The sequence below is a fragment of the Pseudonaja textilis genome, chromosome 1 (genome assembly GCF_049901715.1).
Source record: "Pseudonaja textilis isolate UNSWEBS1 chromosome 1, rPseTex1.2, whole genome shotgun sequence".
Taxonomy (NCBI): Eukaryota; Metazoa; Chordata; class Lepidosauria; order Squamata; family Elapidae; genus Pseudonaja; species Pseudonaja textilis.
Genome location: NC_141990.1, coordinates 325,894,124 through 325,964,714, shown reverse-complemented (window position 1 = coordinate 325,964,714; position 70,591 = coordinate 325,894,124). Strand labels below are relative to the sequence as shown.

Here is a 70,591-nt window from a genome sequence, read left to right as displayed (position 1 = left end):
GAGTGATCATAAGCAAGGCCTATTGTTTCAAGAAAGGCACCATTAGAATATTTTAATATGGTAGTTACTTTGTTTTTTAATTTTAATCCGAATTTTATCAGTTATTTGGTATTTGTTAAACACCCTCAGGGCTTGCTGATCGTAGAAGATAGGGCATATGAAATAACATGAAGTAAAATGGACAGTGGGCAATATTAGAACTAATTGGCAGGAGAATCATAGTGGTAAAAACGAGCAGACTTTAAGATGTGTGGACTTCCATTCCCAGAAATCCCTAGCCTGTGGTCTTGGGAATTCTGGGAGTTGTAGTTCACATCTTAAAAGTGTATGAAGTTGAGAAATACTCATCTACGTTTATAAAGCACCCCAAATTTGGTCTTTTCCAGATATTTTTTCCTGTATCAAGCCTGGGTGAAGTGCTTGAATACGGTGTTTTATTTATTTATTTAAAACATTTATATAGCTCAAGGGTCTTCAAACTTGACAGCTTTAAGTCTTGTGGACTTCAACTCCCAGAATTCCTCCACCAGTCATGTTAGCTCAGGAATTCTGGGAATTGAAGTCCACAAGTCTTAAACTTGCCAAGTTTGAAGACCCTTGATATAGCTGCTTATCTTTTAACCAACACTGGGTGGCTCCCAGTCAAAGTTTCTTTCCTCTGGGCATGTGGCATTTACAGGTAAACTACCACCAAATATCCAGGTTCTTTTTAACTCACAGTTTAAGAGCTGTGAGTAAATCTATCCTTCAGTGGTTAAGAGTCTGCATGGTGAGACTTCCAAGGAGTTGGTATTAATAAGTGTATATCATTAATATTATGAAGTGGAAAAATAGAGGATGGGGAATTTTGTACAGAAATAAGTCCAGAGACATTTATTAATTGCTTAATAAGACAATTAAATTGAGTTGCAGGTTTAAAAGGAAATCATTTAATTGGATTTTAATCAGGGCTTTCTCCATGAAAGCACATCCGCACAAAAGAGACAACTGTTGTAAATAATTTACATAATTCCTCTGATTGGATCATATGCTTCGGGGGGAAAAAGATTTTCCAAAATAATAAATCATTCATTTATTTTTATCGCCCACAGACTCTTTGGCATGTCCAAAACTTGAAGCTTTAACTTCAGCAAAGTCTGCCAGGAGTTCAGCCTAGGACTGAAGCCATGAAATCCAGATCATCCAGTCGGAGGGCGAGACGCCAAATCTACCGAAACTGGATTTCTACACAAGACTCACAATGGCAATCTGTGTGGTACAATGACCATGTGCTTATGAATGCAAAGACCTGCTGGTTCAGAAATAATTTAAATCAACAGTACAGAAACAAACAAAATAAGAGTTGGAAGCAGGGGTGGGATTCAAAAATCCCAGCAACCAGGGGTGGGATTCTACCAGTTCACACCGATTCGCTAGAACCGGTTGTTAACATTCTAAGCAGTTCGGAGAACCAGTTGTTAGAAGAAATTACTGGCCTAATCCTGTAAGGAAGGCGGGAAGGAAACATTCTGGTGTTGCTTACAGAAACTGCCTCTCCGTTAACCCTTGTTACATTCTTGGCAGGACTAGACTTCCTGTCTCAGAAACTTCTCTGGAGTTTTTTTCCCCTCCTTTGCTGGTACTTTGCTTGTGTGGAGTGACCATTCAAAGTTACAATGGCACTGAAAAAAGTGACTTATGACCTTTTTTCAAAGTTACGACTGTTGCAGCATCCCCAGTCATGAGAGGCCAGGAGAGGAGATGCGTGGCTCCATGTGAGTGATATTGAGTTGGCCACACCCACCCAGTCACATGACCACAAGCCATGCCCACCCAGTCACATGACCACCAAGCCACGCCTACCACCTAAGCCACGCCCACAGAACCAGTTGTTAAAAAAATTTGAATCCCACCCCTGCCAGCAACCGGTTCGTTGCCCGGTTGCCGGGTGGGTGTGGCCTACTGGAACTTCTGGGAGGGCCATTTTTCACCCTCACAAGAGTCCAGAGGCTTCCCCCGGGCCTTTGGGAGGGGGAAAATGGCCTCCTCCAGGCTCTGGAGGCTGTAAAGAGGCCCATTTCTGGACTTCCAGTACTTCCGGGAGGGCTGTTTTTCACCCTCCCAAGGGTTTGGAGGCTTTTCCTTGGCCTCTGGGAGGGCAAAAATGGCCTCCCCCAGGCTCTGGAGTCCAGAAACAGGTCTGTTTCCAGACTTCGGGAAGGCCCGTTTTTACCCTTCCCAGAGCCTCTGCGCGGACCCTCCACTCATCTGCATTGAAAATGGGCTGCGTGGAGACTCCTGAGGGTGGGGGGGCAGGGCCAGCCGTTCGGTTGAATTACCGGTTTGGCCAACCAGGTGAAAACTTAACATCCGGTCCACCCTAACTGGTCCAAACCGGTTGAATCCCACCCTTGGTTGGACGGGACCTTGGAGGTCTTCTAGTCCAACCCCCTACTCAAACAGGAGATTCTATATTATTTTAGAGAAATGGTTGCCCAGTCTCTTCTTAAAAACCTCCAGTGTTGCAGTATGGACAGTTTCTGGAGGCAAGCCATCTCATTGTCAGGAAATCTCTCCTTAGTTCTAGATTGGTTCTCTCCCTTATTAGTTTCCATCCATTACTTCTTGTCCTGCCTTCAGGTGCTGTGGAGAACAGGCTCTTTGTGACAACCCCTGAGATATTGGAACACTGCTGTCATGTCATCCCTAGTCCTCCTTTTCATTAAACTACTAGACATACCCAATTCCAGCAACCTTTCTTTAAATGTTTTAGCTTTCGCTCCCCTAATCATCCTTGTGGCTCTTCTCTGCACTCTTTCTACAGTCTCAACACGTTTTTTATATCTTGACAACCAAAACGGGATGCATATTCCAAGTGTGGTCTGACCAAGGCATTATAAAGTGTTACTATCACATCATGTGATCTTGAGTTCTCAAACTTTACAGCCATAGAATCTATCAGTTGTTGTTGTTTTTTTTAATTACCAGACCCCCTGATCAAGAGGCAAAGCTCCAGAGCTAAAAAAAAAAATTGGAGCGAACTGGATTTTTTTCTCGGCATTTCACAGAATCCCATCCATTTCCCAAGAGGTCCACTCTGGTCTATTTGAAAAACATCTCGCTGACCTTGCTAATGAAGGAGAAGGAAAAAGATACCAGGGAAGTCAATTATCCCTGTTTTCTCACAAGCTGGCAACTCAGCCAAAGTACAAGCCGTCCTCACTTAATGACCAGTCACTTAGCGACCGCCCAAAGTTATGATGGACCTCCCAAAGGTATTTATGACCTGATTTCAAAGTTACAACAGCCCTCACACACACAGGGTCACGTGACAACCTTTATGGCTGTTTGCGGTGTCCCCAGATCATGTGGCCGTGATGTTTTTCTGCTAGCTGCTGGCGTTTTACTTCCCTAACCCATTGGATGAAACAGATTCACTTAATGACCATTATGTTTGATTAACAACCGCTGCAAAAACAGTCACAAGCATGGTGACCCGCTTAACAAATGCAATGTCCTATGACCATAATTGCTGGCTCAATTATGATAGTAAATTGAGGGCTACGTGCGATGGTCTCTAACCTTGGCAACTTTAAGACTTGTGGACTTCAACTCTCACAATTCCTCAGCCAGCCAAATGAATGAATTTCTGGTCAAAGATACAATATTTTCATTGTGCAGAGAACGCAGACTTCAATGGAATAAATTTTTAACGCGCCGTGATTTTACCTTAGGTTAAAAAGAATTCTGCCAGAAAACCTACCTCTTGAGAATGAATGTGTGCAACCTGTTGTTGGCTGTTCCACAGGGACACAAGAGATAGGAAGGAAGGCTGATTAGATGTAAACAACTGAGAAAGGGAAGAGGAATTTGCAGGTAATTGATCTTGTAAAGAGCAACTCAGCCCAGGTGGCAAAAAATCTGGGAAGAATCATTTGAAAACATTCAAAAAGACTCTGCTTTAATAAACTCAGTGAGAGTTGAAAGTGCCTCTTCCCATTACCAAGATCTATTCAATTCGATTTCATTCGATTCTACTCTACTCTACTCTATTCTGTTCTAAAATAGAATAGAGCTGGAAGGGACCTTGGAGGTCTTCTAGTCCAGCCCTCTGCTCAAGCAGGAGAACCTATAGCATTTCAGATAAGTAGTTGTCTAGTGTCCCCTTAAAAACCTCCAGTGTTGGAGCACCCATAGCTTCTGAAAGCAAGCTGTTCCACTGGTTAATTGTCCTCACCGTTAAGTAAGTTTCTCCTTAATTCCATATTGCTTCTCTTTTTTATTAGTTTCCAACCATTGTTTCTTTCTCCCACCCTCTGGTGATTTGTAGAATAATTTGACCCCCTCTTCTTTGTGGCAGCCCATCAAATACTGGAATGCTGCTATCATGATACCCCTAACTCTTCTTTTCTTTAGACTAGCCAAGTCCGAATCCTGCAGTTGTTCTTCATATGTTTTCGTCTCCAGGTCTTTGATCATCTTAGTTGCTCTTCTCTGATCTTTTTCCAAGGTCTCAACATCTCTTTTTGTAGCATGGTGACCAAAATTGGTTGCATATTCCAGGTATGGTCTTACTAGGGTTTTATAAAGCTGTACTAAATATTTCACCTGATGTGGATTCTATGCCTCTGTTTATACAACCCAGAATTGTATTAGCTTTTTGGGCTGCTGCTGCACACTACTGGCTCATATTGAGCCAGGTCTCACCTAACCTGTACTTAGACCTTTGATTTCTCCTTCCTAAATGTAAAATTTTGCTTTTCTCCACACTGAAATACAATTCTATTCTATTCTATTACTATTTGTCTGTTGAATTTAGAACAGCAGTCCCTAATGGTTTCATGTGCGTGCCCACAAATGGCACAAATGGAGCTTTGCACACTTGCATGCTGGCCCGCCGCTTGCATGGCCCCGTTCCCAATAAGCCGTGATCACCCAATAGAGTGACCCTTCGTACAATGCAAAGTACAAGATAAAGATGTAGGTAGAAGTCCATTCCCTGAGCTTGTGGGTTGGTTTCCAAACATTTTGTTAGCAGGCTAAGTAGTGTCTTTAGTGAAATTGTTACCCAGCCTGGTAATCAAATGTTCAGAAACCAATCCACAAGCTTGAAGAATGAACCTCTACCTCATACCAGAGCTACAGTTATTTGTCATTATTGCAAGGTAAAGATGACACATACAGAATAACAGAGTTGGAAGGGACCTTGTAGGTCATCTAGTCCAACCCCTCCACCCAAGCAGGAGACCCTACACTACACCATTTCTGACAAATGGCAGCCCAGTCTCTTTTTGAAAGCTTCCTGTGATGAAGCTCCCACAACGTCCGAAGGCAACATCTGTTCCATTGGTTGATTGTTCTCACTGTCAGAAAGTTTCTCCATATTTCCAGGTTGAATCTCTCTGTTAAGTTTGAGCAATGAGAGGCTGAACCAGAGCATGGTGCAACTCCTTGTTTAGTTTCCATCCATTGTTCCTTGTCTGTCCTTCAGGTGCCTTGGAAAATAGCTTGTCTGAGGTGCCCCCTTCATCTCTATGGCAGCCCCTCAAATATTGGAAGACTGTTATCATGTCTCCCCTGGTCCTTCTTTTCCCTAGACTAGCCAAGCCCAGTTCCTAGAACCGTTCATTGTATGTTTTAGCCTCCAGTCCCCTCATCATCCTGGTTGCTCTTCTCTGCACTTAGATTCTCAACATCTTTTTATAGTGTGGTGACCAAAAACTGGATGTAGTACTCTAGATGTGGTCTTACTAAAGCTTCATAGAGTGGTATTATTAGTACCTCACTTGATCTTGACCGTATCCCTCTGTTAATGCACCTTTTGATTTTAGATATTATACTCCACCCGAAACTAACACCTCTTGGCCCCCAAAGATTCCCACTTTTAAGAAGCATGCGCCCATCTTCCCTTTCCCATGGCTCCATCCCAGTTTCCTTATCTTCCCACCCACCCCCACCCCACCCCTCCAGGCAAGCTGGTGATTACGGACAAGGAAAGGAAAGACTGAAGGCCCTTTCAATAGGCATGAGTTGATGAGCCCATTTATTCCTCTGGCAGCAAGAACACTGGGTTGCATTATGTCTTCTGAATGCAGCCATTGCACCGGCCGCTGTGCCAAGATGCTGCCTTACGAGGAACAATGCTCAATGCTTCCTCAGAGTTAATTAGCTATGTCAATTGATTTCCCATATCCGGGCAGGGAGGCTGAGGGAGGCTGGGCGTAAGACAGAGGTGGGCTTGTCGTGGTGGAGGCCATTCAGTTGGAGTAGCCGTGCCAGGATCTGGGCTCTGCCTACCCACCCACCCCCAGCCCCTCTGCATTCTCAGTGTCTGATCCTTGAGTTGTTCAACGATCAGACTAGTCAGAAAAAAAGGTGACCCTTTCCAGATGTGGAGCCGCATCTGCAAACCGTAGGAAGTTATCACCCACCCCTCTCCTAGAAAAATGAAATATCCTAGGAAATATTTAAAAGGCAGAATATTTCTCCTAAAAGTAGAAACACAGAGAGACATAAGCTCACCCCCCCACCCCACAACTTTGTTAATGGGCGGGCCACTAAGGCCCGGGCCAGAGTATTCTACATAACAAAGGCCTCTACCTATCTCAAAGGCCTGGGAAGATTGCCTCAACCAGCATTCAGGTGAAGCCATGTGGTCCAGACAAAGCCTACAAAGTTAGCTAAACCCCCGCCCCTGGGAGTCTGACAGCCAATGGGATGCATTTCTTGCACAGGAACAGGAAACGCTAAAGTGGGGCCCAACAGAGCGTATAAAACTAAGGGTCTCTCAGCATCATAAGGAGCCTCGGTGGCACAGTGGTTAGAGTGCAGTACTGCAAGCTACTCCTACTGCAATTTGGCAGATCGAATCCCACCAGGCTCAAGGTTGAGTCGGCCTTCCAACCTTCCGAGGTGAGTAAAATGAGGACCCAGAAGGCTGTAAAGTACTATAAAAGCAGTATATAAGTCTAAGTGCTATTGCTATCTTGCCCCTTCTTTTCCTCCACCTAACATCTTGAAGCATGTGATCATCCTTTTCACTTTGGAGCTCCAAGCCATGTGGTCCTGTCCTGGTTGTAAGTCGAGGACCGCTTTAAGGTAATCACTTTTGGTCAAGAACTGCCTTCTTTATTTGGAAGTGATGAAATCAACTTTCCTTCCTTAGAATGAAATTGTAAATTTCTGAGCAAGGGTGGCAGGAAAAGTCACTGCCTGTAGGTTCAAAAAAGCTACAGCTTCGGGCTATTTTTGCTTTTTTTTTCTCCGTGGGCTTTCAGCTCCCTTGGATCTGTTGTCCCCGCAGATGAAATCTGTTGTTCTCTTCAGCATCTTCCCCCCACTCCACCCCCCCAAAAAATCAGCCTTGGCTGCCTGCTAGCTAGAGGCAGTTTTGGCTGGGATCACAGCAAGCCGGAGAAGAAGGAAATCTCAAAGGGATTCACGAGTTAGGTTGAGGTTAGATGCCGAACAATTGCACCGTCGCTGTTTTTTTACAAGGTCTCTGTGTTATATTGTCCTTGTGAACTGATGCGTTGGTGCAGAAGGCCAACAGCTGTTTTCAGGGCTGGCAGAAGAGAGTGATCAGAAGGTCTGCCATCCGAGGGCTCTGGGGGCAAGGGGGGAGGAAGTTGGCATTCAAATTGAACACGGAGGACAGGGACTTAGGAAGGGGAAAATTGGCAAATCCATCGTAGGAAGTTAGCACCCACCCCTCTCCTAGAAAAATGTAATATCCTAGGACAGCGGTCGCCAACCGGTGGGCCACGGCCCACTGGTAGGCCTTGAGAAAATTTTGGGGGTCCGCAGAGAAATCTCAACCCCAGAGCACACGCACCCCCAAAGCAATTAATCCAGGCTGCGCAGAAACACAAGGCTGCGCCATCCACATGGCCCGCAGGAACGCTCCTCACCCACTCACTCCTTACCTGGCAAACTTGCCTGCTAAAATTGCTATTTTTCCTTTTTCCGACCATCATCTGTTCTGCTGTGCCGGGAGATTTAGATTAGCTAGGAAGCAGGAAATGGTTGGATTTCTTGCTTTCTAGCTAATCTTTAGATCTTCGGTTCTGCCGAACCTCCCTTAGGACTGAAGGTCTGGTTGCAAGCAAAGTCAGTGCAGACTCACAGCAAGCAAACTTGAGAGACTGAGCTAGCCGATGGCTGATAGATAGATCACTGAATGATTCTGTGAGCAACTCAATCTGCCTGCTTTGCCTGATTTTGGGTAAAAATTGCTCTTTTTTGTAAAAAAAATCAATATTTACATACATGGTGTGTTGTGAGTTAATTTTGTGAGTTTGCTTGCAAACAAATTTTATGAGTTTGCTTGCGAGCAAATTTTATGTGACAGACTGAGCTAGCCAAAGGCAGATAGGTAGATCTCTGAATGAATCTGTGATTCTGTGAGCAACTCAATCTGCCTGCCTGTTTTGCCCGATTTGGGGTAAAGGTTGCTCTTTTTTATAAAATATTCAATATTTATATAAATATTTATAATATTTACATACAAGTCATGCCCAGCCAGTCACATGACCACCAAGCCACACCCACAAATTAGGCCACGCCCACAGAACCAGTTAGTGGTCCCTGGGATTAAAAATTATGAGTTTGGTGGTCCTTGAGGTCCAAAAGGTTGGAGGCCCCTGGTCCAGACAAAGCCCACAAAGTTAGCTAAGACCCCCACCCCTGGGAGTCTGACAGCCAATTGGGATACATTTGTTGCACAGGAACAGGAAACACTAAGGTGGGCCCAACAGAGGGTATATAACTAAGGGTTTGTCAGCATCTTACCCCTTCTTCTTTTCCTTCACCCAACATCTTGAAGTATGTGATCGTCCTTTTCACTTTGGAGCTCCAAGCCACTTGGTCCAGTCCACCATTAAACAATTTTTCCAAACAGTCTCCATGTTTCTAGTGTCTTTTCCCCCCACTTGGAACTGAACCCAGAAGGATATTTCAACTCCATAATAAGGAAAATAAATGGAAAACGAACCCGGGCAGGTGGCTAAAGGAGAAGATTAGATTACTTAAGAGGGACAAAAGGTTCCCTCATTTTTAATTTTATTTATTTGTTGGTTAGCCATGGCTACTCCTTGCTGGACTCAGCCATGTCAGTGGACCTCATTGCAAAGAGTTATTTATACAAGTTGTGTTATGATGGCTATTCATGTTCCAAATTGCTCATGAAATAAACCTCTAAATCTTAAAGTAAGAATTGTTTTTTTATTGCTGTTTCCTTTTTCTCTTTATTGAAATATTTTTGTAACAGATGCTTCCAATGAATCAGCTGACTCGACTGTCAAAGAAAGTCGAGGTGGCATACAACTTAGGTAAACAATAAAACAAATAGAAAACAGAAAGGAATAATACTAAAACTCTCTGTAGTCCTTCCTTCCTTCCTTCCTTCCTTCCTTCCTTTCCTCCTTCCTTCCTTCCTGTTTTTCTTTTCCCTCTCTCCCTTCCTCTCCTTTAATTGATTTACACAGCTGCCCAACTTATAAAAGGCAATCCTGGATGGTTTAAAACAAAGTCTAAACAAAATAACTCATAGAATAACAAACAATAGAAATAATGTCTCAAAGGTGCTTTTTTCAAGAGGTAACTGGGCTTTCTTGTTGTTCTTTGAAGATGTTTCGCTTCTCATCCAAGAAGCTTCAGCTCTGATCTTCTTGGATGAGAAGCAAAATGTCTTCAAAGAAAAACAAAGGAAGTCTAGTTGCCTCTTGAAAAAGCTCTGTTGGAAGAAATATCCTTCTGGGTTCAGTTCCAAGTGGCAGAAAAGACATTGGAAACATGGAGGCTGTTTGGAAAGATGGTTTAATGGTGGACAGGACCACATGGCTTGGAGCTCCAAAGAAGGAAGGACAGAGGTGCTGAAAGCGCCTAGGTTTTATGCACTCTGTTGGGATTTGAATTTGAGCTTGTATTCTGATTGGTTGTCAGACTCCCATAAGGCCATGCAGGGGCAACTCTAGGCTGTCCTGAGTCCCAGGCTTGGTTGAGCTTTGCTGGGTGATGATGTAATGAAAGGGCTTTGGGCAATTCCTATTATAGCTCTATCTGGAGATCTTTGTTATGTAAAATAGGCTGGCCTAGGCCAGAGTAATGGCCCGTTAGCAAAGACCGGGGGGGGGGAGCTGAGTTTCTGCTTCTGAGTTTCTACTCTTTTTAGGGGAAATATTCTGCCTTTTTAATATTTCCTAGGATATTTCAATTTTCTAGGCGAGAGGTAGATTTTAAATTCCAACAGCACCTTTGGAACAACCATGACCTGGATGACTGAGAATCTTCATAGACAAGAGAAATAAACCTATTGAAGACCAACTATTACCAGATTCACATGTATTCCAAATGAAGACATCAGTGCCGGAGGAGGCTTCTAATGGAATCCAGCAATTGCATCTCCTCTGTTGTGGATGCCTGCCTTACAGAAACGCCTATATCTAAGGCAGGTACCATAACCAAGGATTGCTGGATTCCGTTGGATGATCTTATTTAACAGGAAGGACCCAGCGCATTAGATGTCCCAAAGGTGCTTTTTCAAGAGGCAACTGGACTTTCTGGTTTTTCTTTGAAGACATTTCACTTCTCATCCAAGAATCTTCTTCAGCTCTGATTGAATGATGGGGAATGAAAGGATTTATACTCCTTGCAGACAGCTGGTCATTTGCATTCTTTTAAAGAGTCATCATGGTGACTTGCAGGTTTGTCTGTGTCCTCAGGGTCACCTGAGTGGTACAAACGGGTGTGGAGCTGAAAGGATTGCGTTGTAGACTTGAGACAGGTGATATAGTATCCCTCTCCCTCGCTTGAGACAGGGCTGTTCAGTTTTGATCTAGGATGGCCTCTTTGACCCCTCTTTCAAACCAGCGGTAAGAGTGGCCTGTGTCTTTTAAATGCAGATGGACTGCTGAATCTTGTCCTTATGGGTTTGTTCTCCTATGTTGTGCCAGGCATTTATTGAAGTGGTTGTTTTGTTTCCCCAATATACAGACCTGCACATGGCTCACTCCATTGTACTGCACATACCATGTTGCTCAGTTTGTGTCTGGGTGTTTTATCCTTGGGGTGGATTCAACTGTCCATCTGCGTTTAGAATAGAATCCTTTTATTGGCCCAATGTGATTGAACACACTTAAAAGACAAAGGCCACTCTTTCGAAGAAAGGAAAACTGACTCACGTAGAAACCTTGATTGGAACCTAATGTTAGTCATCTCTTCTCATTTTTTTTCTTCATAGGGGTTGATAATTGGATTGGATTGAAGAAAAGACCTTCTGCTTATTTCCAAAAATAAAAGGAAATGTTTTCTTCCATCGTTTTTTAGAGCTCAGAATCTACAGGGGGGGCTTGTCTTAAACTGGAAGGATTGATATACATAGTCTGGTCTTCTTAGATATTTTTAGTACTAGTAGTAATATCGTTTGTATTTTTTTTTCCAATCTGCCCAGCAAACCCTAACTTGTCTGTATAAATCATGAAGTTATTAAACTTTCAAAGCAGGAAAAGAATACAAAGTAAACCAGAATATCAAAGAGAAAGCAAGAAGCTTCAAGATTCAGTTGAAAAGATGCCAAAAAACCAATACAATAATGGGAAATTTTAATTTATCTGAGCTGTCTGTGAAAGTTGCCAGATGATTGAATATGAACAATGAGGGGGAAAAAAACCCATCCGTTTTCAATTTTATTTTTGATTTATGCTCAGCAGATTCTTACCCTGTTGTGTTATACTGTCATTTTTCTTCCTGTTTGCCACTGTCCCTACTTGCTGATGGAAAAAGCTGTTTTCAAGGAGGGTCAAGCCAACACAGACAATGAAGAACGACAGACAACGCAAGCAAAAATAACACCCCCATCTTTAATTACCACTATTAAAGACAGGGAAGAAAAGGCAGCGTTCTTTGAAGAAATAGCTATTAGCCCTTTACGGTAGAGAGAAAAAGGCCATTTGCAATGGATCCTGCTGGATTTGGACAATCTCTCCTTTCTTGTTTTGTTTAACCAAAATGGGTGTGTTAAAGAATGAGGAGAACCCAGGAAGCGGCTATAAGTGAACGGATCATTGGTCCATTCAGCCAAATATATCCAGGATGGATGAACAACGGGTATTTCAGGGTCCAAGTTTGCAACCCTGCAGGGGATACCAAGGCCTGGAGTCCTTCTCTACACAAAGCAGGTGTTTCCCCTGAAAGTTCACCATAGCTGCCCTTCCTCGGCTCCAGGTTTCATTCCAAAAAGTTGCAAAAAAATTGTAATGGAAGCTACCATGCTTTCAGTCTCTGATGCATGTGGTTTTTTTGGTGGTTGTTGTTGTTGTTGGAGGCTTTCAATTGCAGGTTTATCGCAACAGGAGTGCTTTCTTTGTTTTGTTTTTGTGGAAGAATTGCAATAGTCTTTGACATATGACTAGAATGAAACCAGCCAACTTATAGTCATAAGTTGGAATGGTTTTGTTGCTGAGCGTGGTTTAGAACACAGAATAAAAGAGTTGGAAGGGACCTTGCAGGTCATCTAGTCCAACCCCTTGCTCAAGCTGGAGACCCTCTACCATTTCTGACAAGTCTCTTCTTGAAAGCCTCCAGGGACGAAGCTCCCACAACTTCCGAAGGCAACTTCTGTTCCATGGGTTGATTGTTCTCACTGTCAGAAAAAATTCTCCTTATTTCCAGGTTGAATCTCTCCTTGTTCAGTTTCCATCCATTGCTCCTTGTCTGGCCTTTGGATGCTTTGCAAAATAGCTTGATCTCTTCCTCTCTGTGGCAGCCCCTCAAATATTGGAAGACTCCTCTCATGTCTCCCCTGGTCCTTCTCTTCTCTAGACTAGCCAGGCCCGGTTCCTGTAACCGTTCTTCATATGTTTTAGTCTCCAGTCCCCTAATCATCCTGGTTGCTCTTCTCTGTATTTTTTCTAGAGTCTTTTTTCTAGAGTCTTTTTTATAGTGTGGTGAACAAAACTGGATGCAGTATTCTAAGTGTGGTCTTAATAAGGCTTTATAGAGTAGTATTAGTACCTCACTTGATCTCGATTGTATCCCTCTGTTAATGCAACCTAGAATTGCATTAGCTCTTTTGGCTGCTGCCGAATATGGCTGGCTCATATTTAAGTGATTGTCTACTAGTGGTGGTATTAAATGAGTTGCTTCCAATATTACAACCTTTTTTTTTTTTGCTATGGTTGTTAAGTGATCACTGCAGTTATTCAGTGAATCAAGCCATTGTTAAGCAAATCCAGCTTCCCCACTTGACTATGCCTGGTGGAAGCTGGCTGGGAAGGTTTCAAATAGTGATTAAATGACCATTTTGGAGGCTGCAACCCTTGTAAATACAGGTAGTCCTCAACTCATGACCACAACTGAGCCCAAAACGTATCTTGTTAAGGTGAGAAATTTGTTAAATGAGTTTGCCCCATTTTCTCACCACCGTTGTTAAGTGAATCACTGCAGTTCTTAAATGAGCAACACGGTTGTTACGTGAATCTGGTTTCCCCGTTGGCTTTGTTTGTCAGACGGTCGCATAGGGGAATCACGCGACTCCAGGACAGCTGCAACCGTCATAAAGGTGAGTCAGTTGTCAAGCATTTGAATGTAAATCACATGACCACGGGGATGCTGCAGTGGTCGAAGGGTGAAAAATGGTCATAAGTCACTTTTTTCTGTGCTATTGTAACTTTGAGCAGTCACCAGAGAAACTGTTGTAAGTCGAGGACTATCTGTATCTGTCATAACCAAATTTTGATTGCATGACCATGGGGGATGCTGAGATAGTTGTAAGTATGAGGAGGACCAGTCGTAAATAACATTTTTCAGTACCACTGTAACTTCAAATGGTCGTTAAAGGGACATTTCTAAATCGAGGACTCCCTGGGAGCTTGTATTCCTAATTGTAATACAGCGGAACCTCAGGTCGCGAACCAGTGGTGGGATTCAAAAAATTTTACTACCAGTTCTGTGAGTGTGGCTTGGTGGGCGTGGCAGGGGAAGGATACTGAAAAATCCCCATACCCTCCCCACCCCACTAACCTGCTTTCCAGTTCCGTTCTCCTGTGCAGGGCAACCAAAGAAGACCCAGCCGATCAGCTGGGACTCAATGGGAGGCAGAGAAGAGAGGGGGTTGGCGGGGCCAGTCAGAAGTGGGATTTGCTGGTTCTCCGAACTATTCAAAATTTCCACTACCGGTTCTCCAGAACTGGTCAGAACCTGTTGAATATCACCTCTTTCGCAAACACTCCTGTTCACAACCAAATCGGGTGGCGAACAAAAAATCCACCCAATTTTTGAATGGGGTCATGTTTCAAAAATTGGGTGGCGAACAAAGTCATTGCAGAAAGATTCCCTTTCCACGCCTATTTTCCCCTTCGGCGCCAACTTTTTTGACTGCACGCATGCGCAATCGGTCGCGCTTCCGGGCACGACCAAATCGGGTCACAACCAGAAGTCCAGGAACGGATTACGGTTGCAACCCGAGGCTCCACTGTACGGTTCTGGAATTGAGGGAGTTAGAATTCATCCAACATCACCCTTATTAGCCTCGTCCCCAGCCCACAAGGGAGGGGAATGTGTAAATAGAGCATCTATTTTTGTGAACTCTCTTTAATCTTTTTAGAATTTTGCAAATTGATTATGTTGCATATCAACACAGAGTGCAAAAGAAGAATGCAAATGAAGGTTGCACAAAACATTTCACGCAAATCGAGAAAGACTCTATGCCAAGGGCTAGCTTTTTGCAGCAGGGAGGAAAAGAAATTGTATTTTCCCGTATTTTCAGCAGGCAAAGAAAGAATGCAGGGGCCTTGATGATGACAGAGGGACATGGTTGCAACCACAGAGGGTCAGAGTGTTAGGTGTTCGGTCCCTTGTTCCATGTCACTACAAAAAATAAAATAAAATCGGTACATTGGCTCTTTTTGATGCTTAACATCTTTTTTTTTTTACTGCTTGTTTTTAAGAAAGGACCTGCTGAAGCATTTGACGCTATGATGTGAGGGCTACTTAAAGTTGGCCCAGTAAGATTTCTGGCCGTTGCAAAGGAAGGTGTGGGAGTCACTGGTGTCCTGTCAGTCACCATTTGGCGACACACCTGTCACATGCAGACACTCTAAAAGTGCAGCCTCTCCATGGAAGTCAGGTGGTTTGGTCAGCTTTGAGCTACATCAGTTTAGTTGAGCCAAGAATTGAACAGGCAGGATCGTTCTGGATTTGTGTGCAGGTGTCAACTCATAAAATATTTCTATGGTCTTTTTAGAGTTGCCAACAGAAAGGAAGGGGGAGCAGTGCAGCAGTTTGGAGACCAAAAGTGCATTCCATAAATAGTTTTCAAAGATAGTAACTAGGTGACTGAAGATGCTGCCGCGCAAAATTCTAACTGGAGAGCATGACTGGTGATTCTTGGCTATGGATGTGTCCAATTGGAGAATATGAATTAAAATACACCCAGGGGGTGAGGGAAAACCAGGGTCAAGGGTGACAATGAATTCTGTGTCTCAGAGTTGGCTACACCCAGGCAGTGCCGGACATGTTAACTCCCAATAAATCCTTTTGAAGTTTTGGAAGTCTGGCTTGAGACTCATGATTTAATTGGGGTAACTCTGGAATCCTGACAGCAGGTATGTGTGTGTGTAGAGGGGATTATGTCTTTGAGTCAGTGTTGGCTCCTGGCAACTATTTGGGCAAATCTTTACATTTTTCTTTGGCAAGGCTTTTCAAAAGTGGTTTGCCATTGCCTCCTTCCCAGGTCTGGGGGCAGAGAGAAAGGGAATGTCCCCAAATCAACCAGCTGGCTTTGTGCCTAAAGAGGGATAAGAACTCACAGTCTCCTGGTGACTGGCCCAAAGTCACCCAGTTGGTTTTCATATCTAAGGTTGGACTAGAACTCACAGTTTCCTGGAGATTGACCCAAAGTCATCCAATCAGCTTCCATGCTTAAGGCGGGACTGTAGAACTGTTCTATTCCATTTTATTCTATTCCAGCCTCTGAAATAGCTTAGTCTTCAAAAGTTTCTAAAAGAACTGCAAAGAGGGAGCCAGCCTGATCTCTATAAAGATATATCAATTTGCTCAATAAATATAAATTTAAAATATTAATACATCTCAATAGAAATATGCAAATTTGCTGAAGAGGTATCCATTTAAGGAATTAATACATATTAATAGAAACATGTAAATTTGCTTAATAAATATACATTTAAGGTATTAATACGTATTAATAGTAACATGCAGATTTGCTCAATAAATATAAACTTAAGATATTCATACATGTTAATAGACATGTTTACATTTGCTCGATAAAGAAAGATAAATAAATCTCTGCAGGAAAACTGTTCACATCACAAAAAGCAGGAAGCTCCCCAAAATGTGGGGTTTGTACTCCCTCCCCTCTAAGTCAATGTAGGATTTAGGAAAGTCACAAAGCTAATTTCCTGAGCTAGAGATGAGCCATGCCTAAGTAGAGATACAAGGGGACTATTTGGTCCGGAAGGGCATATTTTTAAAAAAATAATTAGACAAGATATGTCCTGCGTTCATGTTGTGAATTCTCTAATGAGAAATACTTGAGCACGAAATGGAATAATGTGGCTCTTTTCAGATATGACGGAGTTCAATTTGCAAGTGGGGTTGGATGGCATGACAATTAAGGAGACCCAGGGCTAGCTTGAAAATGGTATCCGAGGGCTCTTCAGCAATTCCTCATCAAACCAGGGAGGAGAGTGATATGGGGGTGCCCCGAGGTTCAATTCTGTAGCCTCTTTTTTCTTGCCCTATCTGGTTTTTTTTTAATTGCTCGAATTGAAGAGGCAGAGGAAACGCTTCTCAAAGCTGCAGGCTTGAAATACACATTCCAAACAGCCCCTCCTGCCTTTCGGTAAAAATGGGCTGCAGAACTCACAGCGTGCAATTTGCAAATGCGATTTCTCCATGAAGGAAGCCGAAATTAAATATGCAGGTGTATGATGGGAGGATCTCTGACCTGACAATCGTTCTAGTAAAAAGCAATTTTGGAACAGGAGTTTGTACACAAACCAGATATGAGTCAGAAATTTAGTTTAGTCTACTTTATTGTTATTGGAAGAAATATCCTTCTGGGTTCAGTTCCAAGTGGGGAGGAAGAGACTGGAAACAGGGAGGCTTTTTGGAAAGATGGTTTAATGGTGGGCAGGATCATGTGGCTTGGAGCTCCAAAGTGAAAAGGATGATCACATGCTTCAAGATGAAGGAAAAGAAGGAAGGGCTGAGATGCTGAGTGTGCCTGGGTTTTATACCCTCTGTTGGGATTTGAATTTGAGCTTGTATTCTGATTGGTTGTCAGACTCCCATGGGGCCATGCAGGGGCTGTCCTGAGTCCCAGGCTTGGTTGAGCCTTGCTGGGTGATGATGTAATGAAAGGGCTTTGGAGATCTTTGTTATGTAAAATAGGCTAGGCTAGGCCAGAGTAATGGCCCGTTATCAAAGGTGGGCAGGCTGAGTTTCTGCTTCTGAAGTGAGTTTTTGCTTCTGAGTTTCTACTCTTTTTAGGGGAAATATTCTGCCTTTTTAATATTTCCTAGGATATTTCATTTTTCTAGGAGAGCGGTGGGTGATAACTTCCTACATTGCCATTGCACCTCATACAACGAAATTAAATACCATCTTCAGTGTACATTATGACTGAAAATAAACAGAAACACACATCCTTCACATTCTATACATTGAATTGAAAACCCCTGATGTTGCATTAATATTGCACTATACAGTAGAATTCAATAGAGTTACTGCCCTGGGATAGAAACTGTTTTCAGCCTATTTGTCCTTGTTTTTATTATCCTGTACTGTCTGCCAGATGGTAATAGTTCAAAAAAAAAAGAGGGTGCCTAGGATGAGATGGATCTTTGAGAATGTTTTGAACTTTCTTAAGGTAGCAGGAGGCAACCAATGATCTTCTGGGCAATGACATTAACCCTCTGGACTGCTTTCCTATCAGCCACTGTGCAATTGGCAAACCATACAGAGGTACAGTAAGTTAAGATACTCTCTATGGTGCAGCGGTAGAAGGTCACCAGCAGTTTTTCATTCCTGTTGGATGGGGCTGCTAAAAGAGACCAAAGATAGCTTGAGGGATGGATAAAAGTTATTCAGGTAAGATATAATTATATTTATCATTTATTATATAGACGGGTCCCCGGCTTACAACAGTTCACTTAGTGTCCATTCAAAATTAAAATGACCCTGAAAAAGTGACTTATGACCATTTTTGACACTTGCAATTGTTGCATTATCCCTGTTGAGGTAATTCCCCATTAGGAGAATGAGCACATACAGGGAGACGTATTGAGAGCAGTGTTTGAATAATACACACACAGCACACAGATACACGTACAGTAAATGTAGGTTTTTACTTCCAGAAAGGTTTAAGCAAAGTTCAAAAACAAGCAGTCCAAAGTCGTTCACAGGTAAAATCAGTCAATTTTCATCCAGTATCAAAAACATTCAGTATCGGACTTACATCGAATCCAGAAATATCAGTCAATTAGAAGGAACGGCAATATTCTCCAACAGAAGGAAACAGAGACTCACTGAGACTTCTTCTGAGACTAAGACTAAAACGACCCAGGTTTCTGGCTCCATCTTATGGCTGTTTGAGAAACCACACCCAATTACAATTTTAGGATTCTCTTAAAGATACAGTTTTAAAATGTTTATCCTGGTTTATATATTTTCAACCCAAATACCTGTTAGGTGACTTACATTCCTAACAATCCCCATGCTCACGTGATCAAAAATCAGATGCTTTTGGGAACTGACTCATATTTATGACATGTCTTGGGGTCATGCAATCCCCTTTTGCGACCTTCTGACAAGCGAAGTCAACAAGGAAGCCAGATTCACTGCACAGGTGTGTTACTAACTTAACAGCACCAGTGATTCACTTAAAAACTGTGGCAAGAAAGGTTGTAATGTGAGGTAAAAGTCATTTAACAAATGTCTCCCTTAGCAACAAAAACTTGGGGTTTAATCATGGTCATAAGTTGAGGACTACCTGTACTATTACTGTTACTTTGTGTAATTTTTCTCCTTTTGCAAAAAAAAAAAAAGAATCTCACTGCCTAACAAGGTTGAGCTTTTCCTTTAAACCTCCTGGAAATTTATTCTGCAATTTTGCATGGTTGTTAACTGCTACCTAAGAAGAGGCTTGACTGCCCTCTGTCAGGATCTCTTTGCTTGGGAAGCGGGTTGGACTAGATGGCCTACAAGATCCCTTCCAACTCTGTTAAGTCCGTTTTAAATATCCTGTCCTGATTTTCTCTCCGCTGCGCTGCTACCTCCACCTAGTGGATTACAATTTTTTTATTTATTGGCAGGTCTTTTTCGGTCGTGTCTCTTTAAGATTTTCCAGGGCTGCAGGAAACCGGAAGTGTGAGTGGCACGAGGCGAATTTCTGCTGCTCTTTGCTTCTGTTCCTGCTTCTGTGGCTTTTTTCTTCTGCCTGGATGGGAGAGAATAAGAAATATACATAGAAAAAGGGGTGTATCGTTGTCTGCTCCGCTCTGCCAAATTTGCAGGTCAGTAGGAAAAGCCGGTTGCCAACGTTTTCCCTGGCCCCTGCTCTTTTGCCTTTTGTGCATGCAATTGCTTAGTCCAGAGGTCTCCAAACTTGGCAAGTTTAAGACTTGCGGACTTCAACTCCCAGAATTCCTGCGCTAACATGACTGGAGGAGGAATTCTGGGAGTTGAAGTCCGCAAGTCTTAAAGCTGTCAAGTTTGAAGACCCCCTGCACTTAACAAATGTGAGAAAAGTCGTAAAATGGGGTAAAACTCATTTAACAAATTTCTCACTGAACAACATAAATTTTGAGTTCAGTTGTGGTTGTAAGTTCAGGACTAACTGTACTAGGACGATTTTTTTATCTTCAAAGATAGCTTAGAAACCAATTAAGTAAGTTAAAGCAGGTCTCCTGGAAAACAGAGCTTGGCAGAGGGGAAAAAGATTTCCTGGGAGTAAAATTTGGTAAAGATTGTGACTCTTCATACTTAATAACACTAATACTAATAATCCTTTATTGTCAATGCACAACGTGTACAATGAGATTGTACTAATGTTAAAACCTAATGTTTATAGATGTTTAGCCATTAAAGTGTTAATCTTTTAATTAAAATGTTAATTCAGTTTAAAGCCTAATTAAAAATCAATGTTTTTAACCATAGCTTAATTGTAAGGCTAAATATAATAGGTGGATGGCTTCAGAAATCAAGAGATTTAAAATAAGTCTTTCTCTACCTAGACCAATGCTCTTTAAACTTGGCAAGTTTAAGATTTGTGGACTTCAACTCCCAGAATTCCTGAGCTAACATGACTGGAGGAGGAATTCTGGGAGTTGAAATCCATAAGTCTTAAAGCTGTCAAGTTTGAAGACCCCTGACCTGGGCATTCTAGGCATTTGTGTGGACTTCAATTCCCAGAATCCTTAGCAGAGAGTTAGATGGGGAATTCTGGGAACTGAAGTTCAGACATATAGAGAACAGAAACTATAGAAAATGAAGAGCCTGCATTATTGGTGAGGCCCAGAGATTCTTCTAATCCACAGTATGATTAGTTTGATGCTGGCGTTAGTGTGTTGTATAAGAGCAGCTGCTGCAGCTTTGTACACCATGGTTTAGAGCTTACCAGGATGTATAAACCCAGTTACTTTTGATTTAATTCAGTAAACTATCTATAACCACATGTGAGTTCACATGTCATCACTTGAGACTTTCCAGAAGAGATTGGACTGCCATTTGTCAGAAATGGTGTAGGGTCTCCTGCTTGGGCAGGGGGTTGGACTAGATGACCCTTCCAACTCTGATTATCTGTTATCTGAGACCCTGTGGAATTTGACTCTTTTTAACTACTTTAATTAAAATACTCTTTGAATTACTGTAACAATATTCTAGGACACATTGTGTTGCAAATAATCTTTAAGTAGGGTGACTTTAAAAAAAATAGAACTGAGAGAAAATGGGGAAACCAGCAGTTAAAATAAAAACCTGATATAATTCTACAGATAAAATCAAGTCGTTTTTATTGTTACTGTTGATAGTTCTGTTTGCGCTATATTTTGAATAGTTCATCCTTCAGTGAGCCCAGCATGGATCCTTCTTTCTATTGCTTTCTAATGGCTTCAATTAATTTTATTCATGTATTTATTTACTTATTGTGTCTTGCCTTTATTATTTTTATAAAAACTCAAGGCAGCCTATTAAGCTAATATTCCTTCATCTTTCTGTTTTCCCCACAACAACAACCCTGTGAGGTGGATTGGGCTGAGAGTGCCTAGTCCAAAGTCACCCAGTCAGCTTTTATGCCAAAGGCAGAACTAGAACTCACAATCTCCCAGTTTCTGTCTTGGTGCCTTAATTACTAGATCACATAGTAGGTCTAGAATTACAGTTAATACATCTATAAAATGGCAATTATCCCATTAAAATCTGCTTAATGGTAAGGCCATACTTGGAATACTACATCCAGTTTCGGTTGCCACAATGTAAAAAAATATGTTGAAACTTTAGAAAAAGTGCAGAGAAGAGCAACAGAGATGATTAGGGGACTGAAGGCTAAAATATATAAGGAACGGTTGCTGGAACTGGGTATATCTAGTCTGATGAAAAGAAGGACTGGGATGACATGATAGCAGTCTTCCAATATCTCAGGGATTGTCACAAGAAGAGGGAGTCAAGCTATTTTCCAGAGCACCTGAAGGCAGGACAAGAAGCAACGGATGGAAACTAGTCAAGGAGAGGAGCAACCTAGAACTAAGGAGAAATTTCTGACAGAACAGTCAATCAGTAGAACAACTTGCCTCCAAAAGTTGTGGATGCTCCAACACTGAAAGTTTTTAAGAAAAGATTGGACAGCCATTTTTCTGAAATTGTATAGGGTTTTCCAGCCTGAGCAGAGGGTTGGACTAGAAGACCTCCAAGGTCTCTTCCAACTCGATTCTAATCCTTTATTGCTTGAATAAACAACCAGTTATAGGTTTGAACTCATTGAGGGTTTGTTGTTAAATCTTGAAAGAAGTCACCATGTTTAAACTATGGTTCTAATAATTACACGATAACTCATCCTTAGTCCAGTTTCTACCTTAAAACCATTGTTCACTTAATTGTGGTTCCCTGTTTGAGTGTAACTTTATTTTTATCTTTATTTTGATCCATTTCGGTTCATTTCACTACAGCAACCCTGGGCAGCTAACAAAGTTAAAAGTCAATAAAAGATAAACCATAGTCAGTTCAAATGTGGAGTCAATGGATTATAAATTCATAGTATGACCAATCAAAACCAACAGGCAGGATTTGGACTTAATTTGGAAGGCCAGAAAAGAGAGGAGCTATATAAGTAGTCTAGAGTAGGGGTGTCAAACTCACGGCCCGCTGGGCAGATGTGTCATGCTGGCCACGCCCACCTCTGGTTTAGCGAAAGGGAAAAAAGACGCAATATGTCACGTGGTGCCGGCTTGATGCTGCGAGTTTTACACCCCTGGTCTAGAGCAATGTTACTCAACCATGGCAACTTGAAGATGGGTTGACTTCAGCTCCCAGAATTCCACAGCCAGCTGGGGAATTCTGGGAATTGAAGTCCACTCATCTTCAAAGCTGCCAAAGGTGAGGAGCATAGATCTACAGTGCTGAAGATCTGAATGTGTGTTAGTTCTAAGAATCCTCTGAAAAGACTGATCCCTAATTCATTCTGTTCTGATTCTTCTTTAATCAAAGTAATCGACTATAGTCATTGGAAGAACACACGAATGTGCACGCATACTGTTCTATTTGGCATCGTCTGACCTCTGTTTTATCTGACCGGAAACAAAAGACATGGCCGTGGCTTCCCTAATTTGCCCTGAAACCATAAGCAGGTGAGTGTATCTTTGGATTTTCATTTTTGAAAGGACCAAGAACAACAGATGAAATCTTATCAGAGAGAGATCGAACCTAGTAGTCCTTGACTTACAACCACAATTGGACCCCAAAATCCTGTTGCTAAGCAAAACAGTTGTTAAGTGAGTTTTGCCCCATTTTACAACCTTTCCTGCCGCAGTTATTAAGTTGAGTAACACAGTTGTTCAGTCAACCTGGCTTTCCCATTGACTTTGCCAATCAGAAGGTCGCAAAAGCTGATCACATGACCCTGGGACACTGCAGCCGCCATAAATGAGAACCAGTTGCCAAGCATCTGATCATGTGACTATGCTGTAGCAGTCATCCAAGTGTGTAAAAATGGTCATAATGGTCATTTTTTCGGTGCTGTTGGAACTGCAAATGGTCACTAAACAAACTGTTGTAAGTCGAGGACTATCTGTATGGAGAAATTCCCTCTCAGTACTATTAATCAGCAGAATGGCTTGCCTCTAGAAGTTTTGGGTGCTGCATTGCTGGAGGTTTTCAAGAAGAGATTGGACAACCATTTGTCTGAAATGATATAGGGTAGTGGCGGCTAACCTTTTTGGGCTCCTGTGCCAAAAATTGTGCACACGCTTGCACGCTTGCGCTCACATGCCAGCACCCAGAAGGCAATGCACGCCCCCCTACATCCCCTATGCATGCGCGCGCAATCCCCACTGTCCCCTTATCTGCACTGTGCCTCACAGCTGATTTTCGGCCAGTTTGAGGCCTTTTTCGGCCTCCCAAAGGCTTGGGGAAGGCTTCTGCAGGCTTCTACAAGCTTTGTAGGCCAAAATCTAGCCCTGTTTTGTCACTTCCTGTTTCTCTGAAAATACCGCAAATGACGAAACGGAGCTAGTTTTCGGCCTACAAAACTCGCAGAAGCCTGCAGAAGCCTTTCTCAAGCCTCTGGGAGGCTGAAAAAGGCCTCAAACCAGCAGAAAATCGGCTGTGAGGCACGCACGTGTGCAGCGAGTTAAGTTTTCCTGCAGCTTGCATGGCAGCACAAATGGCTGTGCGTGCCACCTGTGGCATGCCATCACGAGAATAGGGTTTCCTGCTTGAGCAGGGTGTTGGACTAGAAGACCTTCAGGGTCCCTTCCAGTTCTCTTATTCTGTAATTAAAAGTGCAAAATTTCTCTGCTACTGGTTAGCTTTTACGCTGAAATTTGGAAAAGAAACTTCACTCCTTCACTCTTCCTTGTTATTTTCTGCATTCTTATTAGGGTGAGCTCTGTTCTCAACCGAGAGGTGAAGCAATTTGGAAAGAAGTACATGTTTGACAGAAATGAGGAAACTAGTTGGAACTCAGACCAGGTGACGTCCGATAAGTAACATCCTACTTTTGCCTGGAGCATTCACCAACACTTCTTGTGAACCTTACAACTCATTTGCGAGCTGGGCCAATGTTTGTTTATTAGATTTTTTTTTATCCCACCTTTATTATTTTGTATAAGTTACTCAAGGTGGTAAACATACCTAATATTCCTCGCCTCTCATTTTCCCTACAACAACCCTCCTGTGAGATGGGCTAATGTGTGAGTGAATGGCTGGCCCCAATTGGGGAATTGCTGGAGGGGGGAAAAACTGGGGAATTCTGGGAGTTGGAGTCCACACACCTTAAAGGTTGCCAAGGGTGAAAAACACTACATTAGACTGGTGCAGCTGCCATTGTGTGGGAGGGAGGGGGTAAGAGAGAGGGAGGAGGGAGGGAGGGAGAGAGAGAGAGAGAGAAATCTTGGACAGAAATCTTTTTATTTTCATAATATTTGCCCTTCTGTATTTTTCTATTTATTTGAATTTATCTTAAGCTGGTGATCTCCTCTTTTTGCTATATTAGGGTGCCATCCAGTGGCTGACAATGGAATTTCCTCAGACTGTCCAGGCGTCTCAAATTCAGATTCAGTTCCAGGGGGGCTTTGCAAGCCAAAAATTAATTCTGCAAGGTAAAAAAAAACTCACCCGCAGTTAAAAATGCATGCCCTTGCTCAGTCTTTTTCTATCTGAGAAACAGAGGTGTGTGTGTGTGTATTTTAAATATTTAAATGCATTTAACGTGATGGCGTTAAGCAGCAAAACTGAGGCTGGGTTTGAGACCTGAGCGCTGCACAACGGGGTGAGCTCCTATTACTTCCCTCAGCTCCTTGCAATTTGAAAGCATGCAAATGCGAGTAGATAAATAGGTACCACTTCTGTGGGAAGATAGCGCGTGCATGTCGGCACCCACAATGCAATGAGCCCCGCTCCCCCCTGTGCATGTGCGCACAACCCCCCCCCCTTACCTGCACTGTGCATGCGCGCACTTCCCAGCTTATCGGAAGTGCCAAAATGGGCCTGTTTTTTGGCCTCCAAGGGCTGCAGAGGCTTCTCTTGAGCCCCTGGAAGGGGGAAAACGACCTCAGGCTCCAGAGGCTCTCCGGAGGCTGAAAACGGGCACTTCTGGTATTTCTGGCTTCCCTTGAGCCTCCAGGAGGGTGAAAAAGGCCTCAACTGGGCTGAAAATCAGCTGTGAGGTGCGTGCATGCGCAATGCAGGTAAGCTTGGCTGGGGCTCACGTGCCCACACAAATGGATCTGCGTGCGATCTGTGGCACGCATGCCATAGGTTCTCCATCAGGGCCTTAAGATATTGGCCAGGTTGGAGACCAGAGAGGTCCCTTGGTACCTTGTTTATGTTCACTTAAATCAGAGGTATCAAACTCAAGGCATGCGGGCCGGTGCTTAGATCTGGCCCACGGGGCTTCTATGGAAACCCCGAAGGTGTCAGGATTCCAAGTAACAACCTCCAAGGAACGAGGCTCCGAGAATATCGTCTTCCCAAAGATCCACTTTATTAGAGATGTCATATTGGCACATCTGGGGAAAACCCAAATCTGAGAGTTCTGGGTTTTCCCTAACCCCAAGGAAAACCCAAAATCCAACCCCTGCAACCAACTGTCCATCACATTGTCCAATCCTCACTTCGTTCCAACTGGAGACTACGCCCAGTCACTCCCCGGTGCAAGGTAACATGGCCTTGACTTTCTGAGAAAGGAATGTTGTTGTGGGTAATCTTCCACCGCTCCTTGAAATCCCCCCTCCCAAATTCCCAGGCACTGAATGTGGCAGCCCAGAAGCCTCAAAGAAAAAAATGGCTTCCAAGCTGACAGAAGGAACAGCCCACAGTGCCAGCTCAACACCACTCATTTTTGGCCACAATGCCTCCTGCAGCCCTCTACCAGCGAAAATGGAGCTTGCAGGCTTCCCCGGGCTCCATTTTCACTGGCAGAGGGCTGCAGGAGGCATTGCAGCCGAAAACGAGTGAAGTTGAGCTGGCCATGCCCACGCCAGCCACACCCACTCACCCTCCCGATGCCCCCGATGCCCAGCCCTGATGTGGCCCTCAGTGAAATTAAGTTTGACACCCCTGACTTAGACCATGATATCTCTTAAACTGGCGATGGCTTAAATTCTGTAGTCCAGTCTGTAGAAGCATCCTGTGATGACCCGGGGTGTGGCACAAAGGCAACACAGTCAAATAAGCAAGAAGAGTCCCTTTATTATCTCCAACTTTGCCCCCAATGTCCAGGTTACCTTTGGCTGGAGAAAAACTCTCTCAGGAACAGCCTTTAAATGGAGGAATTTCAGTCCGTAAACAAAGTACATACAAACTGTAACTAAAAATCCAAACAAACCATGCTGCAGTAATTAACTTGACGGGGCAGGAGAAGGAATTGCAGACTTGAAAGGCCAGGAAAACACAGACAGTTAGGAAGACGCCAGGAACACAGATAAGCCTCGACAATACCAGATAATTCACAATTTGCTCTCAACAAATTGCTGTGCGCAGCTTCCCTTTTTAAACACTGTGTTCCCAGCTGCAGCTAAACGAAGGGAATTAAGGCCCTTTCCTCCCCCATAAGCCACGCAACTCACGTTGCTCCCTTCTCCATTCCTCCCTGCGTGCCCTAGGATGAAGAGGAGGTGGGCCTGGGTTTTCCTCCGAATTCCCTCTCCCTTGCTCTACCTCTCCCCTGCTCTGCCCAGCTGGACTTTGCCCTTCCCCAGTTTCTTCCACAGCCAATGGAGCCACATTCCCACTCCCTGTCAGCTGCTTGGCCTCCCCCTCCGAATCAGATTCCGAAAGGGTCATGACACATCCATGGCTCAATCTGATCAGATTTGTTTAGGTGAGTTTGATTTTTTAAACACCAATGAAATAGACATACTATTTTGATGAATTCAGCCAACTAGTTGGCTTGCCGATCGTAGCTTATTACATCTAACAGGTATAGGGTGATTGGCTGGAACCAGGCAGTGGCTAGAAGTCATCTTGCAATACAAGAAGTGCTCAGCAACCATAATGGAGCTTATCTATCATGGTTGTAAGCCTGATGGTCACAAATCAAGTCATCCATGTGACCAAACTTTCAGGATTATTACTTTTCCAGTGGTTATTAAGTGAACCCTCCAGTTCTCAAGCAAACCAATGGTTTGCTGTTAGCCAATTTTGCCGAAAACTGGAAGTAAATGAGTTTTTAGCAAAACCGGAAATAAAATCCAGTTAGATAACTATGGGATGCTGCAAGTGGCTATAAACACTGGTCACATTATGGAGACTCGGCTGTTAGAACGTCTGAACTGTCGTAAGTAACCCCAGGGAGATCTGTCATAACTCGGAACAGTCACGAAACAACCAGTTGTGAATGGAGGGCTGCCTGTACCATCTCTTCCTCAGTACTTTCTCTTTCCAATTTCTTTTCATTGTGAAATGTGAGGTGCCTGATAATACCAGTGAGAAACACTTCCCGAATATTTTCCCAACTGCAAATCTTTTTCTGCATTCAAACTTCCAAAGGTGGCCGGAAAGGAGCTGCTCTCTCGACTGTTGCTGAATTCTACCCTGAAGATAACAATTCTCTCCAGATATCCTTTACCAACTAATTCAGAACGCCAAGAACTGAAATAACAAAATGTGTGGATCTATGGCTCATATACAACTCTGCAGGGTTTTCTGGTTTGATTGCCGCTTTGTTTCCTATTTTGTTCTTCCGGCATCTCTCCCTGCGTTCACACAACCTTTTCTATCCACATGCTAGTTTACCCAATGTGTGAACGTTCCTCCCTGCCCTGTAGATGAGTTATTCAGTAAATTAAGCCTTTGCCACCCTGTGGTTAGAATGCAGTATTGCAGGCTGACTCTGCTCACTGCCAGCAGTTTGATCCTCACCAGCTCAAGGTTGACTCAGCCTGCCATCCTTACGAGGTCAGTAAATGAGGACCCAGATGGTTGGGGGCAGAGGTGGTATTCAGCAGATTCCAACCAGTTCTGGAGAACCGATAACGGAAATTTTGAGTAGTTTGGAGAACCAGCAAATATCACCTCTGACTGGCCCTGCCCCCATCTATTCGCTGCCTCCTGAATCTCAGCTGAATTGGCTGGGTCTCCTTTGGTTGCCCTGCACAGGAGAACAGAGCTGGAAAGCAGGTTAGTGGGGTGGGGAGGGAATGGGGATTTTGCAGTATCCTTCCCCTGCCACACCCACCAAGCTCACACCCACTAAGCCACGTCCACAGAACTGGTAGTAAACTTTTTTGAATCCCATCCCTGGTTGGGGACAAGATGCCAACTCTGTAAACTGCTTAGAGAAGGCTGTAAAGCACTATGAAGCGGCATATAAGTCTAAATGCTATTGCTGTGCACATTATAGATGCATTGCCGTAATAAATAATTTTAGGTACATTGTGTAACCCCCCCCATAAAGGATCTTCATCCCCAGTTGTGTTATTATTTTGGGGGGTTCTATTTCTACTCTATTTCTATTAGACACCTCCTGTTCCTTAACTCCTGCTTCTTCTACAGCTTCCCGTTCAAAGCAGAACCGCTGGATAAACTGAAAATAACTTTTCAAAACAGCTCGGATTTCTTTGGACGAATTATCGTCTACCACCTTGACATCCTTGGGCAGAAACTTTGATAGAGAAGGAGCGAGAAGCTGAAGGATTTGTGAAGCCGGTGGACTGGCCTGAACCCCTGTCAGAAATGGTGTAGGGCGGAGGGTTGGACTAGATGACCTACAAGGTCCCTTCCAACTCTGATTATCTGTTAAATTTGTGTAGAAAAGAGGGACCTGGGGGGACGTGTTAGCAATGCTCCAGTATCTCAGGGGCTGCCACAAAGAAGAGAGGGTGAACCTATTTTCTAAAGCACCTGAAAGCAGGACAGGAAGCAATGGATGGAAACTACTCAAGGAGAGAAGCAACCTGCAACTTGGGAATTTCCTGACCGTGAGAACAATCAACCAGTGAAACTGCTTGCCTTCCGAAGTTGTGGGTGCTCCATCACTGGAGGTCTTTAAGAAGAGAACAATTAAAAAGTGCTTAGAAATTCTGGTCCCCGTTGTTGCAATTCGAAGGCTACCTTTACATGCAAGCCTAAATCGGATGCGTTCGTGGAGATGAGAAAGACCAGGAGTAAAATGTTAAAAACCAGATCCGAAGCAGCCGATTTGAAAATGAAAATCACTGAACAAGCCTGTTACATATACATAGATATATATATATAAATATTTATTTCTGTTAAACAAAAATATTCTCTTCGGTCTTGTGAAAGTTTTTCAGTCAGCGTCTCTTGACCCAACCCTGATTCACACCCAGCAACTGAGGAAACAGCATTACTCCCCCCCCCCACCTCTTCTGCAACACATGTTAGAACAAAAGAAGATTTTTGTATAACTTAAAAACAGGGGTCTCCAAACTTAGCAACTTTAAGACTTGTGGACTTCAATTCCCAGAATTCCTCAGCTTGACCACGCTGGCTGAGGAATTCTGGGAGGACAATTCTTTAAAAAGTTGCTAAGTTTGGAGGCTCCTGACCCAAAGGAAGGTTCTGCTCAACACAGTTTCCTCCCCCACCCCCAAGCCCCAAAAATGTCTGGTATGGCATTCGGGAGAAGTTTCCATAAATCTGCAGGAGCAGGTAAATTAGCAATTCCTTGAGAAGAAAGTAGGCTTGATATCGGGATCCTGTAACCCACTGTTCAAGAAGGCAGAGTTTCTTTTGGAAAAACTCAGGTGCTTCTTTCTGTACCCTGTTGTCTGAAAATGCCCAGTTCTGCACCATCTCTGTAGGCTGGCATGGAAGGTGCCTGTCTCAAAGACCCACTTCCATCCACTTCTTCGATTCCGGAGGAGAAAACGGAGCTATTCATCACTTGGACTCTTCTCTTTTGTCATTTCTTTCCTTGTTCCGCAATAACTTGAGAATGTGTTTTTCAATCACTTGCTGGACTGGAAAGCAAAGAATTTTTTACTGTTGGGAAAAGTAGTCATCACTTTTGGCAGTGATTTGTTTTCAAAAGCTTGTTTCAGCTTAATTTCTGAACGTCTCCTTACCAGACTAGGTTACATCATCAGCAAGTACGTTTTTGTCCTATTCTCCTTAGCCATTCGAATGGCCAATCAACAAGAGAACCAATCAACTGCTCAGAATTTAAATATAACTCCAAACAACCAACCAATCACACAAACAACTCAAAACAAACAACCAATCACACAACCACACTGGCACACAAGACATTCATAAACTAAGAAGAATAGTACAAGAAAATCTGGCTGATTATGTTACCTAGTTATTTTGCATTAAAACTGCCCCTTTTCTTGCTCCAATCCTGACAGGTTCCTTAAATTGATTTGATCAGGTGTGTTGTATGAGCCTAACTTCTTTTTTTTCCTAGCTCCTAAAATCCAAAAGAGCTGAACATCCAGCCTCTCCTATATTCCTATTTTGTTAATTATTTCGATTCTAGTTGACTTTTCTCCTCAAAAGCATTATATACTTGCCTGTATTCATTATCACAACAATCCTGCAAGATAACAAGAGGCTATAATTCTGCCAAGCAAAGTCAGCTTGTAATGGAGACTTCGCTGATTTCCTGGCTGTGATAAACAAGGCCAAAGATCGTTATCTAGACATACGTTGATCATATTTTAGAGTTTGTTTCATATTTTGTATTTTTTATCTTTTGTGTTTTTATCAAAATGGGATGTGAATGTGCTACAAGGTAATAAGTCTGCCAAGAAAAAACTGTGGCTTGGTTTGCCTGTCTGGGAAGTTGGGTGTTGTGACTCGGACAGTGAGGAGGTTGTGGAGGAACACAGGCCAGTCCTGGAGTCTGGGGAAGGCTCTGATGAGTGCTCTGCATTGGAGGCAGAAATGGGGCCAAGGCCATCCGACAGTTATCAGCTGCCTTCAGAGTCGGAGATCAGTGGGGCAAAAAAACAGTTGGAGTCTGTTCCTGATGTGCGCTTGCACAGAGCTGCCAGAAGAAGGGAACAATTAAGGAACAAGGGTTGACTCAGGAGTAAAAGCTCAGATGGACGGTGAATGGCCATAGAGAATAAAAGAGGAGCGAAAGGGGAGTGGTGTTTCCAGGAGACAATCAGTTCAATTCATTAGGTGAAGATCTGTTCCTGACTTCTTGCTAAGTAATTTCTGCTACAGTGTGGCGTTTGGAAGATATCGGCCTGGTAACTCTCCAAGCCCGATAAAGGTATGTAGTTGTGAAATCTCATGAAAGACTGTTTGCCGGGACTTTGCTGGAGAGGAATTCCCTTTAATCTAAATAAAAGGGATTTTTATCAGGCCGAGGAGTTTGCTTCATGGTCTAGGCCTAGTTCAGAACAGTGGGGCTACTATGAAATAATTCCCCCCTCTCAAACTTACCCTTTTTATGACCCAAAGCCACCGCGAGGTCCATTGGAGTATAGCCAGAATCTGCTTCGGTGGTAAGGTCTGCGCCGCGGGCTGAAAACACAGAGCAAAAATTGGATGGGTTATGAGTCCCCACGTCATCATAACAAGCTAAAACTCAGAAATAATTACAATGAATGATCATATACGAGTGGGAGATTTTTCCTCATCCACCCTACAGCCCCGATCTTGCACCAAGCGAAAGCATTCAGGACTTCTCGAGTGCTGTAGTTCGGCCATTTTTATACTTAATGCGCCATTGGTGCACTCCACCTTCAGTGATGATGTTGTCCGCGTACACTTCACACAGTTGCCGAAAAATTTCAATCGGTTTATGTTTTTTTGCCAACAGAAACCTTATCACTGATCGTACCTCACAACTCTCGGGATTTTCAATTGCAGCACACATTTCAAACGTTTGCTGTGAAATAACAGGCAATGATACGAACCTCCCACTAGCACGACTAGATGCAGACTGAGCGGCGGACGCACAGACCAAAGATGGCCGCACTAGCTCCGCCACTTCTTGCTACAGACGAAACCATAATCTATTTTGTGGATAGCCCTCATAGATTGTGGACTTCCCTGCAGCCAAAGTTTGGGAAGGATTTTGTGGCAACTTAAAAGACTAGGAAAAACATTGTAGCTGAGGCTTAAAAGGACTGAAATCTGCTTCCATTAACCCAGGAAAGGGTAACTTGCAGGTTCCCAAATACAGGTAGTGCTCAACTTAACGACCACAATTTAGCCCAAAATTTCTGTTGCTAAGCAAGACATCGGTTAAGTGACTTTTGTCCATTTTACCATTTTTCTTGCCACAGTCCAGTGAATCACTGCAGTTATCAAGTGAACCTAGCTTCCCCATTGACTTTTCTTGTCAGAAGGTTACAAATGGTGACCTGGGACACGGCAACAGTCATAAATATAAGTCAGTTGCCAAGTGTCCAAATTTTGATCACATGACCATGGGGGATGCTGCAACAGTTGTAAGCAGGAAAAACAGTTGTAAGTCACTTTTTTCAATGCTGTAACTTCAAACGATCACTAAATGAACTGTTGTAAGTTGAGGACTATCTGTATTATTATTATAGTTGGTTGCACAATCAGCCAGATGTTTAGCCTGGATTTGGCATTTTAGTTCGCTTGAGTCCTTCCTAGGAATCTGGGCTAGACAGGTGTTCTTTGATGGTGTTAAAGGCATCGTCACAGGATAGAAGCTATTCCAAGCTGCCTTTTGCAATTGACTCATGATGATTTTGTCAATGCCAATGATGTTCAAGGGATGCTCCAGATCTTTTTGGGATTGCACCCAAGGGACCTATTACTATTGTTATCTCCTGGAATTCCTCCTGACTGGGTCATAAAATTTTGATGGAGCCAATTGCCCCAAACTGATACTCCGGTGTTCTGCCATCTTTGGATGGAATCACAGTCAATGTTTTATAATCTGTAGTGTACATGAAAAACAAAATGCTTAAACCTGGGAATAATTTAAAAGCTACCAAAAGGTTGCCTTCCCCCTCCTCCCCCATTGGAAAAAAGTATTCTGGCATGGAGGGTTTAGAAGATCAAGCATAGCAGGTATGTTTGACTTACCTAACAAGGCCTCAACGCATTTCACGTGATTACCCCGTACAGCGTAAAGCAGTGGAGTCCCACCATTCTGTAAAGATGGTTGATAAGGTTAAGCCACAGTTGTCCAGATTATTTTTATTTGGAGGGGGAGTGGTTGTGAGAAGATTGGTGCTACTTTTGGCTAGGGAAATTTCTACCTCACCAATCCTTACCCTGGGCCACATTTCAATGCAGTTGAGGGGGCCAATATTCAAAATATCTAATCATGGAACTTTTAATCATGTTGGCTAGGGAAATTGAGAGATTTAGAATTATTAGGGTTAAGAGAACTCCCCTCTTAGCCACGGTAATTTCTCTCCCACCCCCCAGTCCATCATCTCATCTCCAAAACTATAAAGACGGTGTTTCTCAACCTTGGGGATTTTAAGATGAGTGGACTTGAATCCCCAGAATTCTCCAGCCAGTCATTCTGAGAAATTGAAGTCCATGCATCAAGTTCCCAGAGCTGAGAAACGTGTCTAAGAATCATAGCTCTCCTTTCTAAATGCCTTTTGATCAAGAGGGCACCTGCACTTAGATTCTTTCACCTGGTTTGCTCCACAGGGGTTGGAACAGGTCCCATAATCCCCATGGCCTAATGGGACAATGGGACTTGGAGTCCAGCCTCTACAGAAGATAATAGGGCTCAACAAGGCAAGATTCAAATTTTAAAGTTAGGTTGTACTGTAATTCAAATCCCCTTTCAGCCACACCTCTGATCTCAATTATAGCATCTTATTATCTTGCAGGATTGTTGTGATAATGAATAGGGCAGGTATATAATGTTTTTGGGGAGAAAAATCAACTAGAATCAAAATAATTAACAAAATAGGAATATAGGAGAGACTGAATGTTCAGCTTGTTTGGATTTTAGGAGCTAGGAAAAAAGAGGTTGGGTGATCAAGTCAATTTAAGGAACCTGTCCGGATTGGGGCGAGAAAAGGGGCAGTTTTAATCCAAAATAACATCACGGCAATTCTGAGTTAAATTACAAGTCCCCGTAAATTATGTTATGCTGACCCCAAACACATTCCAACTCTGGGACGGTATCCAAAACTGTTGTCCAGTTAATCTTCCAAGAGAAAAGAGACAAAGAGGCAGAAATTTAGACAACCCACATCCTATCTCCCATCTCCCCATTTTAGAGAAGGTTGCTGAAAAGATGGCGGACTTGCAATCACAAAGAACTGAAGAGGAAGCAGATAACCTCTCAACGTTCTTCCATCCAGGTCCGAACCTGGAGAAGGGTACCAAAGCCACTAATGGCTTTTGTGGATGATTCGTGGTTGGATCAAGCAGAGCTGGCCCTACAGATGTCTCCATGGCTTTTGACCCATCAATCATTCTATCTTACTGGATCACTTCAGCTCTCCTCCCTCAGTACCACAGACAGTTACCCAATCATAGGTGTTGATGTCCACGGCCTTCTCCAACAGCAAGGTGACAATGCCTGTGTATCCTCCTGTGCTGGCGAGAGACAAGGCACTCTCTCGCTCCTTAGCGAGGATGTGGGGATCTGCACCCTACGGAGAGTAAGAAAGATTTAGAGCAAGGGCCTCCAACCTTGGCAACTTTAAGATTTGTGGACTTCAACTCCCAGAATTCCTCAGCCAGCCCAACCTTGGCAACTTTAAGACTTGTGGACTTCAACTCCCAGAATTCCTGAGCTAACATGACTGGAGGAGGAATTCTGGGAGTTGAAGTCCACAAATCTTAAAGTTGCCACGTTTGGAGACCCCTGATTTAGAGAACGCTCAAAACTGATGCCAGAAATATTGGCTTTCTAAGGCCATTGTCTCTAGGCAAGCTTTCATACCCATTCTAGCATGCTGCGGACGGTTTCAATCTCTCCAAAAGCCGAGGCCCACATCAGAGGGGTAAATCCTCGCTCATCTGGCTTGTTCAGTAGGTTCTCACCTGTAAAAGGGATGAAGTGGTCAGTGGGGCCTGACTGAAATCCATGTTTTGGAGAAAAATTTACTGAGTGGAAAATCTCCAGGCTGTATTTCTTTCTAGCACGATGCTTCTAAAAGTATGGCCCTAAAACTGTCAGGGGGTCCTCAAGGAGTGCTCAAAATCAAAATTATTTGCCAGCCTATATTATAAAAATAACAAAATATTAAAATTCCATTGATCAAACATGAGACTGTAGCAATAACAAATGCGTTGGTTTTAATTTTTAATACAGCGAATGTAACTCATACAAATAAAAATTCTTTTGGGGTCCTCCATAATTTTTAAAAGAGCTTCTCACTTCTCACTATCAGGAACCTTCTGGGTTCTGATAGAAAGTTTAAGAAACACTGCTGTAGTATAGTGTTTTGCAAACAGAGCGACTTTAAGAGGTGTGGACTTCAACTCCTAGAATTCCTCAGCCAGCATGTCTGTCTGGGGAATTCAGGGTATTGAAGTCCACAATTCTTAAAAGTTGTTCAAATTAAGCAACTTTAGAAGAATGAGCAAACTAAGACTTTCTGGCAGAAGAATGAGAAACTGAGAAATTTCATGGCTCACCTTTTCGGAGGTTTTCCTTTAACAGGTTCAGTTCACCCTGAGCTGCAAGCTGGTGAATGGACAGAGCTGGAAAATGAAAAGGGAAGACGATCAAGACAGCTTAAGGGTGGTTTAAAATGTTAATAAATTAATAAATATGAATGAGCCGTTCCACATAATGCAACTTGAGATATCTTTATAACAATCAAGCACATTTCAGATTTACTGAGGCATAGAGTTGCTAATTCAAGTAAGTTTATATATTATGTAATTTTATACGGATTTCAGTGGGTGAGTAAGGCGCTACCGTATTCTTCTGACTATAAGACACACCTAGGTTTAGAGGAGGAAAACAAGAAAAAAAAAATGTTTGCCTCTGCGTGTCCTGTTTTTTCCCTCCCTGGCATCCACAGAAGCACTCTGCAGGCCCAAAATGGGCCTGTTTTGGGCCTCCCAAATCCTCTGTGTGTCCTGTTTTTGCCCTCCCTGGCATCCAGAAATACTCTGCAGGCCAAAAAGGAGCTCATTTTTGGCCTCCCAAACCCACCACACATCCACTTTTCGACCTCCCTGATGTCGGAGAAAGCACAAACGGAACACACAGAGGGTTCAGGAGGCCAAAAACAGAGCTGTATTCCTTCTATAAGACTCACAGACATTTCCACCCACTTTTTTGGGGGGTGGGTGGGTGGGTGCATCTTATAGTCCAAAAAATACAGTAAGTGCTATATTACCTACATTACCTTGACAAACCCATTTGACCAAAATTTGACTCAAAGAACAATGAACACAAAAGCTTGATTATAAGGAAACTGTATTTTTCATCCAGTGACTTATATAGCATATATTTTATTATTAAGAGACTAAAATTGGCTCCATTTCTCTTGCAACATTCAAATTAATTCATATCAATTGATTTGGACCTAATCTCTAAATCAGACCTGATTTGAACCATGAAATGTTCAAAAGACAACAACAAATGAATTGTCCCAGCGTGATTCACCCCTATTTGAATTAGTTAATGAATTCAATGAACCAAATACTGGCAAAAGCCTAGCAGATTTTCAGAACAAGAGGGAAAAAAGACATTTTTCTTTCTTCCAAGAAACTATGTGTTTAACAGAAATAAATAAACAGTAGTGTAACAGCAAGATGAAAGCTGCAACTTAAAGTGAAAAAAAAGTTTTAGAAATCAATCTTTCATTTTTGAATGTATTTGGTTAGAGTGACTGCAGTGCACTCCTGCACTAACAAGGGGATAGGCTAGATGACCTCCAAGATCCCTGCCAAGCCTTACATTCTATGATTTTGGAGTTTCATGTTGATGAGCTGTGTTGCTTTATATATGTGTACTTGCATGGACTGTGGGCTGCCCTGAGGTTTATGAACAACTATGAATCCCTAACATTTGTAACAAATAAATACAACTTCTCCCATTCTTTCTCAGATACAATATTTAAAATAACATTTGAATGCCTTTGGCCTATTGGTCTTCCACTTCAACAGGTTTTCCCCTCTCTGTGCTTAATTTTTGACAGCTGACTGTGCTGGACTGACACAACCTAAAAAGGTTTTCCTTTTGAAAAAAACTCACTATCCAAAGTGGCCGGCAAGGCAGACACTTCATTGCCACGCTGGCGATTTGTCAGAGTGCTGGAACGCTTCAGGATCCCATCTGCATTTTGAGAAATGAAAGGAAGAGAACAATGAATCTTTAGCTCTATTGAATTCACCACCATCAGCAAGATTCCCTTGGCTCGCTGAGTTGTAGCCTTGCTTTAGAAGTCCAGTTGAGGTCCTCCAAGATAAACCCTAAGGCAGGAATATCCACAGAGTGCACACAAAAAAGTCAAAATGGCTACCACAGAGCCATGGAAGCTTTGCCTGTTTATGTGGGCAGCCATGCTACTGTGGTGGCCATCTTGCCTTTTTTGACTATGGCCCTGCTCTAAGTAACAAACAAATAGGAGAAAAAGAAGGCATTAAATTAATGCCAATCTGGTTAAGAATTAACCAAAAATTTTAAATAAAAAATTTAAATTAAAGAATTTTTCTTCCAACTCTTCCTAGTACAAGATAAACACACTCCAACCTCAACTTTTTGCTTTTTTAAATCTCTTGTATCTCACACCCCCTTTCCCCCTGTTTACTTTCCCTCCCTTAATTTCTTATTTTCTTTTCTTCTTTGTATTTTATATAAAAATAAAAATAAAAATGATTCATAGTGAAGAATTCACCATTTTTGCAGATCTGCCTTCCACTTTTTATGTACAATTTAAACTGGGCACATTTACTCCGTGGGCCGGAAAAGATTCAACAAATGAACTATTCTTTGATCTTTTGGCCGAATACAGAGCACAGAAACTTCCCATCTGGGTGACATCTGCATTTTTCCTCTTTATATTTATATATAAGGCACTGAAATGCTCTCAAGAGTTATAAAATCTTTACTGAATTATATGGGATTTATTTTTTATTATTTTTTTATTGAAAATTAAATTTTAAAAACATTTGAACATAGTGATCTTTTGACATATATCAGCAGTCTTTACATTGTTATATCAGAATATCATCAAACAATATAACATACACACACACACATATCTATATACATCTTTGCATTGTAGATCTTCATATTCATTCCGATCTTAGGAATTTTATTGTAGTATAAACTCTTTAATTTCTATTTTACATTTTTTTACTTCCTTTCATATCCCTCCAATTATAAATTTTTTCCATATTTCTTAGAATTCTGAAGTATCTCGTTCCTTTAGTTCTAACGTTAAGCTATCTAATTTTTTTTATTATTAAATGAGGTTTATTTTTCAGTGTGTACAGGATTGCAGTTTAAATTAAGGACAGTATTCCACTACTCAGCATTTTCATAATTCCTAATTTAACTTGAATACAGGTAGTCCTTGAGTTATATTCACTTAATGACCATTCAAAGTTACAACAGCACTGAAAAAAATGACTTGTGGCCATTTTTCACATTTACAACTTTTGCAGCATCCCCGCGGTCACATGATCAAAATTCAGCTGTTTGGCAACTGGCCCCTATTTATGACGGTTGCGTCTCAGGGTCACATGACCCCCTTTTGCGACCTTTTGGCAAGCAAAATCAGTGGGGAAGCCAGATTCGCTTAACAACCATGTTACTAACTTAACAACTAGTGATTCACTTAACTGTAAAATGGGGCAAAATTCACTTAACCTGTCTTGCTTAACAACAGAAATTTTGGGCTTGATTGTGGTCATAAGTCGAGGACTACCTGGATCATAAGACTGAGAAACTTCCATTTTTACTCTGAAAAAAAACAACAGATTTTTGGAAGCTGATTTCTGCTGCAGTTATCCTCTCATATCTAACCTTCCGCTCAGAATTCCCTCCATTCGGACTTGAACGTACCATTTGAATCATCCCCAGCTTCTGAATATGGAAACAACTGCAGATTTATTATCGTGTCATCGTCATCTTCATCTTTTCTGTCACTAGCTGAAACTTCAGGATCCCTCCGGCCGGTGCCTTGGATCATTTTAGAATTGCAGCGTTGTTCTTGTGTCTGCAGGTGTGTTGACACACTCTGAAAGTGAAGTGATAACACTGAATGGCATGGGCTGGCTCGGAAGCTCGGAGGGGCATACCTGGCAGGATAGAACCAGCATACCTGGTAGGATAGAACCACAATTAGTTAATGCAGTGTTTCTCAATCTTGGACACTTTAAGAGGGGTGGACTTCAACTCCCAGAATTCCCCAGTTTTCAAGGGGAATTCTGGGAGTTGAAGTCCACCCCTCTTAAAGTGGCCATGGTTGAGAAACCCTGAGCTAATGGATGAATACATAACCAGCTATGGATTAACAATGGCCAAAGTGGAAGCAGTGAAGCAATTTCAAACAGGAGCAACTTGGTTTGAAGATGCAATTCTTAACTCACCTTTCCTTTCCTGAGACTTCTTGAACCAGGTTTAGAAGGACAGACACCGAATGATCATAGCATGATCGTCTGCAATCCCAGCTTCGACAGGAAGTAACGTTAACAAACAACCCTGCAGCCCTCTCTGATGCAAAGTGAAAATAACTTTCTCTTCCCACAATGCATCTGAATCTCTGGTTGTTGTTGTTTTTTAAAAAAACATCTGCCTGGTGGGCCCTTTAAGGGATTCCCGGGACTTTACGGAATTTTATGAATGAACCGACGGAATTGGCGCCACCCACCCGAACACTCCGCCTATTATGTGCCAGAAGGGGGCGGAGCTGCTTTCCTCCCAAATGTTGAGCCTTAAAGGGACCGCTCTTTTGTTGGTTTTTAAACCCAAAGTAAAGGGCTCTCGACTCTCATCAAGCAAAAAATGAATTCTTCCCTGGCAATTTCAGGAACTCCCGATGTTCGCTTGTAAAATTTTAGATTGCGATGCAGCTATTAAAAATAAATATAAGATATCTGGGGCTGGCTTGATTTCCTTGGCTAAAGAATAGCTAAGGAAGCTAAAAACGATCCCAAAACAATGTTGGACAAAATAAGATATTGCATTTTTTTTCTCTTTTTTTTTCTTTTCCATGCCCTTCTTTTTTTTCCTTCCTTCCTTCCTCCCTCCCTCCCTCTTTCCCTTCCTTTTCTCTCTTCTCTTCCTTTGGCTTAGAAAATTCATCTAAAACTAACCCCCTAAAACCATGGGACACGTTTCAATCATTTTTTAAAAAATTGTTTAAAGAGTTAACAAATTTGAAATAAAAGTGATCGTACTGGCCCATATTTTTCTTTCAAAGCCCATTCCTTGCTTGCAAAACAGTTCCATTACTTTCTATAAGATTACATTCACAAAACATGTTCAAGAAGTTTGGCTACTATTTTTAATCCATTTTTTGAGTATGGATAATCCAATGTCAAACTAACCAAACAAGGGGTGTTTCTAATCCAACCTAAGACAGAATGAAGCCTAAATAAGTCTTCAATTTTCCATGCTCAGCACGTGCAAACACAGCATAAATGTTCTCATTTTGGGAGGCCCCAGACAAAACAACCAATTCTGTACAGTAAAACAGTGTTTCTCAGCCATAGCAACTTTAAAAATATATGGCTTTCAAGTGCAAGAATTCCTCAGCTGGCATATAAGAAATATCATAAATAAAACCACACTAAAATCGATATAGCATAAAAACAATAAATACAAAAACTGAAAACACAGGAACAGACCAAACATTTAAAAAAATAAAATCTTTAGAAGAACATTCCATGGTTTCTGGAAGACGTTCCTCTACTGAGCGCAGCGGGATTTATTTCCAGAATCCACTGACCATGGTAGAGAGACTCATTGAATACAATAGAAGCAAAAAAGAGTACATTAAGTACTTAGGGATTGGTGACATCCATTCATCTGGAAAGGGAAACGCTCTCTTATAAGCCTTGTCATCTTTTTAGGCCTGAACCCCGGCACGGGAAATCCGGGCATCCAATAAATCAACAAATCCTGACGGATGAAAGAAACGGTACATTTTCCGCAACGTTTTAATTTAAAAAAAAAAACCCAATAAGAACCTTTCTCCTCGGGCGGTGTTTCCACACAGGTACGTTTCTGACGATGCACCCAGCTTTCCGGAAGTTGCTGCTCGGCTGGAATTCCGCCCCAGCTCTGCGGTCCGCTTTTTCTCACGCCGGGTCGGGCTCTGTTCGGTATCATGGAGGAGGCTGAAATGCAGCTGAAAGTGAAAAAGGGTAACAATGACGGCTACTTCCGGGTTATGTTACACTAAAATAAGTCCGGGGAAGAATGGAGAAAAGGGTGCTTATTCTCTCTGCGACCCTCTGGGTTAAGATTTTAGGTATTAGTGGAGCAAAAGTAAAACTGGCCTGCGGGATCCATGCCATGACAATTTCTGCCAATCGGGTGGAATACCAACAGTTTTTAATTTTAATATTGAAAAAAATGGCTCCGTTTCAGTATAGATCAGGCATCTTCTCCCCAAGCTAGAAATAGGACAGGGGAGTTCTGTTGCATTGAATGAGAGCTTTCATTTTTACTGGTCTGACTCTGCGCATGCGTTCTCATCCAACCTATGCTGTGTTGCAGCTGGCTAAGGCGTGGATAGGAGACCACTCAGTAATTCCAGAAAAGTAGGCTGACCTGAGAGTGGAGAATGGCAATAGCAAGCTAACTGTTGTGTTGTTGCCAAGAAGCTGTTGTGGCCAAGAAGGAAAGAAACAAGTAGAGCTAAGGAGAAATTTCCTGATGGTGAAAGCAGTCAACCAATGGAATAACTTCAGAAGTTGTGGGGTGCTCCATCACTGGAGGCTTTCAAAGAGATTAGACAACCGTGTGTGAAATGCTATAGGGTGTCCTGCTTGAGCAGAGGGTTGGACTAGAAGCCTCTGAGGTCCCTTCCCACTGTATTATTCTGTGTCCTAAGTTCCCAGCAGTTGAGCTTGACCTAAACCTTTTGTTTTAAGACTGAAGATGCAGCTTGAAAGACTGCATGTTTCTCCAGAAATAAAATCATCTAGAATGAGCCGGATTTACTCCTCCAATTAGTATTTTAACCTTTGAAAAGAGCATGCTGGAAACTCGGTTCTCAACTGTTCAGTTGTAGTCTCTGCGCCTAACTTCCTCACTGGTTCACTGTGAGCATAAAGGGATTGGGCCACATTAATTTGACCTAAGCTTAAAGATACATTTTAATCATAATAGTATTGAGAATTCTAGCTAAATTTGGGTTGGTGACTGGGTGAGTTTGGGCCATTTATTCTCTGTCAGCCCAACCTTCCTCACAAGGTTGTTGTGGGAAAAATAGGAGGCAGGAGCATTAGCTGTGTTTCCCGCCTTCCATTATTTATTTTTAAAAAGCAGATAAAAATACAATTTTAAATATGTTTGTCACTTTAAATTATATATAAAAATCAGGATATAAATGTAATAATGATACAGCTTATATGCTGTAATGATACCTCTAAGACCATCAAACATCCACATCTGCCTATCCCAGGTCCTTGGGAAGGACTCAATAGGGTAACAAAAATGCCAAATCCAGTCTGAATATCTGCCTGACTGTGCAACAAACCATAAAAACTGAAGTAGGAAAGAGTCACATTCATCATCAGCCTCCTGAATTCTTAGTCTGTTTTCCAGTTTCATTTCTCTCCTTTTGCACCAATGTTCATCTATCATTTTGAAGCAGTTGTCTTTTTTTAGACTGCCAACTACCTTAACTTTTTTCCTGGTTAGTTTTTATACTTTGGAATTTTCTCAAAGCCTAAACATCCCTTTCTTGTATTGGTGGCTTGAAGTTATGACATGTATTATTTGAACCCTTATTTTTTCTCCTGGTGTGGAAGCAAAGCTCTGAGGAAAAAATATCCTTTCTTTTCTTCTTATAGTGACTGACAAGTTTACAGAAAGCATGTATGTCCTGGCCAATGAACCTTCTGTTGCATTGTATCGACTTCAAGAACATGTCAGGCGCTCTCTCCCAGAACTGGCTGAGCACAAAGTAAGCTGTGATCTGAACTGTAAATGAGAATGGATGTAGTATCATTCCTAGAAATAGTCTATAATAAACCTAATTCTGCTACAGACAGAACTTAGGAGCTCAGATGTTTAATAATTTGTAATTCCTCACAGCCAGAAAAGTAGTATATTGGGAAAAGGGAAATTGGACACTTTTTCCATGATACGTTAGTTTTCAGTGTGCAAAGTATCAGGCTAATGTAGAGGCAACTATGAGGAGTATGCTTATGCATATCTGCTAATTGAAGTCTCCAGAGCATTTTCTGTAATGGAGGATTACTGGTCTTTAAGTCCTGAGTATATCTATCTGGGCTTTTATCAGTTTGTGTTTGTTACATTGCTAGGAAGAATGTGGTAAAGTGCCCCTATGAGAGAGGGAACACTACCATCTTCTTTGAAAGAGTCAGTAATTAGGGTACTCCTGAAAAATAGATTACACCAGATTGAGAAGCAACAGGTCACCATGGGCTGCATATTGGAGGTAGTGACCCTTTGAGACCTGCATGCAATAAAATTTCATTTTAATGTATGCCAATTAATATATATTCAAAGTGACAATAAAGTTATTCTAAGTTCTAAGTTCATCCTTTCACACCCTATTGGTTAAGTAGTTATGGATCACTTCAGAATTGTTTGGGATGCAACTGTATATATCGACTCCATCCAGTTTCAATATCTACGAATATACACAAAATATACATCCAACACTGACTGTGACGCTTTGCCAAGTATAATACACAAGAGATGGATTGTACTGTAATATGTTATTACACATCTGAATGGGGTGTTGAGATTTCACATCTTCGTAGATATTGTACTCTCAAATTGCAAATGGAGATGTGGGTACTCTGTTTTTCTTATCTTCATTTTTAAGTGCTTTGGTTTTATTGTATTGCGAACAGTTGCTGGGGTGCATCCACAGTTTCATTGTATTTGTACAATGACAATAAAGTGCTGCTTCTTTATCGTCCAGTTTCAAGACCTCCTTTGGGAGAAACTCAAAAATTACTTACCTTAAGAAGCTGCATTTTGGGAAGGGAATAATTTCCTTCTGGATAATTATATTAGAGAAAGCTATATCTTCACTACTTCTCTTTGCCCTCTTGGTTGCCCTTTGCTCTCTTTTGAATATGTCCTTGTTACTTAACTGCATTGTTAATTCTCTTATTCAGCATTAACTAAACAGTGATGGGAAGAAATTACAGGTAGTCCTCAACTTGCAACAGTTTACTTAATGACCATTCAGAGTTACAACAGCAATAAAGTGACCTATGACCATTGTTCACACTTACAACTGTAGCAGCATCTCCATGGTCACGTGATCAAAATTCAGATGCTTGGCACCTGATTCATACTTAGGGTGGTTGCAGCATCCTGGGTCATGTGATCATCTTTTCTGACCTTCTGACAAGCAAAGTCAATGGGGAAGCCAGATTCACTTAACAACCATGGGTTACTTAGTTATCAGCTGCAGTGACTCACTTAATAACTGTGGCAAGTAGGGTCGTAAAATAAGGCAAAATTCACTTCACAAATGTCTCCCTTAGCAACAGAAATGTCGGGCTCAATTGTTGTTATAAGTCAAGGACTTAGCTGTATTCTTCCATCCTTCAAAGCAACGAGAAAAGGGTTGTGTGAACTAATGTGGAAAACGGATGGCACGTAAATAGAACATGAGAAAAGGTGACTCTTTTTTTTTTAAAAAAAGTGAATCCCTTGCTTGACCAAAGCCATCATATCTGCTCTTCTTCCATGCTTTGCATAATGTGGTTGACTTGAAAAGAGTATACAGGTAGTTCTCAACAACCATAATTGGGACCAGGATTTCTGAGGCTAAACAAGGTGGTTTTTAAGTGAGTCGCACCTGATTTTATGACCTTTTCCCCATGGTTGTTAAGCAAATCAATCCGGCTTCCCCCACCAGGGTAAATATATACTGGTTGCCAAGCGCTTGAATTTTAATCATGTCATCTTGGAGATGCTCTGAAGGTTGTAAGTGCAAGAACTGGTCATAAATCACCCCGTTGTAATTTTGAATGCTCTCTAAACAAATAGTTGTAAATCAAAGTTTACTTGTAGTGTGACAAATATGTACATATTCTATAAAAGTCAAAAGCTTAAGAGAAAAATGATCAGAAGTAAATCCCTTTTTTTTTCATTTTGCATGTCTGCACAGGACACAAAGGGTAACAGAAAGTGCAGGAAATCTCCTCCCTCTTCCAGATCCTGCCCTTATTCTTTTTCTCTCCCTTCCTGCTTTTGAAAAAGAAAAATTTTAAAGTCCAGAAATCTTTATTATCCCTTTGGCATTTTGTTTTATTTTCAGCTTAATTGCCTATTGATGTCAAAGCGGATTTTTCCGATTTCTTATTTAAGTCTCTTAGCTGTCAGTATAGGGAAGGAGCGAGAAGAAAAAAAAAAGCCAAACCTTTCCCTTTTCACTTGCCTTCGCTGCTTCCAGCTCTTCTTTGGGAGCGATGTTATTTTTTGTAAGTTTAAATTCCAGGGTACCTTAGTTGTTGCTTTTACAATTTAACCTGGTCAGCCAAAACTTTCACTTCTTATCTTCCTCCTGCACGTTCTTTTCTGGTCGAGTTCTCCATTGTGGTGGCCATTTCTGACCACCGCTGCAACCGCCTTCGGGAAAGGGAGTAATGGCCAGCTGAGGAGGAGAGATGCGGCTCTCCTCACCCTGCTGGCAGTCTCCCCCCTCTTCACCACCTCTACGGGGTGGCTTAGCCCTGAAACCAGCCAGCTCGGGGCACTCCAGCAGCGAGCCCAGACAGAAGCCACGCACGATCGCAGATTTCTGTCTGTCGCCGAAGCCCTTCAAACCGGAAGTGCCTGGAATTAAAAAGAATCTACAGTAAAACTTCAACAAGACTTCTAAAAGATACATTTTAACTGAAACTTTGCAACTAAATAGTAACCCCAGGAAGAGAAAGTGAAAAAAAAGAGCAAAAAAGAAACAGCTTGCATGTATTTGGATTATTTGGTGATCTTTGGATTCTTGGTTATTATATTTGAATGACTAAAATCAATCGGGTGGTTGTTTAAAAATTTATACAATGGCACCACTTCTGGATGAATTGAAAATGGAACTTAAAAAGTACAAAGAAGATGCACAAGAAGGGAAGGGTTCTTTTGGCTTCGTTTTTCAATTCTTAGAAATGGAGATTTGGAACTATGAGAAACAACAAGAAACGACTGCAAAACAAGAAGACTGGGACAAAGAAGAAGCCATCTTTAATGAACAAGCAATTTTATGTGGGGAAGAAAAAGGAAAGGGAGGAAAGAGAATGGGGAATTTAAGACTTAAAAAAACAACCAAAGAAAAGAAAAATATTTCGAAAAATTAGTATAATACTGGAAAGCAACAGAAAAGGGGAATACAGAAGAGAGAAATAGAGGTACAGAGACAAGGGGATAAAAAGGGGAGAGAGAAGAAGAGAGGGAAGAAGGAAAGGAAAAGAAGTTACAAAGGACCAGAGCAAGATATAGAGAAACAGGACCTATTTAGAGATAATGGGTGAAAATCTAACTGAAAAAGGGATTCTGTAAAGGTACATAAGATTGTATTGTTATATTAGTAATAGAAATAACTTTAGAAAATTGGAAACAACGTATGATTAAAATGAGGGATAAAATAGTTAGTGTAATTTAGTGAAATGTTTGTGAATAAAATAAGTGAAATAAAATAAATGAGAAAATTGAATTAGGAAGGAATGGGAATATTTTAATTAGTTAATGTTTTATAAAATATAAGTGAAGAGGGGGAGGAATTAACTATGGAAAGCTTATAATTGTTCCCATAGAAGTATGATATTTAATTGAAAAGTAATGTTAAAGATGTTAAGACTTTAATGAATATTAATATTAATGATAGAATTGAATTGGAATGGAATGTTGTTTTAATTATATACATTTATATATTTTTTCTTTTTTTAAGAATACAGTGTGTAGTTTAAGAATGTACCAAGCAGAATCCGAATGGAAGTTATGTATTATATTGAATGTTACAACTTTAGGGGAAAGATATAAAGGCGTCATACTCCAATCAGTAACTACAGGAAAAAATTTGTTTAATGAGAAAAGATAATAGATAATTGCAACAGGACAGACAAAAAATATAAATACAATGATTTGAATTGAGATAATTAAAATAAAATTGAGAAAATTAAAAGAGGGGAGAAGCTATGCAGAAAATGTAAAATAGTAATAAGATATGGAATAGAATATAAAAATGAGCATGAACCTGAATTTGTGTCTGTATGAAGAAATGTAACCTGGGATTACGCTACTTTCAAAAAAGATGTTTTATTTGTATTTTTTTTCTCTTTGTGAAAACTCAAAAGTTAAAAAAAAAAGAAAGTGCAGGAAAGTTTTATAGCAATAAAGATATTATAAATAATATAGCAGACTTAGATACCACTTCACAGTACTTTACAGCCCTCTCTAAATGATTTTACAGAGCCAGCATATTGCCCCCAACAATCTGGGGCCTCTTTTGACTGATGTGGAAATGATGAAAGACTGAGTCAGCCTTGAGCCAGTCAGGATCGAACTCCTGGCAGTGAATTGGCCTGTAATACTGCATTCTAACACCAGGGCTCTTGTGCTTCTCTCTATCTGGCAAAAGATCAGCTGTCCTTTCTCTTTGCAGGCTGACATGCAGAGCTGGGAAGAGCAGAGTCAAGGAGCCATTTACACCGTGGAATATGCCTGCAGGTGACTGCCCTTAAAAACTGGTTTTTAACCATTCTAACCATTGCACCATTCTAACCATTGCACATAGGGATGTGGTGGCTCAGTGGCTAAGACGCTGAGCTGGTTGATCGGAAAGGTCGGCAGTTCAGCGGTTCGAATCCCTAGCACCGTGTAACGGAGTGAGCACCCATTCCTTGTCCCAGCTTCTGCCAACCTGGCAGTTCGAAAACAGGTTAGAAAATGCAAGTAGAAAAATAGGGACCCTTTTGGTGGGAAGGCAACAGCGTTCCATGCACCTTCGGCATTAAGTCATGCTGGCCACATGACCACAGAGACGTCTTTGGACAGTGCTGGCTCTTGAGCTTAGAAACAGAGCCAGAAATGACTAGCACGCACGTGCGGGAAAGCCTTTACCTTTACTTAACCGTTGCACCCCCTACAACAGTGGTCCCCAACCTTTTTTGTGCTGCGGCCTGGTACCAGCATCACAAAATCATCCACGGCCCGGTACCAGCATCAGCACGCATGGCAAGGCAAGCCGAGCAACCAGCCAGCCAGCCGTCCCCCGCTTCTCCCCGCCACCTTCAACTCCTCCTTTGTACCTGTGTCGATGGGCTTCGCGACGGCTTCACGACGGTCGCTCGGCTTGCCTTGCCATGCATGCTGAAAGAATCCTCGCGCCTTAGTTTTGTTCGAAGCCGCCCCGATGAAGCTAAGGCGCGAGGATTCTTTCAGCACCCAAACGCCACTTTCTACCCGGAAAAGCTCACCGGAAGCACTTTTTCATCAAAACAAGATGGCGGTGCCCAGCAAACCAGCGGCCCAGTAGAAATTGTTCCACGGACCGGTACCGGTCCGTGGACCGGTGATTGGGGACCCCTGCCCTACAAGAAATACTCTTCTCTCTGTCCCTATTCCTGGATTTCTGAGGCTGGGACACTCTTGATCCCCTCTTTCCCCAACTCTTGTACTTCTAACCAGGTGCTTTCTCTCCTCTCCAGTGCCATCAAGAATATGAAGGACAGTAGCATGTATTTCAAGAACATCGAAGGGCTCCTCAGACACGCCATTGCCGTAAAAGATCGGTTGAATTCTGCACGGAGGTAGCTCTGGAGAACCTGATCTGGGAAAACTTCATGGCCCTCCCCTCTATTTATGGATGCCAAGAGGAAGCCCCTCCACACACCAACGCAACCAAGACACATTTATATTAACCAGTCTCTCAAGTTTAATCTTTTTTTTTAACATTATTTTTAATTTAAACAAAGCATACTACAAGCAAAGAACATATGTTAGCAGTACTTAGTTTCCAACACTGCAGGCAAGATCTTTCTTGTTGTGTCATCTGGGGTGAGACGGGTAGAGGAAAGAATACATGGAATCCCATTATATCAAGTTAAACAGTTGGATGGATGTGCCAGTTCTATTTGGAAATCTCAGATTTTGGACCGAGGACGACTTCTACTTGCAAAACAAATGTTGTGCCTTCTTACTAGCTGGCTCTTCTTCTCCCAGTTCTACCCGCTCCCATCTTCTCTTCTCTTTCCCTTTTCACGGATTCCCAAGTGCTTTTCCTTCTGTTCTCACAGTCAAGGTAGATTTTTGCCATCTCCTGCAGGCAATCTTAAGATTTAAGATGACCTCTACCACCCTGCCCTACTCAGGGAAGGTTAAAAGAGACAAACCCTTGAACGCTTCCCCCTGTTTTATAACCAATCTAATTCTAATTCAGCTCCTCCCAGTTCAAGCTCAATAAAACTTAAGGCTTAGTTTTTTTCCTGTCGGATAAATACATATAATAGATTTCAGAACGGTGACGATGTTTTAACTAGGAATGCAGCCAGTCGCTTGTGCTGCAGGGACCAACCTCACCCCAAGTTGGATCCTTAGCACACAACTCTTCTCCCGCTGATTCCAGTGGGTTTCTGGTTCTGTATGAAGGGAGAGAGTTTGCCAGACCTTACTTGTGTCTCTGGTCAGAGCCCAGCTATCTCAAGGACTGCATCAATGCCTCCGCCCCGCCCTCCATCAACTTTTCAAGGTCTCCAGAGCCCCCTCTGACCTCCAAGGGATGAAAATCTCTCTCACCCTTTTGAAAGTGGGGATCACAACACAGCGAAAGCGTAGGAATCCCCGAAGTTGGATGAATGTAATTAAAAGGAAAAACCCTCCCCCAAATCTAAGGGGGGAATGTCCAAAATACTTGTGACAGCTTCCTACCCACCCCAGCTCTTATCTTTCCTCCCCACCCCTCAAAATGTATAAATGCCAACCATAGCCAAGGAACAAGTGTCCATTTAGATCAGGTGACCTCCCAGGACTTGGAATTGTGAGATCATGTTCCTTTTTCAGCAACAGCCGAAGGAATTTGAGCGAAGCGTCATTTACGTCCTCATTATTTACACCGCATACTCACTGGGGTTTTTTAGGGTTCGGGTTAAGGAAAGTTTTTTTCAAAATATTCTGCTGACGTTTTACCTTTAGGAATTTTGCAGGGTAAGTCCAAATAATGTTTTTCAGCCATTATTACGAGGCTGAATTTTCTCTCTTGCTGCACCTGAAGTGGAAAATTCTGTTGAACTTTTGACTGTCGTTTGCCTATGCCGGCCCGTGTCTCTCCTTGGACACGCCCACATTCCGTTTCTTGCTTATGTGTAATGGTTCTGACTAAATCACTAAAGGCATGTAATTCATGACTTGAGGTGAGGTTTGTGTTACAGACTTTGGCTCTCCTGAATCCTAATCGTTACAGCTTTCGGTATGGCACCAGAACGGATTCACAAAATGATCCGATGCAGGGGTGGGATTCAAAAATCCCAACAACCGGTTGTCTCTGCTTGGTTGCTGAGTGGGCATGGCCATGGTGAGCGTGGCCTACCAGAACTTCCGGGAGGACCATTTTTCATCCTCCCCAGAGTCCGGAGGCTTCCCTCAGGCTTCTGGGAGGGCGAAAATGGCCTCTCCTGGGCTCCAGAAGCCCTCTGGAAGCCAGAAACAGGCCCGTTTCCAGACTTCTGGAACTTTCAGGAGGGCCATTTTTCGCCCTTCCAGAGCCTCCACATGGGCCCTACACTTACCTGCATTCAAAATGGACCACGTGCAGACTCCCACGGGGTGGGATTGAGCGGGGCCAGCCGGTTGGTTCAACTAGTGGTTCGGTGAACCGGATGTACATTTAACATCTAGTTCGCCTGAACCAGCCCGAATTGGCTGAATTCCACGCCTGATCTGATGTTGGAGTTCCATCTTCACTGTAATCCGAAAATTTATCCAATTCAGTTACAGATAATCCTCAAGTTCAAAGCTACAACAGACTCCCTGAAACTACTTGTATCCTGGTTTTGAAGTAGAATAGAATAGAATTCTTTTATTGGCCAAGCGTGATTGGACACACAAGGAATTTGTCTTGGTGCAAATGCTCTGTGTACATAAAAGAAAAGATAACTTTGGTCAAGAGTCAAGAATGATAAGGTACGACACTTAATGATAGTCATAGGATGCAATAAATTAGGGACAGCTTCACCCACACACACCCTTGTGGTGATGTGATCGTATTTTGTACGCTTGGCAACCAGCTCACCTTTGCAGCATCCCACTCTCACGTGACCATGATTTTTTTTTTTTTTTTTTTACAAATTTTGCTGCTTTCCAGGACTTCCAGTTTCTGGCAAAAAAAGTGGGGGGAAGCCCATTGGGTAAAATGGATTCTCTTGAACACCACCACTACAAACATATTTTAAAAAATCATGTCTGGCCATGTAGTGCCTCAACTTACAACCGTAATTCTGGGCTCGATTGCAGTCATAAGTTGAGGACTATCTATACTGGTGGTCTCCAACTTTTCCAGCTCGACACACCGGCAGAGGCAGCAGAGGGGGGTGGGGGAGAGGGTATGGTTTTGGATCTGCCACATTCACAAGTGCAGCTTAATGCGTGCATGTTCACCCACCAATTCCGGAGCCCGGTACGATTGGGGACTCCTGATCTATACAACTAACCTTCCTTTTGCTGTTTTTTCTCCGGTGGGACCGATCTACTAGGGCAACCTGGTCTACCCAATTATGGGACAGAGCTTCCATTTTCGCCTGGTTACCCTGGTAGACCGGAGAAAAAAAAATCTCTGCCCTGATATAGCTGACAAAGGGAGGAGAACCCATGGCTTAGAGCAGGGCTGTCAAACTCAAGGCCTGGGGGCTGAATCCAGCCCTTGGAATGCTTAGATCTGGCCTGAGGGGCCATTTTGGAAACAGCAAAGGACCGGCCTGCAGTGCCTCTGCCAGTGAAAACGGAGTTTGGGAGAGCCCTGCGCTGCCTTCCCGAGCTCCATTATCAGCTGCGATGACCTCCAGCAACCCTCTGCCAGTGAAAATGGAGCTCAGGAGAGCCATGTGGGGCCCTCCCGAGCTCCGTTTTCACTGGCAGAGTGCTCAGGACTCCTGACACAAGTGACCTTGAGCTGGTGACGCCCACCCTGGCCATGCTCACCCCCCACCCCCCCTTGAGGTCAAACACAACCCTGATGTGGCCCTCAATGAAATCAAGTTTGACACTTAGAGATCAATACATCTAATATGCAAGCAGCCTGGGTTCGAATCCTACAAGGATACGGCTAGCTAATCAGAGCTAAATAGCTTGAAATAGATCTATACTAGTCTCCAGGGGTGGGATTCTATAGGTTTTCCCCTATTCGCTAGAACCGGTTGTTAACATTTTAAGCAGTTCGGAGAACCGGTTGTTAGAAGAAATTATTGGCCTAATCCTGTAAGGAAGGCAGGAAGGAAACATTCTGGTGTTGCTTACAGAAGCTGCCTCTCTGTTAACCCCTTATTACATTCTTGGCAGGACTAGACTTCCTGTCTCAGGAACTTCTCTGGAGTGATTTTCCCCTCCACACTTTTCTTGTGTGGAGTGACCATTCAAAGTTACAATGGGACTGAAAAAAGTGACTTATGACCATTTTTCACACTTACGACTGTTGCAGCATCCCCTCAGTCACGAGAAGCCAGGCGAGGAGATGCGTGCCTCGATGTGAGTGATGTTGAGTTGGCCATGCCCACCAACCAAGCCACACCCACAGAACCAGTTGTTAAAAAATTTGAATCCCACCCCTGCTAGTCTCCCTTTGCCAGTAAAACCTAAATTTAACACTTCCTCTTATTAGTGTGAATCCAGACAAATGGCCTCTTTCTGGTAGCCCCTATGAACAATTTAAGTGTAGTACAGTGGTGGGATTCAAAGATTTTTACCACCGTTTCAGTGGGCAGGGCTTGGTGGGCACACTTTGCACACGTGCACACATGTGCCAAATGTGCACTTTGCATAGGCACAGAAGCGTTTGCGCAGGCGCAGAGGTGTTCCAGCTCACCTTCTGCACTCTCCCTGTCGCTTCAGGACCTGCCAAGCAGCATTCGGTTGTGCTGCGCAAAGCAGCTGCGCTTCAAAAACAGGGAATAACGGTCAGTATGGGAGCCCGGCCAAGCAAGTGGACCCAACAGCAGCGCAGCACAGAGAACCAGTTGAGTCTCCGCTGCTCATCGGCACTACCGGCTCAGTAGAACTGGGCTGAACCGGTAGAATACCACCACTGGTACAGTATCTAATAATGGATGGCAGCTAATCTTAGTCGAACAGAGTTGTGTTGGAGGTAACAGGATCATTAAAGGAAGCCTCCATATTCAGTAGCAGCCTTTCTTGGTGCTGGTTTGCAGCGTGCATTAGAGTACGGGGGTTGGTTAGTAAAATATCCTTTCTTACACTTAACCAGCCCTTTAGATTCATTCCTGCTGCATCAGGGTTTAAAAGCAATAGCTGTTTTCCCATTAATTCTTCCCTTATTAAAATAAAAAATCTCCTTTCGGCCATCAAATGTGGATGATCTACATAGACACTCTTAAGAGACTCAAACTATCTGTAATATGTGAATTTTTCTAATTGCTGAGAGTAAGTGGGGTGCCCTAGATAGAAATATACAAGAACCTTGGTAAAGAAGTAAAAAATGTTCTTTAGGTCCTAGGAATCAAGATAATATTCGGAAACGGTTCATGCAAACACCTCCCTGATCCAAGGAGGGGAAATACAGTTAGTCCTCGACATACCACCACAAATGGAGCTCAGATTTTCTGTTGCTGAGTGAGACACTTGTTACGTGAGTTTTGACCCATTTTACTGCCCTTCTTACCACAGGTTGTTAAGTGAAATATTGCAGTTTATTAAATGTTTCTGGTGTCAGGATTCCGGCAGTTACTCCAATTAAATCATGAGCCTCGAGCCACACTCCCAAAACTAAAAAAGATTTACTTGAAGGTAACATTCTATGTCCGGCATTAACCTGGACGTAGCCAACTCTGAGATACGTAATTCACTGTCACCCTTGATTCTGCTTTCCCCCGCACCTCTGGGTGTATTATCCAACAAAACACGTCCATAGCCCAGAGTCATCAATCATGCTCTCCAATTAGATTTTTACATGGCAGAAGCTTCAGTCATCTAATCAGTCTCTGAAGAAAATATGAATGGAATGTACATTAGATTCCACACTGCCGCTTGGCCTTTGAAACTCCCCCACACACACACTTTCTGTTGCCAACTATAAAACGTGTATACAAAATGTTTTATGAGTTGACATTTGGCTTCCCCATTGACTTTGCTTGTCAGATGGTCACAGAAGTGATTGCGTGACCCCTGGGCACTGCAACCTCATAAACATGAGTAAATTGCCAAGCATCTGAATTTTGATCACGGGGATGCTGCGATGGTTGTAATGTGAAAAGCGGTCGTCAGTCATTTTTTCCAGTGCCATTATAACTTTGAACGGTCATTAAATGAACTTGTAATAATTATAACAAATTAAACCTTTAAGTGTGAAATTACCAGGAGACTCTTGAACAATAATAAAGAACTTTATTATTTAGCTTTTGCAAAAGGGACCTCTGTGCTCATAGGTGGAGCCACAGAAGACATCTTCCATAGGAATAAATGATGGTTAAATACTGTTTCAAGACTCTAGCCCGTTACTGCCTGTTCTTATCATTGGTTGACTTCTGATTGTATAATTTTCCTGTCAGCTTTGGAAGCCATATTAGCACCAGAAGCTTCCACACTGCCACATTCTTGAGCCTGGGAAAATTGGAGGGGGGAAATTTCTTGGAGTGTATGTGGTTAGGCATAATAGCATTCTTCTTCTAAGTCAAGGTCATGTTATTCTGCACCTGGGTGAGGGGACATCTCAAGTTGGGACGGATGGTGATTGGCTCCAACAAATCCACCCCATTCAAAGGTTGCCAGCAGAAGGGGAGTGGGGGAAAGCAGTTCATTCCTCAAATGCCTCAGATAATCACCTTGGCAGTCCAAAGCTGTTGGCACGCAAGAATATTATTGGAGAGCATGATTGATGACTCTTGAATAGGGATGTGTCCCATTGGAGAATATACATCCTGTGGGGGGGAAGACCAGGGTCAAGGGGGAAATGAATGATGTTTTTGTGGTGTCGGCTGCACCCAGCTAACACCAACATGGCCACTTCTGATAAATCCCCCCTTTTTTTTTTACTCTGAGAGATGTGGCTAGAGACTTATGATTTGAATGGGGTGGATTTGTTGGAGCCCTGACAGCCAGCCGACACTCCATTGGTCTTTTAGTTGCCATGGGGCATGTGAAGCAATGATGGGTGCAGGGGGTGGATTTGTAATTTTTTACTCATTGCAAGGAAACCCAGAACTTTCAGATTCTGGATTTCCCAGAGGTGCCCGTTTACTACTCTAATAAAAAGAACCCTGGAGAGGATGTCTGTTTCGGAGTTATTTGTTGGAGTGGAGGTTTTCTGGAACGCTGACATTATCCCGAATCTGAATTTTCCCAGCAATTCCATTCCAATACCTACTCACTTCCAGTAATCTCCATCCTCTTGGCACATCCAACTATTGTCAACAGTATTAATGTTAACATGACAACTGGACAACTTGACCCGCCAACTATCTTCCTTGACCTGCAAGCTATCTGACTAGAATGTGCAAAATAGTCTTGTTATTGTAATACAGAGAACATTCTTACAAAATATCTTGCTTAGTATTTCATTAAAGATTCTTAGGTTATATAAAAGCTAGTTATGATTGCTCTGTCTTTTACAGAAATCTTATTTCTTACAGAACTGTTGTAAGTCGAGGACTACCTGCACAGCAAAATCAGGGCTTGCAAGATTTTATTATTGTAGCCTATCTCAATAATATGTAGTTTAGGTCTTCTGGTGGAGTTGTGGTTCGCTGGCAGCCTGTGCAGACGGCAGAGGAATCAGACAGTGGGGAAGAACGGGGACCAGTCCAGGAGTCTGGGGAGTACTCGGATTAGGGTCCTGCATCCGATGCAAAGATGGGGCCAGGACCATCTGGGAGTGGGGTGCTGCCTCTGGAGCCTCCAGAGTCTGGCAGCAGCAAGGCAGAGGAACAAGGGGAGCCTGTTCCCAGTGTGTGCGTGCGCAGAGATGCTAGAAGCAAGAGCAGCTAAGACAAAAGGGGTGACTTGGGAGTAAGGCTTGAAGATGATTGCCCCTCCCCTAAGATATAAAGGAGGTGCAAAGGTAGAGAAACCTTTGCAGGAAGCAAAGTCGTTTGCTCTGTTCGGATTAAATCTTGAAGCTCTGTGAACTTTGTACTTCGGTTGGTTTTTTACAGTTAATTTAGCACTTTAGTTGTTGGCAGCCATTCAAAGGAGAGAAAGGTGGGTGCTTGTCTCGAGGGACTGTTTGGGACTCATTACAGGCTGGGAATGAGCATAATTCCCAGCGCTGAAATAAAACAAGAGTTGTTTGGACTCTTGTGCTTAATTACAGCCTCAGGAAGCCTTGGTCAGAAGAGGAGCTGATTTTCTGGTCTGCTCTACCCAGTGAGGCTGACCCTAATCTCCTTTTAAAAGGGAATCTAAATACATGTCAAGATTCCAGCAATTGCCCTAATTAAATCATGATTCTCAAGCCAAACTTCAAAACACTTCAAAGGATTTATTAGAGGCGACATACTGGCACTGCCCTGTATGAAGCCTCTAATAAATCCTTTGAAGTTTGTTTGAGAATCAGGGAGGGGGATGAATGGAAAATAGCAAGCCAACTCTCATCATAAATCGATATTACTGGGGTCCTGGGTCCCGGCCCCTCCAGTCACTCCCCAACACCTGGGGTGTGTGGAGAGACACATAGGAATGTTTTATGAGTTGACAATACAATTGTTCCCCACTTACGAGTGAATGAGAAAGCATGTGAAGCAATCAAGCTATATAAGTGTTCCTTCCAAGCAGGGGTCATCTGGAGGTTGAAGATCCCTGGGATCCTTTCTGAGATTTCACACTAAGGTCGAATCTTTGCCTGATCCCGCTGGTTTGCGAGACAGGACTTTTTCCTGCCTCATTCCGTGGCTCAGCAGAAGGCCAGACTCTGCCAAAAGTGTCCGGTGCATCCTGGGGATGCTACTACAGCCCTCTTTCTCCAGGGTCGCTGCAATGCCGTCCACGGATGTGACATTGGTGCTGCTCGCTGGAGTGGTCTGGTGGGACTTCTGTTCCATGTAGGACAAGTATGAAACCTCCGGGTGGATTTCCAGACGTGACTGCGAAGAGGCCATTTTTGGAGCATCGCTAGGAGGAACGACGGCTGGCGTTTCGCCGCTCTGGGCCGAGTCGTTCTCGTAAAGATTGTGCGACACGCTCCGCTGCGTGGCTTTAGAAGCCCGGATGAGCACATGGATCACCGTAATGATCAAGACGACGACCCCAGAGGAGAAGATACAAGCACAGGTAATTCCTGTTTCTCTCTGAAATGCCATCGTCACGTAGGTGGAGAGGGCTGGAGGGCGGCAGAGAGAGAAGGTGAAAATGTTAACAACCACCAAAGCTTAAAACAGCCTACAAAGGAATTGGGTATCAACAGTGGTGGGATTCCAAATTGCACGCTACTGGTTCTGTGTGCTTTGCGCATGCACGCTTCACTCAAAAATCGCTTCTCTCGCGCACGCAGCACTGAAACGTTGCTTTGTGCATGCAGAACTCAAAGATCCCTCTCTATGACGTGAGCTGTTTTTTAGCTCAGCTGAGGTGTGGCAATTCGCTCTGCCGTGCGAATCAGCTGAGCTAAAAATCAATGGAACATAGAACAGGAAATGGTGGGGGATGAGGGGTGGAGCCAGTCAGAGGTAGTATTTGCCAGTTCTCTGAACTGATCAAAATTTCTACTACCTGTCTGTCAGAACTGGTCCAAACTGGTTGAATAGCACCTCTGGGTATCAAACAAGTATCATGTGTTCACGCAAGATGCTGAGAACTAGATGACACACTGACACACTGACTTGCAATTGTACGCTCCATTAGCATGCTGAAAAAGGCTTGGCCTATACCCATGATGGTGAACCTATGGCACGCATGCCACAGGTGGTACGCAGAGCCATTTGTGCGGGCACGTGAGCCCCAGACAAACTTACCTCACTGCGCATGCGCGCACCCCCAGCTGATTTTTGGCCCGTTTGAGTCCTTTTTCAGCCTCCCAGAAGCTCGAGGGAAGCCTCTGCAGCCTTTGTAGGCCGAAAACCAAGCCCATTTCGTCACTTCCTGTATTTCCAGAAATACCAGAAGTAATGAAACGGGCCCATTTTTTGACCTACAAATGCTGCAGAGGCTTCCCTCGAGCCTCTGGGAGGCTGAAAAAGGACTCAAACAGGCCAAAAATCAGCTGGGAGGTGCAGTGCAGGTAAGGGAGTGGCAGGGGGGGAGGATCACGCGCGCATGCACAAATTATAGTGCCAACCGGTAACAGGGAGCTGCAGCAGAGGGATGAAAGAGCCCCATGCACCTCTAGAGCTATAGGTTGCCGACCCTTGCCATAGATAATTACAAAATAAAATAGATTGGATGTTTTTGTAACTTCTCTCCATACTATTCCTTTGTGTCTTAATTTGTTTTTAAAGGATGGTTCTCAATATTTCAGGAGTCATAGGTATGGGAAATTTTATTTCCTTAACCCAAACATAACTTTCGAACCGTTTTTTGAACATTTCTTCTAGGAAAAGATAAACCAGGGAAGCCAGAAAGGGAAGGGAGAAAATACTCACCTGCTAGGTAGGCTAAAACCGCACAGCAAAACACACCAACAGCTACATGTCTCACTTTTCGACTCTCCAGCAGGAACCAGTCACCTCTGTAACATAAGAACAATATATTTTTTATTACTTTGGTCTGCAAAGTAGACAGATCTGTTGAGGTAATTCCCCGTTAGGAGAATGAGCGCAAACAGGGAGACGTATTTGAGAGTAGTGTTTGAATAATACACACACAGTACACAGATACACTGTACAGTAAATGTAGGTTTTTACTTCCAGAAAGGTTTAAGCAAGATAAGCAGTCCAAAAGTCATTCACAGATAAATCAGTCATTTTTTCAATCCAGGGATAATCCAAATATCAAAGTCCAGTGTCAAAAAACAGTTCAGTATCAGACTTACATTAAATCCAGTACTATCAGTCAATTAGAAGAAATGGAGCAACGGCAATAGAAGGAAGGAAACAACAGAAGGAAACAAAGATACACTTACACTCTTCTGAGACTCAGACTAAACAACCCAGGTTTCTGGCTCCATCTTATGGCTGTTTGAGAAACCACACCCAATTGCATGCTCTTGCATTCCCTTAAAGATATAGTACTAAAATGTTTATCCTGGTTTATATATTTCTAACCCAAATAGCTGTTAGGTGACTTATATTCCTAAAAAGATCCCCGATCCAAACACCTCACGTGCAAACCTGCTGTAATGCTGGTGAAGTTACATTTTGCTCTAAAACAGTGGTCGCCAACCTTTTGGACCTCAGGGACCACCAAACTCATAATTTTAAATCCCACAGACCACTAATATGAATTTTGACTGATGGTGGCTGCAGGAAAATTCCGTACCCCGTTTTCCTACCGATTGATCATTCTTTATGTGGGATCGCAGGATACCATCTCCAGCTCTGTTTTCAGGGGAGAGAGAGAGAGAGAGACTTTTGGCTTCATGCAAGGAAAGCAGCAGAAGCTGCAGAAATCTTTCTTTCTTTCCCCCAAAGTCCGCCAGAAATGAGTCTTTGCCGGTGCAGCCTCTTGGAGCAGGATACCGTGCAGGGTCCCAAAGACTCATTTCTGGTGGACTTTGGGGGAGAGAAAGAAAGACTTTTGCTGCTTTCCTTGTGTGCAGCCAAAAGCAAAAGAAGAAAGAAGCGGAAAGAAGTAGCCTGGTGGCCATGCAAGGTGTGTGGGGCGAGTGGGGCAAGTTCCCTCCTTGCCCTCGCCCTCTTCCCCTCACTACCTTGTGTTCCCGCAGACCATGTGGGTGGCGCAGCCTTGTGTTCCCGCGCAGCCTGGATTAATTGCTTTGGGGAGGTGCTTTGGGGGTGACATTTCTCTGTGGATCAGCAAAATTTTCTCGCAGACCACCAGTGGTCCCCACCCCACTGGTTGCTCTAAAACACAGAGAGTCCTCAATATACCAACTTTCATTAGGGACTGTTCAAAGTTAACAGCACTGAAAAAAGTGACTTACAACTGTTTTTTCACCCTTAACAGCAGGAAAGCCATGGTCATGTGATCAAAGTGTCCGCCCTTGGAAACCGGCCTGTATTTACGATGGTTGCAGCATCCAAGGGTCATGTGTTCCATATTGATGACCTTCCCAGCTGACTTTTTAACAAGCAAAGTCAAGAGTCAGATTTGCTTAACACCCGGGTGATCCACTTAGCAACCATGATTTGGTTAATGACCATGGCGAAAAAGTTGTAAAATTGAGTGCAACTCACACAACCACCACCTCGCTTAGCGACAGAAGCTCCAGTCCCAATTGAGGTCTTAAAACAAGGACTCCTTGTACTGCAGATTCGATTGCCGTCGGCAAAATGTGAACAGCGCATAACGCAATGTGTTGAATCTGCCAAAGATTTGAGGAACCAAGCCGTCAACACTATCCATGGGTGAAATAACTCCTTTGTTTTGGGAAGGGCAGGGGGCTTCAGCTCAAATCCAGAAACAGATCACTTTTTATTAATGTCTGACCCATTTCTTTTAATGAAAAGGCTCTTCCAAACTCTTTCTTTAGGCCAAGTTGTTGTTTGGTTGGAGTTTTGTTGCCGTTCTCTTCAACATGCAGGAATTCAAGCAGTTACCGGGGAGCAAGAATGTGGATTTTTGGTGGGAAAGGAGCAGTTGTGGTTACCAGAGTTAAAACTTCATCTTCACAGGGAGTCCAAGGGATGGGGAGGGAGGGAGGGGAAATGAAGTCACTGCCTGTATTTTTATGTCCTAAATAATTGAGTCTTGTTTTGTCAATTGCAGGAGGATTTCCATCCCGTTGCCCTCCTTGGCAGGCATAGAAAGAGGGAAGGGAAAGGAAAAGAAAAATGGGAAGGAAGGAAAGAGAAAGAGGGAGGAAATAGGAAAGGGAGAAAGGGAAGGAAAGGGAAAATGGGAGAGAGGAGGGAGGAGGGAAAGGAAAAAAAGGAAAGAGGAAAAGGGAAAATGGGAAGGGAGGAGGGAAAGAAAAAAAAGGAAAGAGGAAAAGGGAAAATGGGAAGGGAGGAGGGAAAGAAAAAAAGGAAGGAAAGAAGAAGAAGGGACGGGAAGGGGAAATGGAAGAAGGGAAGGGAAAGGGGAAAGGAAAGGGGAAATTGGAAGGAAGGGAAAAGGAGGAAGGAAAGGGGAAATGGAAAATGGGAAGGAGTAAGGGAAGGAATGGAAAGGGGAAATGGAAAATGGGGAAAGGAAGGAAGAGGGAAAGGAAAGGGAAAATGAGAAGGAGGGAGAGGGAAAGGAAAGGAAAAGGAGGAAGGGAAGACGGAAAGGGGAAATGGAAAATGGGAAGGAGGGAAAGGAAGGGAAGGGGAAAGGGAAAATGAGAAGGAAGAAGAGGGAAAGGAAACAAATTTAACGTGGATTATAGAACAGAGAGAGAAGGGAAGGGAGATGAGGAATGAAGTGGAATCCAGAAAGAACATCTGAAGTGCTAATTCAGAATCACCACAGCAACTTAGGAAAAATGGAGGAGCTGAGATGAAAGCATAATGAATAGAGTAAATGCCAGTAGGCTGGATTCCAAAATAGCTCATTAAAATGGAATTTCACTTTAGAAAGGCTGACACATGCATGTGGTTGGTGTGTATTGCACTTTGCACAATAACGTGATCAATGCCTCAAGACTGATGTGAAGCAAAACTCTAGAATGGGAAGCTTGTACAAAAATTATTTCCCTAGGATTCTGTTTCAGTTTTAATAAATTTTTGTCGACCTTGGAAGTATGTAAATATGAGCTACAAGCATCCCAGAACCTTCATGGGTTTGCACACGTTAGACTAGCCAAACCTGGATTGTAGTTCAACATGTTTTGTGAATCAGACTATTATAGTAAGCCCTACTCAGGTTCCTTTGTTTAGGTACAGGATTTAATGTAAACACAAACGCTCTGGGTTTTTTTTTAACCCTGAATCGGTATATGATATGAGCCCAACTATTGTGTGACTTAGCTCAAAATCAGAATCAAAGCCAAAAGAAAAAATTATGTCAAGCCCAAAAGGCGACAGAATAAGATCTCTGCTTAATTTGGTTCACCTTTGGATCGATTCCCTATAGTGGTGTTTCTCAACTTCAGCCATTTTAAGATGCGTGGACTTCAATTCCCAGAATTCCCCAACCAGCTTGTTCACTGCAGAATTCTGGGAATTGGAGTCCACACATCTTAAAGCTGTCAAGATGGAAAAATCGGTATCTCTAGGCAGCTAAAGAAACAGGTGCAAGAAAATGACCAAGTCAACCCACAGAACAATCATAAACTAGATATATTCTCCACCATTGGACTAATGCCCCAAAAATCTTGATTTCACCCTTGTCTTGTGTTCTTTCTCTTTGTTACGTATTTATTTGAAACATTTATATATAGCCTTGGTGGTGCAGTGGTTAGAGTGCAGTACTGCAAACTACTTCTGCTGACAGCCAGCTGCCTGTAATTTGGCAGTTCGAATCCTACCAGGCTCAAGGTTGACTCAGCCTTCCATCCTTCCGAGGTGGGTAAAATGAGGACCCACATTGTTCTCTCGTAGAGAGCACTGTGAAGTGGTATATAAGTCTAAGTGCTATTGCTGTAGTCACCCATTTGATAACCAGCTCTGGGTGACTCCCAAGCCTTTGTTAGATCTGATCAAGTATCAAGTAAAAAATGGTTTCTTCCCCAAACCCCAAAAACTTTAACCTTAAGACTGTCTACTATTGATCTCACCCCACTTTCCTAAGAGGTCTGTAGGGGTCGTGCATAAGCGCACCAATCGTGCCTACCATCCCTGTCCTATTGTTTCTTTTTTATCTTTCTTATATGTACCCATAACTATGTCTATACTTATACCTGTAATCTCGTAAGACAAATCAAAATAAATAAATAAATAAAAATAAATAAGTAGAATTCGAAGGTCGTTAGTATCTTGATTGACAGCCTATCCAAAGGTCTACTCCTCTCTCAGCAAAGCAATACATCTCAGCGCAGGAAGTTAAACCCAGGTTGCATCCTCAGCGCCAACTAAGTGCCTCCCCCGCCCCTCCGTTCAAACCCAGTTTCGAAAGTGCTACTCTCGAGAAAAGCCTCCGCGACACCCCCCCCCCATCGTTTTGATAGGGGACCTTCCATCGCTTCGCGGGATCCGTCGGAGAAGAGAGCAGGCCGGGACCCCCGTCCGAGGCTCCCACACTCTCCCCACCCCCACCCCGCTCCCAGGTATACGCACCTCTCGCTGCCCAGCGCGCCCCCGAGGCCGCGCATCGCTCGGCGCCGCAGTAGCCGTGCAGGAGGCTCAGGAGCAGGCAGCTCAGGCTGAGCACTAAGCTGAGCGAGGCCAGGGCGGCCGAGCTCTGGTTCAGGCGATTGAAGACCCTCCCGGGCAGCTGGTAGTTGACGTGGGCGGATCCTTGGATCTGGAAGAGCAGCATCGAGGCCAGCACGGCTACCAAACCCGAGGCGGTGCCCAAGAGCATCAGCGCGCCCAAGGCGCGATGTCCGTATTGGGAGAGCATGAGGCCGGGACGGCTCCGGGATGAGAAAGAAGAAAGGAAAGTCCGGGCTTAAAACTTCCGTCAAAAGTTGCGTCGAGGCGGCGCTTTTGGAGAGGGAAGGGGGCGCGGCCCAAGTGAGCGACTGCCCGCCTAGAAGGGGGCTGAGGGTGTTCTCCTTCTCGCCGCCGGCCGCCCCGGTCCAAATTGAGCCTTTGGCTGGTTCCTATCGTTGGCTTCATCAGAATACAGAAGAACGAGAGTCGGAAGGGACCTTGGAGGTCATCTAGTCCAACCCGCCCTGCTTTAGGCAGGAAAACCCTACCCTCCGGCTCCGCCGCTATAAATCCGGTTTATTAAATGCGTCGAAGCGCTCAAAGGCGGCAGCGCGCTGAAACAAATCCGATCGTGGCTTGCTTTGAGTCGGTGAGAGCTTCGAGCCCCGGGATGCGACTACAACGATGCAAAAATAGGCCTTGGAGCTGCGGTTCCCAATGAAAGCTCCGCTCAGCTTTCATTAAGTTTGTGCTGCCCGGAGAAGATGGGATTTATTCTTCTAGCCCAGGGGTCTCCAAACTTAGCAACTTTAAGACTTGTGGACTTCAACTCCCAGAATTCTCCATTCAACTCCCAGAATTCTCCATTCAACTCCCAGAATGGCTGGAGAATTCTGGGAGTTGAATGGAGAATTCTGGGAGTTGAATGGAGAATTCTGGGAGTTGAAGTCGACAAGCTGGAGAATTCTGGGAGGTGAGGTCCACAAGTCTTAAAGTTGCCAAGTTTGGGGACTTCTGCCCTTTAATGCTACCAATGTACGGAAGCTTCTAATTGGGGCTTATAGCAATAGCACTTAGACTTATATACCACTTTATAGTGCTTTGCAGCCCTCTCTAAGCAGTTTACAGAGTCAGCCTCTTGCCCCCAACAATCTGGGTCCTCATTTTATCCACCTTGGGAGGATGGAGGTCTGAGTCAACCTTGAGCCTGGTGGGATTCGAACTGCCAAGTTGCAGGCATCCAGCAGTCAGCAGAAATACCCTGCAGTACCGCATTCTAACCAGTGCCACCACCATGGCTCATATCCTGGTAAGTCTTCAACGTACAACCCCAATCGAGCCCACAATTTCTGTGGCTCGGTGAGACAAGAGAGTTTTGCCATATTTTACAACCTTTCTTGCCACTGTTGTTAAGTGAGTCACTGCAGTTGTTGGGTTAGTCTTATGGTTAGTCATATGGTTGTTAAGTGAATAGGGCAGGAGGAGGCTTTTCTGGAGGCCCACTGGAAGCCGGAAACAGGAAGTTCTGGTAGGGCATGGCCATGGTGGGCCGGAAACAGGAAGTTCTGGTAGGCTATGCCCACCATGGCATGCCTACCCAGCAACCGGTTCATTTTTGAATCCCACCCTTGGATTTCTTTTGCTGGGAATCAGAAGTAAACACCAGAAGCTGACAATATATATATAGGCTGACTATCTCTCTCTCTCTCTCTCATATATTGTGGTTCCACAACATCTTGATGTGTGGACTTCAACTCCCAGAATTCCCCAGGCATGTCCATACATCTTAAAGTTGTTAAGGAGAAAAAAAATTGTCATAAACTACTTCAAAGGGCCCGTTGATAATACTGCGCACCCAATCACATACACACACACACACACTTCTCTTTTTTGGGGTAGTGTTTTATTCGTTTCTTTCTTGGAATGCAATCGTTATGCAAAGCACAGCAATCGCAAAACAGGGAAATGATAAATCTAGCTAAATCGAGTTTACACCACCACCATTTACTCTCTGCCGATCTTTCTCTCCAGGCTTCCGTACGTTTCCTGTTGTTCTTCTCACCTCTCTTCTGAGGAACTTGGCCAGTTCATCTAACCACAATTTTCTCGGTCTCGACCAGCTCATTCTTCCTTTTGAGGCTGCACTTTGAATCTTATTATTCTCTCTTTATGATCCAACCCACCCAATGAACTTCATTTGACTAGTGCTTCTTTGTACACAAAGCCACACCCTTCATTCTTATGCCTTCCTCTTTTATCACACACACTTAAACTGAGTGATTTTCACCTTTCTCCTAATGTGCCCACCCCTCATTTCTGTGCAATGAAGCAGACAAAAATACATTGTCCTTTTTTGCTTTCTTTGTCAAACTTTGAGCAGAAAAGCAGAAAGAAAAAAGGATAAATATAGATACTACTGAAACCCAGTACTTTCAGAACCAAAGTGCTAGCTGAAGACCGCAATCTTATTCATGTCTAGTTGGCTATGCTATGAATTGAGTACAAGGTGTGTTCTGTACGAACATTTACATACTCGGGAACCGGCAGCCCGGATTGGCTAAAGCGCACAGCCACCGGATTGGCTGAGTGCGGAACACTGATTGGTCGTGGAGAATTGGCCGCGATTGGCTGAGCCGATCGCGGGCAATTCAAAACGACCCGATTGGCCGCAGCGCCCGGCAGAAAGTATATTTAAACCGCAGCTTTTTCCCCCAGTCCCCACTTGTGTTTTGACCCCAATAAACGAGCTGAACCAAGTCACTGACTCGCGTCATTTGTTCGTATGAGATATACGACACTGGCGACGAGGATGGGATACTAGCAAATCCCACACCGCACGTGGCCCACGGAACCGCAACTGGCAACATGGCCAGCGGCAACGTGCCACCCGCTCCTTTCAACGCCGCTACTGAAGAATGGGAATCTTACATCGACCGATTCCTCATGTTCTTAGAGAGCAGCAATCTCAAAGACGCGAACGGACAGAGGAAACGGGCCGTCTTTCTCACACACTGCGGCCCCGCGGTCTTCAAAATGGCAAAAGCCCTCGCCAAGCCGATCGATGTGAAGATCATGGACTGGGCCGATCTCGAACCCCTGCTGAGGAGCCACTACGCGCCCGCTGTGCCCACCCTCATTCGTCGGCACGAATTCTATCGCCGCGACCAGAAGCAGGGTGAGAGCGTCAGTAAGTTTGTGGCAGAGCTCAGGGACCTCGGAGGGCTATGCGGGTTTACCGATCTAGACGAGGCCCTGAGGGACCGCGTCGTCCTCGGCCTCCGGGATCCCGTCCTGCAAAGCCGGATCATGGCAAAGGGCGACATCTCCCTCGCTGATGCCCTCGCAGAAGCCACGGCGGCGGAAGCAACCCGGAGATCCGCAGCCCAACTGAAGCAAACCGGCACCGCAGAACGGACCACCGCAGCCGCGACCGACGACAACTACCGAACAGCCACCTCCACGCACCACGGCGACCTCGAGTCCTCCTCAAGCTCGGAAGATGACGAGGAAGATGTCCATCGCCTGCAGACGGGGCGCGACCGGCGCGAGCCACGGAACCGAAGATCAAAGTTCCAGTGTGCCGGCTGCGGGGGTGAGCATCCAAGGTCAGAATGCCGTTTTTTAGACGCGATCTGCCGCCATTGCGACAAACGGGGACACCTCGCAAAGGTCTGCCGCCTAAAGAGGAACCACAGCCCCCGCCACCGAGACACAACCCCTCGAAGACGCGACACCACCAGGCGCAACAACACCCCACCGAGAAACCGCGATCGGGACGGTGAGAGCCGCTGGAGCCGGGAAGCGAGGAATCGCCGTTTACACGAAGGCCGCCAGCGTGAGGACACCCACCAAACGGTCATCGTCGGCCATTCCTCCAACTGGGACAGCTGGAAGATCCACGTGGAGGTCGAGATCGAGGACCGCCCCTGCAAAATGGAGGTCGACTCCGGGTCGTACCTGTCCATGGTCGCATGGCGGGAAATTAAGCGACTAGTACCTTCCATGAAGCGGCACGAGCTGGAGAGCCAAACGCTCATTCTTAAGGATTACCAGGGGAATCGCATCCCCGTGGTGGGGACCGGGCATTTCAAAATCACCTTTAAAGGGCGCACCGAGATACTTCCGCTGACAGTCGTCGAGCGAGACCGCCCCAGCCTATTGGGACTGCAATGGTTTGCGCCGCTGGGACTAGAAGTGACCGGCACCAACCACGTCGCCGAGGCGGACTGGGAGGAACAGCTCGTGCGCGACTTCCAGGAGGTCTTCGACGGGAATCTAGGCAAGTACCGGGGCCCCCCAATATCGTTCAGCCTAGACCCCACCATTGCGCCCATCCGCCTCAAACCCAGGCGAGTACCTTTCGCTCTCCGACCCAAAATCGATGAGCAATTAAACAAGCTCATCGAGCAGGGAGTCCTCGAGGCCACAGACCATGCCCGATGGGAGACCCCCATAGTCACCCCGATAAAGCCAGACGGGTCGGTGAGAATCTGCGGGGACTATAAGGCCACCCTAAACCGCGCGCTACAACAAAGCGCCTACCCCGTCCCAGTAGTACAACACCTCTTGCACTCACTGGGAGGGGGCAGGGTCTTCGCCAAACTCGACCTGGCACAAGCCTATCAGCAATTGCCGGTAGACGAGGAAACCGCCGAAGCACAGACAATAGTTACACACCGGGGGGCCTTCCGCTGCAAGAGGCTCCAATTCGGAGTCAGCGTAGCCCCGGGGGTATTTCAAAGCCTAATGGAAAGACTCCTCCGGGGCATAAAAGGGGTGGTGCCGTACTTTGACGATGTGTTGGTAGCCGGGGCTGACCAGAAACAATTAGAGGACCGCCTACGGGAAGTACTGAGGAGATTCCAAAACGCGGGGCTCAAGGTTAAGAGAGAGAAGTGCCAACTGCACACGACACGGGTCGAGTTCCTGGGGTATTTACTAGATCAGCATGGAATCCACCCCACCGAGGGCAAAATAAAAGCCATCAAAGAAGCCCCGAAGCCCCGAAACAAAACGGAATTACAAGCGTTCCTGGGGTTAATCAATTTCTACAATGTTTTCCTGCCCCAAAAGGCGACCGCGGCGGAGCCGTTGCATAGGCTGCTCGACAAGGCAGCCACCTGGACGTGGGGGAGACGAGAAGAGGACGCCTTCAACAGAACCAAGGACCTTCTCACATCAGACGCTGTCCTCATCCAGTACAGCGAGACACTCCCCATCACGGTAACGTGCGACGCATCCCCCTTCGGAGTAGGAGCCATCCTCAGCCACACCCTCGCCGACGGAAAAGAAGCACCCATCGCTTTTTTCTCGAGGACCCTTTCAAAACCCGAACGAAACTACAGCCAACTGGATAAGGAGGCTCTGGCCATCGTCGCGGCCGTAAAGAAATTCCACGAATACCTTTACGGCAGGACCTTCACCATAATCACGGACCACAAACCACTGCTGGGAATACTGGCAGGAGACCGGGCCACACCAATCATCCTCTCCCCAAGGATGACAAGGTGGTCCGAATTTCTTGCCGCCTATAATTACCGGCTAATCCACCGCCCCGGCAAAACAATTCCGCACGCAGACGCCCTCAGCCGCACACCGTTGCCAACCCTGGACGACGACCCAGCACCAACCACGTCTACCCTGAGCATCGAGACCTTACCCAACCTACCCCTGACCGCGTCAGACATTGCCCTAGCAACCAATAAAGACAGACGTCTGGCGCAGGTCCTGAGATGGGTGGGGAAAGGCTGGCCGGAAGAAGACGAAGACAGCGAGTTCAAAGCTTACCGGAGCCGACAAACAGAGCTGTCAACACAAAAAGGTTGTTTATTGTGGGGGGACAGGGTCGTAATTCCGGAAAAATTACAAAAAAAAGTCCTAAGCATGCTGCACGAAGGGCACCCCGGCATCGTTAGGACAAAAGCCCTGGCCAGAAGCCACGCCTGGTGGCCAGGGATGGACAAGGAGATCGAAGCCTGGGTAGCCTCCTGCAAGCAGTGCCAGGAATCAAGACCAAACCCCCCCGCCGCCCCAAGCCGAGAGTGGGAAACCCCCAGGGGTCCATGGTCCCGGATCCACGTAGATTTCGCGGGACCAACCAGAGGACACACCTTCCTGGTAACCGTAGACGCTTACTCAAACTGGCTGGAGGTAAGCAACATGAAGACGACCACTACAGACTCCGTCATCAGAGAACTCAGCAAACTCTTCGCAACCCACGGCCTCCCAGATGTCATCGTATCGGACAACGGGCCCCAGTTCACCGCACTACCGTTCGAGAAATTCCTAGCAGAACGAGGAATCCGACACGCATTAACAGCACCGGCGCACCCGGCGGCGAACGGTAGGGCGGAGAAAATGGTCCAATTTACAAAAAAGACCATCCAAAAGATCGAAACCGGCGACATACAGGACAAGATAAATCGGATGCTCCTAATTCAACACATAACCCCGAGTACCACAACGAACAAGAGCCCAGCGGAGCTACTAATGGGAAGGAAACTACGATCTCCGCTCGACCGCCTGCACCCCACATACAACCCAGAAAGACCTCCTGACTCCACCAGCAAACACAGAACATTCGAACCGGGAGACAAGGTCTACGCAAGAAACCTCACCGGAGACCCCCTATGGATACCAGCAACGATCACCCAAGCAACAGGCCCACTCTCGTACCGCCTCCAAACAGCTGACGGACGAGCATGGAAACGCCACATCAACCAACTGAGATCAAGAACCACCGCGGGAAATACAACCGACACGCAGACACCAGGTACAGAAGGAAACCGGCAAGACACCAACCAAGAGGGGAGGGAAGACCCCAAAGAACAAACCCACCAAAAAAGAAACCAGCAGTACTCACCGCCTGAAGAACCGGAGA

The 70,591-nt window shown here is 43.9% G+C and overlaps 4 protein-coding genes across 10 annotated transcripts; 2 read left to right on the top strand and 2 right to left on the bottom strand.

Annotated features, from left to right (window-relative positions):
* Window positions 1-19,370: 19,370 nt before the first annotated feature.
* On the top strand, window positions 19,371-28,966 carry NR2C2AP (nuclear receptor 2C2 associated protein). Its single transcript, XM_087921107.1, has 6 exons — window positions 19,371-19,511; window positions 22,699-22,838; window positions 24,090-24,180; window positions 24,704-24,809; window positions 27,700-27,768; window positions 28,704-28,966. Exons 2-6 carry the CDS (start codon window positions 22,798-22,800, stop codon window positions 28,817-28,819), a joined length of 423 nt encoding a protein of 140 aa, XP_087777233.1. The 5' UTR covers window positions 19,371-19,511; window positions 22,699-22,797; the 3' UTR covers window positions 28,820-28,966.
* Window positions 28,967-29,379: 413 nt separating this feature from the next.
* RFXANK (regulatory factor X associated ankyrin containing protein) lies at window positions 29,380-41,375 on the bottom strand. Of its 7 annotated transcripts, none has more exons than XM_026699025.2 (9): window positions 41,239-41,375; window positions 39,110-39,284; window positions 37,295-37,375; window positions 35,722-35,787; window positions 35,024-35,124; window positions 34,605-34,730; window positions 33,190-33,256; window positions 31,567-31,647; window positions 29,380-30,131 (listed from the first exon to the last, which is right to left on the bottom strand). In XM_026699025.2, exons 2-9 carry the CDS (start codon window positions 39,234-39,236, stop codon window positions 30,052-30,054), a joined length of 729 nt encoding a protein of 242 aa, XP_026554810.1. In that variant the 5' UTR covers window positions 39,237-39,284; window positions 41,239-41,375; the 3' UTR covers window positions 29,380-30,051. The 7 variants fall into 7 exon arrangements, with proteins under 7 accessions (XP_026554810.1, XP_026554809.1, XP_087777218.1 ...); XM_026699024.2 differs by having other exon boundaries at window positions 41,053-41,277; XM_087921092.1 differs by having other exon boundaries at window positions 39,110-39,368; window positions 41,053-41,260.
* BORCS8 (BLOC-1 related complex subunit 8) lies at window positions 41,303-50,604 on the top strand. The gene is made up of 4 exons (XM_026699027.2): window positions 41,303-41,415; window positions 43,072-43,184; window positions 47,865-47,929; window positions 48,910-50,604. Exons 1-4 carry the CDS (start codon window positions 41,379-41,381, stop codon window positions 49,013-49,015), a joined length of 321 nt encoding a protein of 106 aa, XP_026554812.1. The 5' UTR covers window positions 41,303-41,378; the 3' UTR covers window positions 49,016-50,604.
* Window positions 50,605-57,100: 6,496 nt separating this feature from the next.
* TMEM221 (transmembrane protein 221) lies at window positions 57,101-64,029 on the bottom strand. Its single transcript, XM_026698408.2, is given in 4 exon segments — window positions 57,101-57,737; window positions 58,996-59,081; window positions 63,673-63,694; window positions 63,697-64,029. Coding segments are annotated over 4 exon segments (870 nt in total). The 5' UTR covers window positions 63,959-64,029; the 3' UTR covers window positions 57,101-57,237.
* Window positions 64,030-70,591: the final 6,562 nt, after the last annotated feature.

Excerpts from the sequence above, each read along its gene's own strand:
- NR2C2AP (XM_087921107.1), top strand. The coding sequence starts at position 22,798 with ATGGCCGTGGCTTCCCTAATTTGCCCTGAAACCATAAGCAG. Across the intron at positions 22,839-24,089 it reads TGCCCTGAAACCATAAGCAG|GGTGAGCTCTGTTCTCAACC; the intron begins GTGAGTGTATCT and ends CATTCTTATTAG. Across the intron at positions 24,810-27,699 it reads CCAAAAATTAATTCTGCAAG|GTGGCCGGAAAGGAGCTGCT; the intron begins GTAAAAAAAAAC and ends AAACTTCCAAAG.
- RFXANK (XM_087921070.1), bottom strand. The coding sequence starts at position 41,069 with ATGTCACCAATCCCTAAGTACTTAATGTACTCTTTTTTGCTTCTATTG. Across the intron at positions 39,285-40,997 it reads CAATGAGTCTCTCTACCATG|AGTGTGTCAACACACCTGCA; the intron begins GTCAGTGGATTC and ends CTTCACTTTCAG. Across the intron at positions 35,125-35,721 it reads AAAGGAAAACCTCCGAAAAG|GTGAGAACCTACTGAACAAG; the intron begins GTGAGCCATGAA and ends TCCCTTTTACAG.
- BORCS8 (XM_026699027.2), top strand. The coding sequence starts at position 41,379 with ATGGAGGAGGCTGAAATGCAGCTGAAAGTGAAAAAGG. Across the intron at positions 43,185-47,864 it reads CAGAACTGGCTGAGCACAAA|GCTGACATGCAGAGCTGGGA; the intron begins GTAAGCTGTGAT and ends TTCTCTTTGCAG. Across the intron at positions 47,930-48,909 it reads ACCGTGGAATATGCCTGCAG|TGCCATCAAGAATATGAAGG; the intron begins GTGACTGCCCTT and ends TCTCCTCTCCAG.